Here is a 72,089-nt window from a genome sequence, read left to right as displayed (position 1 = left end):
TGTTAGTGATCAAAACTATAAGTCTTGATTTCTAGCCTACATAGATAAGTCTCGGACTAGGATAGAAAAGTATAGTTGAGCTCAAGGACTTCATGGAGATTCATCATACAACGACGAATATCTATACAAGGAACCGTGGAACTTCATCAACAAAAAGGTATGTGGAGACTTGAACTTATCTATCACTCAAAAGTCTATCTCTTCTATCTCCTACTTCTTATGAGACAAAAGTCGCATGCTATATAGATCATACACATTTGACATTTCGAGCTGAGCATTCATTGCTTATCTTTTATCTCGAAATCGTGTGTTGGTAAAGCGTTTCACTTTGATCAAGTTTATCTTCACCTAGTGACGAAAGTCATGAAAAGTTTCAATCACTTTGAGAATTGCTATGACGTGAATCAGTCTGTGAATAACGGCTACATAGCGTCCTCTGAGAATGTCTCAATGATTTAAATGAGAGTTTAGATTACATAACCATGTATTCCTTGAACCGAAGTTTTCGAACTTTGTTGATCAAGAGAAATCGGGAGGATTGTGGAATTGGCTTGCCAAGTCCGCGAACTGTCGGAAGTTCTCAACCGAGAATTTCTGCTGGATTTTCCAAAACTCGTTTGTGTGTTAAGTCCGTGAACTTAGTCCACGAACCCAGTCCGCGAACTGGCGGCTCTTTCCGAGAATTTCTGCTGAGTTTGGAAAACTCAACCGATTAACTTAAGTCCGTGAACTTGTTTGTGAACTTAAGAGGTTATGATCTAAAGATATGCTCTGAACATGAAACATTAAATTACTAAAGAATGCTTTATGCAAACCATGGCTATAATGTTCATGAGCCTATTCAATCGAATCGAATCATCTTTGTTTCAATTGTGTCTTGTGTAGTTACATAAGATCTCATAGCAGTTGAACAACTCTTTAACTAGTTCATTTGAGTCAATTGAACTAGTTGTGGTGAAGAAGAACAAGGTTAATATGAAACTCTCATATAATTAACCTTTTGGGTTACTATGTTGAACCAACATACACGTACACGTTTGGGCATGGTTTTCACGAACCCAGTAAACGTCTACCTAAGTGTGTGTGACAATCTAAGTTTTCGTTCTAACGGTTGAGAAATATTAGCTTGAATCTAAATCAGGTTTTCATCTAACGGTGAATAAGGATTTCTTTGTAACTAAGGAAAAACCGTGATTTGAAGACTATATAAAGGATACATCTAGCATTGTGCAAAACTAATCCCCACACGTCTGTGTGCTACTAGTGCGCCCGCTAGAGTCGATCTTCATTAACCTTTGATTTTCTTCTCTAAAATCATGTTAACGACTTAAAGACTTCATTGGGATTGTGAAGCCAGACCGATACTACTTTATCGTAGTTGTGTGATCTGATCTTGCATCTTCTATCGTACGAGTACAATCGATTGATTGGCTTGAGATCGTGAGAGTTCTCCGATAGGCAAGATAAAGAAGTCACAAACATCTTCGTCTCACTGTTTGTGATTCCTCGATAATCCGCTTGTGTAGTCAGGAAGGATTGTAGAGAGGTGATTGATTAATCTAGTCTGTTCTTCGAGAATATAAAACCGGATTATCAATTGGTTCATGTTCACCTTGATTTTATATCAAAAGACAGAAGAAAAAAAACCTAGGATTTATCTGTGGGAGAAAGATTTATCCTTTTACAGACTTTTCTATGTGAGAAAGATCTGTTTATTATCAAGTCTGTAATTTTGGGTTACAACAACTCTTGGTTGTGGGTGAGATCATCTAAGGGAATCAAGTGCGCAGCATCCTGCTGGGATCAGAGGAGTAGGAGTACAACTGTACCTTGTATCAGTGGGATATTGATAGGGGTTCAATTATAGTCTAGTATGAAGTTATCTTGGAGTAGGCTAGTGTCTGTAGCGGCTTAATACAGTGTGTATTCAATCTGGACTAGGTCCAGGGTTTTTTCTGCATACGCGGTTTCCTCGGTAACACAACTTCTGGTGTATGTGTTATTTCTTTTGCGCATTATATTTTTTATATAATTGAAATAATACAGGTTGTGCGTTAAAGATCATCATTGGTCTTTGGTACCGTCCAAGTTATCTCTCTTTGATAAAGACTCGCATATTTCCATTTGCTTGAGTAAAAATCAAATCGAGAGATTGAGATATAAAATCTTTGATATATTTTTTTATTGATTGAGTCTGACTGTCTAGTTGATTCTCATAAAAAGTATATTGGAGTTTGTCCATACAGATTGCTAAGCAAAATATTGGGTGGTGTTTTTAGACCCCCGCTTTTTCAATTGGTATCAGAGCAGGCAAACACATTAAAGACCTTACAAGTCTGTGTTTGTAGCGATCTGATTATGGACGAGTCTATCTCTAATAACGTACCAGTTCAGAAATTACCAGATGATTCTAAAAGCTTGGATTCACCTGAGAGAACTGTCACATCTAAGTCCATCTCTAAACATTCTCTTGATATAAAAACTGTTGATTGGGAAACTCTCCTAGAAGAACAGTTGGATGAACTTTCTAATGAAGGTGATTCAGATATTTATAGAGATGTTGATGAGGAAGTCTCAGAGTATGTTAAGTTTTTGGATTCGTGGAAGATGAAGAAGATTACAACTTCTCATGTCTCACCTCTTCTGACTCCTCTCTGTCGAGAAAACAAGAAATTGAGAAGATGTTACGCAGGTGTTTATTTTTTTTATCGTTCTTGCGAATCGATCCTCAAGGATTCTGAGGAAAACCTACGTATGAAGTCACTTGAATGTGGTAATCTTTATCAAAAGTAATTTTTGTTGGAAGAGAAACTTGTCGAATCTGAAGCAAGGTTTAACTCTCAGCAAACAAGTTTTGATGACAGAGAAAGCGCTTATCTCGCTCGAGAAAAATGCATTGAGGCTGATTTAGCTGCTGCTCTTGATAAAATCAAGATGTTGGAAGATGACTTGAAAAATTTCAATACTAGTTCAAGCAAATTAACCACTATGCTAGGAGCAAGTAAAAATCATCGTGATACACAAGGATTGGGCTATAAGGGAATAGATGATCCAAGTATTATCAAAGAGGTAAAATTTGTCAAGGATAGTGATTCTTCTCAACAAAAGGTTTCCACTGATGGAAAAAGTGAAATACCTTCACCGGAAGTTAATGTTCAAAAGAGCAAAGTATATCAACCTCCAAAACCAGCACACATGAATCCGGGTAAGAACGTTCCTTATATTTGTCATTATTGTGGAAACAAAGGTCACCTGGAAAGGAGATGTCGTTTTCGTATAAGGAATGAAAAACTTCATGATATTCTTGTTTGGGTGTCAAAAGAAGTTATTAAGCCGGGATCATATGTTAAGGCTAACACTCTTAACATTACGGGTTGTAAATATCCAACCTTTAGGCAAATGAATCAGTGTTGTGATAATCCTAGATTTTCCTATAAACGTCATACAAAGCCTTTTCACAATCGTAATGGTTATCAAAAGGATAACTTCGTAAAGACGAAGACAAGATCTGATGCTCCCAATTTGAGAAAGACTAATTTGCAAAAGAATAGTCAATCCAATTCTCTTCCGGAAAATCTTGGAGAGAATAATGGGAAGAAGGTTTCGGTCGTTCCTAAACGCACTCAAAAGTGGATACCAAAGAAATTCAATGATGTTTTGAGTGTGAAAAGGAATGATCTCCCAGAAAGTTCCATGACTATGGAGAAAGCAGTAGCCATGATGCTGGAACTTAATGATATCTTTGGGAAGATGGATTTGGATGTGAAAGGTTCTAAAAACGATCTCTGTCATGATAATCTAAAAGTCACTTGTGGTGAGCAAGACATTGTTCACCTCAACACAACTTGAGTGTGTTGAAAGTGCATCCTCACCAAGAATGCCCTGCTATGTATACGGTGAGGGAAACACAACAACTGGGGCGCACAGATTATGTTTGGTAAGGCTGTAGAATTCAACTGGATTCATCTAAAAAGGTATGTCTATAAACTTGAGCAAGATTTATTCTTTTATTTGCTTTGGTACCGTCCAAGTTATCTCTCTTTGATAAAGACTCGCAGATTTCCATTTGCTTGAGTAAAAATCAAATCGAGAGATTGTAATATAAACTCTTTGATATATCTTTTTATTGATTAAGTCTAACTGTCTAGTTGATTCTCATAAAAAGTATATTGGAGTTTGTCCATACAGATTGCTAAGTGAAATATTGGGTGGTGTTGTTAGACCCCCGCTTTTTCACCTTTAACGTATACCACATCATGGATTTCTGGAACACCGGGTAGCTTGATCGTTCCTTTTTGCTAATGTGGCAACAACTTCCATCTCCGAACGTTACAGGGCCTCCTTCATAGTCAACTGACGAAACAAACCATGTGAGGTCTCCTGTCATATGTCGACTACATCCACTATCAAGAAACCATTGAAAGGGAGATGTAGATCTTAAAGCAAAGGCACCCATACTACTAGTACTTCTCGATTTAGAGTTTCCTAGTAGTGTTGTATGAACTTTTAGAGAATCATACAGTTGTTTAGCTTTCTTACAAAGATTACTTGCAATGTTAAGACTCTTTTGAAAAGACATACATACTTGTTGTATATGATCGGATGGATCACAACATGAGCATATGCTTGGAAGATTGTCTGACTGGTTCCTTGTCATATCAGTTTTCTCAACAACTTGTCGATGATTACTATCTGACTTATGACATTTCTTGAGAGAGGAACAACTGAGATTTTTCAAATTCTCAAAGGGAGTATTTCCAGATATCAAATCCTTAAGAACTGCAATTTCTGCAACAAGACCATGGTTGATCCGTATTTGTTCATCCAACCCTTTTTGAAGAGACATCAGTTTGTCAGACCTTTTCTTGTGGTTGTTTTTTACACCTGGTGAAGCGTCAATTGAGACTTTATGATCCATATAGTCAGATCGCTACAAACAAAGACTTTTGAGGTCTTTAGTGTGTTTGCCTGATCTGATACCAATTGAAAAAGCGGGGGTCTAACAACACCATCCAATATTTTGCTTAGCAATCTGTATGGACTAACTCCGAAATACTTTGCTAGAGAATCAACTAGACAGTCAGACTCAATCTAGATAAAAGTATCTCAAGGAGTTAATATCTCTCTCTTGATTTTATTTTTACTCAAACTAAAAACAATAGCGAGTCTTTATCAAATAAAGGAATAACTTGGACGGTACCTAAGACCAATGTCCAAGTGTTAATCAATGAAATCGACAACCACAAGGTCGGATCTCCAGTCGATTAACCTTTAACGCACAACTTGTATTATTTGAATTATAAAGATAAACAATATAATGCGGAAAATGAAATAACACAGACACCAGAAATTTTGTTAACGAGGAAACCGCAAATGCAGAAAAACCCCGGGACCTAGTCCAGATTGAATACACAATGTATTAAGCCGCTACAGACACTAGCCTACTCCAATCTAACTTCGGACTGGACTATAGTTGAACCCCAATCAGTCTCCCACTGATCCAAGGTACAGTTATACTCCTACGCCTCTGATACTAGCAGGATACTGCGCACTTGATTCCCTTAGCTGATCTCACCCACAACCAAGAGTTGCTGCAATCCAAAATTGCAGACTTGATAATAAACAAATCTGTCTCACAAAAAGTCTATCAAAGGATAAATCTGTCTCCCACAGAAAAACCCTAGGTTTTTGTTCCGTATTAAGATATGAAATCAAGGTGAACAGGAACCAATTGATAATCCGATCTTATATTCCCGAAGAACAACCTAGATTAATCAATCACCTCTCAACAATCTTACTTGAATACACAAGAGGACGTCGAGGAATCACAAACAGTGAGACGAAGATGTTTGTGACTTCTTTATCTTGCCTATCGGAGAACTCTCACGATCTCAATCCAATCAAAGATTGTACTCGTATGATAGAAGATGCAAGATCAGATCGCATAACTACGATAAAAGTAGTATCGGTCTGGCTTCACAATCCCAATGAAGTCTTTAAGTCGTTAACCTGATTTTAGAGAAGAAAACCAACGGTTAGAGGAGAATCGACTCTAGCGAGCGCACTAGTATCGCACAGACGTGTGGGGATTAGTTTTTCCCAATGCTAGATGTCTCCTATATATAGTCTTCAAATCAGGGTTTTGCCTTAGTTACAAAGCAATCAATATTCACCATTAGATGAAAACCTGATTTAGATTCAAGCTAATATTTCTCAACCGTTAGATCGAAAACTTAACTTGTCACACACACTTGAGATATACGTTTACTGGGTTTGTGAAAACCGTGCCCAAACGTGTACGTGTATGTTGGTTCAACATAGTAACCCAAAAGGTCAACCATATGAGCATTTCATATTAACCTTGTTCTTCTTCACCATAACTAGTTCAATTGACTCAAATGAACTAGTTAGAGAGCTGTTCAATTTCTATGATATCTTATGTAACTACACAAGACACAATTGAAACAAAGATGATTCGATTCGATTGAATCGGCTCATGAACTTTATAGCCACGGTTTGCATACTGCATTCCTTAGTAATTTAAGTTTCATGTTCAGAGTACATCTTTAGATCATAACCCACTCAACTACGCAAACAAGTTCGCGGACTTAAGACAACCGGAAGAGTTTTCCAAACTCAGCAAAAAATCTCGGCAAGGATACTTCTGCCAGTTCGCGGACTAGGTTCGCGGACTAAACACGCAAACGAGTTTTTGGAAAATCTCAGCAGAAATTCTCGGCAAGAGAACTTCCGTAAGTTCGCAGACTGAGTTCGCAAACTGAGTTCACAGACTTGGCAAAACCAATTCCTCCGGTTTCTCTCAATCAAAAAAGTTGGCAAACTTCGGATTAAGGAATAGGACTTATGCACATATGTGTTTCCACACAATGCTTATATCCATCATTGGTTATATAGACCTAAACTATCATTCAAACCATTGAAACATTCTTAGAGGACGTTATATAGTTGTTACACTATTTCTCGTCAAAGCGATTTTCAAAGTGATTGAAACATTATGACTTTCGTCATTAGGTGAAGATAAACCCGATCAAAACGAAACGCTTTACCAACACATGCTTTCGAGATATAAATAGGCGAGATATACTCGGCTCGAAATATCAAATGTGTATGATCCAGTCTATATAGCATACGACTTTTGTCTCATAAGAAGTAGGAGATATAAGAGATAGACTTTTGAGTGATAGATAAGTTCAAGTCTCCACATACCTTTTTGTTGATGAAGTTCCATGGTTCCTTGAGTAGATCTTCGTCGTTGTATGATGAATCTCCATGAAGTCCTTGAGCTCAACTACACTTTTCTATCATAGTCCGAGACTTAGCTTTGTAGACTAGAAATCAAGACTCATAGTTTTGATCACTAACATTGACAAACATGCTTGAGATAGCAACGCATGCGAGGTCGACCGAGCTATGCTCTAACAGCTAGTGTCTGTAGCGGCTTAATACAATGTGGTGTTCAATCTGGACTAGGTCCCGGGTTTTTTTTAGCATTTGCAGTTTTCTCGTTAACAAAATTCTGGTGTCTGTGTTATTTCTTTTTCGCATTATATTTTGTTATTTAATTGAAATATCATAGGTTATGCGTTAAGATCAATCGATTAGAATATCCGACCTTGGGTTGTTGATTTACATTGATTGACACTTGAACATTGGTCTTTGGTACCGTTCAAGTTACTCCTCTTATTCAATCGGGCTCACAGATTTCTATTTGCTGATTGCAAATTGAATTAAGAGGTAGAGATATTAAACTCTTTGATATACTTTATTCTAAATTGAGTCTGACTGTCTAGTTGATTCTCTAGAAAGTGTATTGGAGTAAGTCCTCTCAGATTTCCAAACGAATTGTTGAGTGTGGTTGTTAGGCCCCCGTATTTTCATGAACTTATAGACAAACAATAGTCAAGAGACAACTCAGTAAACTTAGGTGAAAAAAATACTAAGTATTTCGTACAGTTACCCTTAGAAAAAGAAAATGGAACACCATTGAATGTCTCAAAAATAACAAAGATGAAGTAACAATCGACAGAAAAGAAATACACTCAACCCTAACAGATTACTTCAAAAATCCTTTCACAACTGATGAGGAAGAAAACACTCAACATGACATTTTTTAGCATCATTAGGGGATCAACAATGGTATTTGATCCCCTAAATTGGATCAACAATGAAAGTTGATCCACATAAATGGAGTGAACTTGGCGTGAGTCGAACACGCATCATCTGACATGGAGTCAGTCATGCTACCATTGCACCACAAGTTCAACATTGGAAGGAATTTACATGATTTAAACTACAAGCATGATTTAAACTACAAGCATGAATCCAAGGAAATATTGTCAACAATAAGAGTTGAAAGGATCAATAACAGTAATTGATCCCACAAAAAATTGGGTCAACAACAAGAGTTGATTCCATAAATGGATCAACAACCGTAGTTGATCCCATAAAAAATTGGGTCAACAATAGCAGTTGATCCCAAAAAGTAGATCAACAACAGTAGTTGATCCCGTAAAAACTGAAGTAAGTAGGTTTACTGAAAGGAAAATTGCTATACCTGGAACACCATCAACAAATGCAACCAACATCATACACAACATCCACCATAATCACACTCAAACTCCACCACCAACATCACCACGAACATCCAGAACCACCAATATTTATTAAAAGCACCACCAAGCCCAAAAACATCACCAACCCTATTGAATCTATTACCAACATACACCACCGCCATCACCACCACCATTACTGAATTTGGTAGACAAAATAAGATTTAGATAATAAGAAAATTAATGGTATGTATCACCATTTACACTAGCACTAGCAGAAACTTAAATAAGAGAATCGAGGTAGACAAAAAGTATCAGATTTAATCCTAAATCTCAAAACAAAAACTAGATTCAGATAATACCTCCTCCACCATCGTCACCACCAGAACCACCACCACCATCATCATTATTACTTCTCTATTCAATAAATCAAAGAAGTTTTACTCTAAAATTATCTGAAATCGTAACCCAAAATCAGATCTCGATCTATAATCATAACCTAAAATCTGTTCTCGATCTGTTTGAATCTGATTTTAAATTTTATATAAAGTTGAAAAACAAACACAAAAACGTGTTAAATTTGTTGATACTAGAGGCGGAGGTTGTGCTACTGGCTGTTGTGGTGGCGATAAAGATAGAGGTGGTAGTGGAAGAGATAAGGATGGTGTTGGTGTAGTTTTCGTCTAAGCATCAACGGAGAGGAGAAAGAATTTCAAAAGAAACGATTTTGGTTTTCTTAGAGAATAACAATTAGATCTGATAATATAAGAATATGGTAGATTTGAAATAGTTATTTTTCTCTTAATGGGCCAAGGATAGAATTATCGTGAAGAAGGATATATTTGAAGTCCGTCAGAACCAAGGACATATATTCAATTTCCACGACAAACAATGTGGCAGATACTTTGGCCAAGAAAGCAAAACATTTTAATAGTATTTTGAATTGGGATTGTTATACCCCATCTTGTATTAATTTTAAGCTCTCAGTAGATGATCTAATACTAGGAAAGAACACAGTTTTTCTTCATTAGATGACTCTACTCTTTCTGTATTATGGATGACTAACTCCCAAAATTAATTTTCTTAATGAATTACCAATTTGCAGCCATGGTCCAGAAAGATCGGTTGTGCATAATGCGTAACAAGCTTTAACAAGTTAGTTTTATTCCTTACACACACACACAAAAAAAAGAAAAAAAAAAGAATCCAATTATTGGGGTTGTAAAAAGGCGTGGATTTTGGGGGCTTATGAGGTCATGAAATAACAATGCATAGAGCCCCTTATCATGGTATTTTATTTAATACCTAATTTACCCTTAATATGATTAGTACTAATTAAACTGATTAAGCTAATAATCAGTATTAATGAATGGATTAGACTAATCAAATGATTAAACTTTTGGAAATCAAAACTTGATTTTGAAGAAGGAAAAATGGTGATTTTGGCGAATTTTTTTTGAAAAACTCTGAAGAAAAATGATGAAACCCTTCGTCACAGAACTCGGGATAACCTTATAATCAACTCCCGACATCAATTTTATCGATTCAGATCCGTTAAAAATCAGAGAAAAATTTAAAAATTTTACTTGTTACGGCTGGGAAATTGTGTCGAACCAGCCATAAATAAGCTATTACGGTTGGGATATGAGGAATTCCCAGCCGTAAAGAATAAAAACGGATGTGAAGTTAAGAACTTATAGCCGTTATTCTACCCAGAATCTCCTGAGTTTGTTTTAGGGTTGGGAATTCTGATAGTTCTCGTCCGTAATTGAATATGTAAGTTGAGAAATTTTGATTTTCAACATGAATACATACTACGATTGAAAATTAGTAATACTTTCATTAATTAGACCACAATAAAACCCATTGCATACTTAATAGATACCAAACAAAGTTGGTTTTAATAACATCCCTTTCGATGTATCAAGAAGTCTTTGATGATGGCGAATTGAGCTTTGAAGTTGAAATCATAACCTTTCTATTTTCTTCATTCCTTCTTAGCTTGAGCTACGACTTCTCCATCAGTCTCACCTCTAAGTCGAAGTTGCTTGCACATACGAAGTAAAGCCATATATTCTTCCGCTTTTTTGCGTATGTCTGAAAATCGAAGATATAATTCAACCCCATCGCGGTTATTAGTGTTATTTGTTTCACTACAAAAATTTTCAAATCTTACTCCAATACGATTGACTTGGTAAACCACCTTTCCTTCGTTCTTTTCCCCTCTTTGGATAGCATAGTGCAAAGAGATAAATCTTCTTCCAAAGTAAAGTTGGGTTTATCCTTTGAGTACATTGCATTGAGTTTGTAAGAGTTTTGGTGGAGATTATTGATGTAAAAGGTATGATTTTGTTTTGGAATGGGTGGTTATATGTAGGTGGAGTTATTTCAAGTTTAAATAAGTGGTTGAACATCTAGAACCTTCTATACATCATTCTTCAAACAGATCTATTTTTCAAATTTCAAAAAAACTAGCCGATATGATGTGGTATTCAAAATTATAGGTATTTACGGCTAGGAAAACACAAGGTAGACCCAGCCGTAATTCTGTATAAACTTGCAGGGTTTGTGATGTGTCGGATTTACGGCTAGGTGTTTTTTTTTTACCTCCACCATGTCCACCTCGAGCACTTGTTCCAGCACGGCCACCTTTTTCACCTCTACCACCTCGACCGCCTTTTCCTTGCTTAGATTGAACTTGCTCACGTGGGGGTATGGGGTGTGTGGGTGTGTGTGTGTGGGGTCCAAGTCGTCGCTAGTAGATGGAGACCTAGCCCTTTTAGTTCTCCTTGGCCGGTCCCCTTCATAAGCATATAAACCTGCTTTCGGATTATTATACCTTTAACTCAATTGCGGAGTAATCTTTATTCAGGTACCGTTAAGTTCGCACCCGAATTAATCATACGGGTGCTTTCATTGACCACCCAAATAACTCGTTCGACCTATTTTTTCATATCAAGCACACATACTCTAATTATTCATAGATAATTAAAAAAAATAACATATACAAACATAATTAGTAGTGTACGTACCACCATCTTCTCCCAATCTTCTTGTTCATTCATTGATGTCTTTGATTTTGAAATCTCTTTCTCTGCATCCTTGAAATGTATCTGCGCCTCCGGATCCAAATTTTCCACATAAGGATGATCCCACTCTTGATACCATTCCATGTAATTCGCATCCGCTTCGGAAGTCCCATGAGAAGCTTCAAGCAGTCTTCTACTCATTTGGTTTACTTCTTGGGAACGAGCATTCCAATGCTCGATCAACGGTGTTGTTTCAAAGTTCAATCTGACATCTTTGTCCTTAAATTAGGAGTTGGATACGCTCAATTTAATAGGAGTTTCTTCATGTACAATTTTCCGTACAATACCGATTTGGTGGAGCGTTCTACGAGGATCTAAAATGACGAACCTAGTTGCATGAAACCAAGGTCCCACATAGGTCGCCACATCAGAAAATACTCCTGTTAGAGCACTCCTCGGTCGAACTTGCAAGCGTTGATTTCTCAAGCTTGTTGTCAAGTTTAGTTGCCAAAACTATAAGTCTTGATTTCTAGTCTACTCATAGCTAAGTCTCGGACCAGGATAGAAAGTGTAGTTGAGCTCTAGACTCCATGGCGATCATCATACAAAGACGAAGAACTACTCAAGGAACTGGTGGAACTTCATCGACTAAAAGGTATGTAGAGACTTGAACTTATCTATCACTCAAAAGTCTATCTACTCTATCTCCTGTCTTGAGATAAAAGTCGTATTGCTATATAGACTAAAAGGTATGTGGAGACTTGAACTTATCTATCACTCAAAAGTCTATATACTATATCTTCTGTCTTGAGACAAAAGTCGTATTGCTATATAGACTAAAAGGTATGTAGAGACTTGAACTTATCTATCACTCAAAAGTCTATCTACTCTATCTCCTGTCTTGAGACAAAAGTCGCATTGCTATATAGACTATGATTATACACATTTGCTATTTTGAGCCGAGTTTATCTCGCTTATCTATTTCTCGAAATATGTGTTGGTAAGCTTTCGCTTTGGCCAAGTTCATCTTTACTAGTGACGAAAGTCATATTAGTTTCAATTACTTGAAAATCGCTTTGACGAAAAATAGCTTGTGAACAAAAACTATATAACGTCCTCTAAGAATGTTTCAATGATTTAAATGAGAGTTTAGAATATAACCTTGAAATGATATAAACATTGTGTGATAACTCATACGTGTGTAAGTCCTTATTCCTTGAACAAAAGTATGCGTACTTTGCTGCTCTGGAAAACCGGAACTAAAGTCCGCGTACTGTCGGAAGTTCACATCCCGTGAATTTCTGTCGGAGTTTGTGAACTGAAAACAAACTTATTTCGGGTACTTAAGTCCGCATACCAGTATGCGTACTTAAGTGGGTTAGTTTCTAAAAACGATTATTCGTGAACTTAAACTTATATAAACTAATGAACGCATACTTGCAAACCGTGGCTATAAAGTTCATGAATTGATTCGAGTGGATCAAATCGTTTTATCTTCAATTGTGTCTTGTATACTTCTATGATATCTAAGCAATTGAACAACTCTCTAACTAGTTCTCTTGAGTCACTTGAACTAGTTATGGTTAAGATGAATATGGTTGATATGAAAGTGCTCATATGGCTAACCATTTGGTTAACTAATGTTGAACCAACTAAGTGTACATGTTTGGGTACGGTTACACAAACCTAAATAAACATGCATTTCATTTGTGTGTAACAAGCTAAGTTCGATCTAACGGTTGAAAGATATTAGCTTGAATCTTGAAAAAGCGGGGGTCTAACAACACCACCCAATATTTCGCTTAGCAATCTGTATGGACTAACTCTGAAACACTTTGCTAGAGAATCAACTAGACAGTCAGACTCAATCTAGATAAAAGTATCTCAAGGAGTTAATATCTCTCTCTTGATTTGATTTTTACTCAAGCTAAAGAATATAGCGAGTCTTTATCAAATACAAGGAATACTTGGACGGTACCAAAGACCAATGTCCAAGGATCAATCAATATCAATCAACAAACAAAGGTTGTATTTCCAATTGATGATCACGAACGCACAACCTGTATTATTTCAATTATATAAAATATAATGCGAAAAAGAAATAACACATACACCATAAATTTTGTTAACGAGGAAACCGCAAATGCAGAAAAACCCCGGGACCTAGTCCAGATTGAATACACACTGTATTAAGCCGCTACAGACACTAGCTTACTGCAAACTAACTTCGGACTGGACTATAGTTGAACCCCAATCAGTCTCCCACTAATCCAAGGTACATTTGTACTCTTACGCCTCTGATCCCAGCAGGACACTACTCACTTGATTCCCTTAGCTGATCTCACCCACAACCAAGAGTTGTTGTAACCCAAAATCACAGACTTGATAATAAACAAACCTGTCTCACACAGAAAAGTCTATAAAAGGATAAATATGTCTCCCACAGATAAACCCTAGGTTTTGTTCCGTCTTTAGATATAGAATCAAGGTAACTGGAACCAATTTATAATCCGATCTTATATTCCCGAAGAACATCCTAGATTAATCAATCACCTCTCTACAATCCTTCCTGACTACACAAGCGGATTGTCGAGGAAACATAAACAGTGAGACGAAGATGTTTGTGACTTCTTTATCTTGCCTATCGGAGAACTCTCACGATCTCAAACCAATCAATCGATTGTACTCGTACGATAGAAGATGCAAGATCAGATCACACAACTACGATAAAGTAGTATCGGTCTGGCTTCACAATCCCAAGGAAGTCTTTAAGTCATTAACCTGATTTTAGAGAAGAAAATCAAAGGTTAATGGAGATCGCCTCTAGCGGGCGCACTAGTAGCACACAGACGTGTGGGGATTAGTTTTGCACAATGCTAGATGTCTCCTTTATATAGCCTTCAAATAAGGGTTTTTCCTTAGTTACAAAGCAATCCTTATTCACCGTTAGATGAAAACCTGATTTAGATTCAAGCTAATATTTCTCAACCGTTAGATCGAAAACTTAGCATGTCACACGCACTTAGGTAGACGTTTACTGGGTTCGTGAAAACCATGCCCAAACGTGTACGTGCATGTCGGTTCAATATAGTAACCCAAAAGGTTAACCATATGAGCATTTCATATTAACCTTGTTCTTCTTCACCATAAATAGTTCAATTGACTCAAATGAACTAGTTACAAAGTTTTTCAATTGCTATGAGATCTTATGTAACTACACAAGACACAATTGAAACAAAGATGATTCGATTTGATTGAAGCAGCTCATGAACATTATAGCCACGGTTTGCATAAAGCATTCCTTAGTAATTTAATGTTTCATGTTCAGAGCACATCTTTAGATCATAACCTCTTAAGTTCACAAACAAGTTCGCGGACTTAAGTTAATCGGTTGAGTTTTCCAAACTCAGCAGAAATTCTCGGAAAGAGAACTTCCGCCAGTTCGCGGACTGGGTTCGCGGACTTAGCACAAAAACGAGTTTTGGAAAATCCCAGCAGAAATTCTCGGTCGAGAACTTCCGACAGTTCGCGGACTTGGCAAGACAATTCCACAACCCTCTCGATTTCTCTTGATCAACAAAGTTCGAAAACTTCGGTTCAAGGAATACATGGTTATGTAATCTAAACTCTCATTTCAATCATTGAGACATTCTCAGAGGACGCTATGTAGCCGTTATTCACAGACCGATTCACGTCAGAGCAATTCTCAAAGTGATTGAAACTTTTCATGACTTTCGTCACTAGGTGAAGATAAACTTGATCAAAGCGAAACGCTTTACCAACACACGATTTCGAGATAAAAGATAAGCAATGAATGTTCAGCTCGAAATGTCAAATGTGTATGATCTAGTCTATATAGCATACGACTTTTGTCTCATAAGAAGTAGGAGATAGAAGAGATAAACTTTTGAGTGATAGATAAGTTCAAGCCTCCACATACCTTTTTGTTGATGAAGTTCCACGGTTCCTTGTATAGATCTTCGTCGTTGTATGATGAATCGCCATGAAGTCCTTGAGATCAACTACACTTTTCTATCCTAGTCCGAGACTTAGATATGTAGGCTAGAAATCAAGACTTATAGTTTTGATCACTAACATTGACAAACATGCTTGAGATAGCAACACATGCGAGGTTGACCGAGCTATGCTCTAACAATCTCCCCCTTTGTCAATTTTAGTGACAAAACTATTAATACATATGGAATACAAAAAAGATAAACTTTAGTGGCTCCTATTTCATAGTTTAATCTTCAACGTTCCTTGAAATCTTCATCCTTCCAAGTACTCCAATGATCCCAAAGGTTGTAAGTTTAGCACCATCGTTGTTGAAGATCCGTAGCTATAACAATGAGAGAAATCGAGATTCTCGATCATTATTATACAGTATCATAGTATTATTATATAACATCAAAGTCCAATTGTATCACGACTTTAACAATAATACTACGGTGATATGTATCACTCCCCCTTAGTCAATACTCCATCTCGATCATGGAAACCACTCCCCCTTACACAATGATCCGAAAACCATATGTATTTGTAGTGTGAACTACAATATTTCTCCCCCTTTTTGTCAATAAAATTGGCAAAGGTACAAGAATGAGATCATAATGAAATTTCCACAAGAGACATTTCATGACCAAAAGAAAAATACATACCAACTTAATTTAGATGCAATCTAATAGCCGAAGCTAACAGCATTCGTCAAGGAGTTTTAAGATACAAGATAACCCCTATAAAATTCCACAGTCGCACTCCCAACAAGATATTACCATTAAGCACAAGTTCAAAAGAACTCTCCCCCATTTGATGTCATTCCCGAGAGAACAACAAGAGCGACCTTAATTTCGAAAGAAAAGAAGAATTTTATATTGGACACCAAAAACCATAGGAATGATTTTCTATATCCAAAGCTCAACCAAATTAACCATAAGGAAACCCATTATTAATTTAATTGGAATACACAACTATGTCAAACCACAAAAGTGATCAATTTAATTGAAAGTGCTCAATATAAGTAAACTCACGGAGCTACGACTAAGTCAATCACACGGAGATGACTAACTTAACCATTCAAATACTCAACATAAGGAAAACCTTACGGAATATATATGACTACACTAACCAAAGAACATGATAGTGTAGCCTTTCATATACTCAACACAAGAACTTGTGGAATATATGAAAACTCAACTAGATTAATTACAAGACAACCTATAATTAATCTAATTGGAATACAAATAACCAAACTAATCACCGAAGTAATCAATTTAATTATTTTGGGCTCAACATAATAGAACTTATGGAACCCCGACTAAGTTCATCATAGAATATGACAACCTTAACCGTACATGTACTCAACATAAGAAAGAAAACTGATGGAGTACTAACTAAATAACCAAACTAGTTGATTAATTTAGTTCCTAATGCTCGACATATAACATCTTATGGAATAACCAACAAAGCCAAGGTAAATCTACTTAGTTGTAAGGTGCTCAACATAAGACACACAATGGAGCCTTCACGATAAAACATAATAAAATGGATCAATGAAGATCAATACCGTGGATAACATACAAGGATCTATTCTATTTTCCATCATAACGACATAATAGACTTTATCCTTGTTGAATAAAAGATTTTATCCTATTTTCCATCAAATTAATGATTACATAGGCTTAACTTTTGTATATGTCAAAAGTCCATTCGTCCTTTCATTAATACGAATACCGATTCATGAACGACTTTACTTTTGACAGCAATATGGGACCTTCAAGTTCACGGACGTGAACAATACATATCCCATAAAAATATTGCAATATCACAAACCATTAAAATACTGCAATAAACATCATCCTCCAGATATTTTTAGAATTTAATACCGATAAACCTAAAAAATAACATAAGAAGATGAAAACAAAAATAGCTATGTGTAGTCACAATCATCGTTATTCAAAGCACTAGTTATTCTTCTAACTAATCCAAAAAGAATACATCTTAGGCGACAATGCCTTTGAGAAATTCAACATCATTCCCAAACTCCTTGTTGTCAACAACCATTGGAACATAAGGTTCACGAAGATAGGAGTTTATATCAACGAACTGTCTTGGCTGATTATGTCGTACCAAGGCTCTCTGAATTTCTAAGGACTTTGACACAAAAGCCTTTATTTCAAAAATCTCCTTTCTTGCTTCCTTCAGCTCATCAAGAACATCGGAAAACTTCTGAGAGTTAGAAGGTACAGCCCTGTGATTTCTTGTATTCCTTCTTTTTCTTTTCAGGGACTTAGAAACAAGAGATTTTTCCTTTTCCTTGATTGAAGATTTAACAATCATGTTGACATTTTTTCCATCTGACATGGTGCTTTGAGAACAGTTATATACAACTGGATTTGTGTGATTGAATCACCTAATTCAACAAGCAATCTTATATAGGATGTCAAAGAGGAAAAACGAATATAGGGTTCGAAACCTATTGACAGGTTCGTATACGCCCAACTCTAAAACCCTATAAAGAGTAGAATTGTCGATAATAACCCTTTATTTTATTTGATAGACAGAAAATAACAAATCTAAGAAAAGAAGGAAAAACTTTACTGAAGCCTAAATCAGCACTCAATCTTGTCTCTTTTCGTCAGGCACATGAGACAAAATTTTCCCAACAACACAATCAAGTTGTGTTGCGATGAACAACAATTTGTCCATATTTAAGCCTAAATCAGCACTCAATCATACAACTACGATAAAGTAGTATCGGTCTGGCTTCACAATCCCAATGAAATCTTTAAGTCGTTAACCTGATTTTAGAGAAGAAAATCAAAGGTTAATTGAGATCGACTCTAGCGGGCGTACTAGTAGCACACAGACGTGTGGGGATTAGTTTTGCACAATGCTATATGTCTCCTTTATATAGCCTTCAAATCAGGGTTTTTCCTTAGTTACAAACCAATCCTTATTCACCGTTAGATGAAAACCTGATTTGGATTCAAGCTAATATTTCTCAACCGTTAGATCGAAAACTTAGCTTGTCACACACACTTGGGTATACGTTTACTGGGTTCGTGAAAACCATGCCCAAACGTGTACGTGCATGTCGGTTCAACATAGTAACCCAAAAGGTTAAACATATGAGCATTTCATATTAACCTTGTTCTTCTTCACCATAACTAGTTCAATTGACTCAAATGAACTAGTTACAGAGTTGTTCAATTGTTATGAGATCTTATGTAACTACACAAGACACAATTGAAACAAAGATGATTCGATTCGATTGAATTGGCTCATGAACATTATAGCCCCGGTTTGGATAAAGCATTCCTTAGTAATTTAATGTTTCATGTTCAGAGCACATCTTTAGATCATAACCTCTTAAGTTCACAAACAAGTTCGCGGACTTAAGTTAATCGGTTGAGTTTTCCAAACTCAGCAGAAATTATCGGAAAGAGAGCTTCCGCAAGTTCGTGGACTGGATTCGAGGACTAAGTTCGCGGACTTAGCACACAAACGAGTTTTGAAAAATTCCAGCAGAAATTCTCGGTCGAGAACTTCCGACAGTTCGCGGACTTGGCAAGCCAATTCCACAATCCTCCCGATTTCTCTTGATCAACAAAGTTCTAAAACTTCAGTTCAAGGAATACATGGTTATGTAATCTAAACTCTCATTTCAATCATTGAGACATTCTCAGAGGACGCTATGTAGCCGTTATTCACAGACTGATTCACGTCAGAGCAATTCTCAAAGTGATTGAAAATTTTCATGACTTTCGTCACTAGGTGAAGATAAACTTGATCAAAGCGAAACGCTTTACCAACACACGATTTCGAGATAAAAGATAAGCAATGAATGCTCGGTTCGAAATGTCAAATGTGTATGATATAGTCTATATAGCATACGACTTTTGTCTCATAAGAAGTAGGAGATATAAGAGATATATTTTTGAGTGATAGATAAGTTCAAGTCTCCACATACCTTTTTGTTGATGAAGTTCCACGGTTCCTTGTATAGATCTTCGTCGTTGTATGATGAATCGTCATGAAGTCCTTGAGCTCAACTAAACTTTTCTATCCTAGTCCGAGACTTAGCTATGTAGGCTAGAAATCAAGACTTATAGTTTTGATCACTAACATTGACAAACATGCTTGAGATAGCAACGCATGCGAGGTTGACCGAGTTATGCTCTAACAAATCTAATCAAGGTTTCATCTAATGGTGAATATTGAATGCTTTGTTACCAATGTAAATTAGATTGCAAACCCTGATTTGAAAGACTATATAAATGAGAACTCTAGCAACTGGAAAACCTAATCCCCACACCTTCTGTGTGATACTAGTTGTATTAACTAGAGTCGATTCTCCTTTAACCTTAGGTTTCTATCGAGACCCTGTAGGTTAACGACTTGAAGACTTCATTGGGATTGTGATGCCAGACCCAACTATTTTCTATGTAGTTGCGTGATCTGATCTTGTTGTTTTTATCGTGTTTGAGTACAATCGTAAGATTGGCTTGAGATTAATTTCTAGTATCACACAGGAGGTGTGGGGATTAGGTTTCCCAGTTGCTAAAGTTCTCCTTTATATAGTGTTTCAAATCAGTGTTTGCAATCTAAGTTACCTTGGTAACAAAGCATTCAATATTCACCGTTAGATGAAAACCTGATTAGATTCAAGCTAATATCTTTCAACCGTTAGTTCGAAACTTAGCTTGTTACACACAAATGAAATGCATGTTTAGGTTTGTGTAACCGTACCCAAACATGTACATTTAGTTGGTTCAACAATAGTTAACCAAATGGTTAGCCATATGAGCACTTTCATATCAACCATATTCTTCTTTACCATAACTAGTTCAAATGACTCAAATGAACTAGTTAGAGAGTTGTTCAATTGCTTAGATCTTATAGAAGTATACAAGACACAACCGAAGCAAAAACGATTTGGTTCACTCGAATTTATTCATGAACTTTGTAGCCACGGTTTGCAATTATGCATTCCTTAGTTTATATAAGTTTAAGTTCACGAACAATTGTTTTTAGAAAATAACCAACCTAAGTACGCGGACTGGTACGCGGACTTAAGTACCCGGAATAAGTTTGTTTTAAGTTCACAAACTCCATCAGATTTTCACGGGACTTGAACTTCCGATGGTGCACATACTGATACACAGACTTTAGTTCCGGTTTTCCTGAGCAGCAAAATACGCATACTTTGGTTTAAGGAATAAGGATTTACACACGCATGAATTATCACACAACGTTTATATCCAACAATGGTTATATATTCTAAACTCTCATTTCAATCATTGAAACATTCTTAGAGGACGTTATATAGTTGTTATTCACAAACCATTTTTCGTCAAAGCAATTTTCAAGTAATTGAAACTTAATATGACTTTCGTCACTAGTAAAGATGAACTTGGCCAAAGCGAAAGCTTACCAACACATATTTCGAGAAATAGATAAGCGAGATAAACTCAGCTCAAAACAGCAAATGTGTATAATCATAGTCTATATAGCAATACGACTTTTGTCTCAAGATAGGAGGTAGAGTTGATAGACTTTTGAGTGATAGATAAGCTCAAGTCTCCACATACCTTTTAGTCGATGAAGTTCAACCAGTTCCTTGAGTAGTTCTTCGTCTTTGTATGATTATCGCCATGGAGTCTAGAGCTCAACTTTACTTTGTATCCTAGTCTGAGACTTAGCTATAAGTAGACTAGAAACCAAGACTTATAGTTTTGATCACTAACATTGACAAACATGCTTGAGATAGCAACGCATGCGAGTTCGACCGAGCAATGCTCTAATAGGGGGTCTAACAACCACACCCCATATTTCTCTTAGCAATCTGTATGGACAAACTCCAATATACTTTTAAGAGAATCAACTAGACAGTCAGACTCAATCTTAATAAAAGTATATCAAAGAGTTCGAAAGACTATATAAAGGAGAACTCTAACAACTGGAAACCTAATCCCCACACCTTACGTGTGATACTAGTTGCATATCTAGAGTCGATTCTCCTTTAACCTTTGGTTTCTTCTTCTAAAACTAGGTTAACGACTTAAAAACTTCATTGGGATTGTGAAGCCAGACCGATACTACGTTTCTTGTAGTTGTGTGATCTGATCTTGCATCTTCTATCGTTACGAGTACAATTCTAATAATTGGATCGAGATTTATATCTCCGATAGGCAAGATATAAAAGTAATCACAAACACTTCGTCTCATCGTTTGTGATTCCACAATATCTTTTTTCGCTGCGTCGATTAGGATTATTGTGAGGTTGATTGATAATACTAGGCTGTTCTTCGGGAATATAAGTTCAGTTTATCAATTGGTTCCTGTTCACCTTGATTTATCAAAAGACGGAGCAAAACTCGTAGGTATATTCGTGGGAGACGGATTTATCTATTACCGTAGACTTTTCCGTGTGATACAGATTTGTTTATTAAAGTCTTCGACTTTTGGTCGTACCAACTCTTAGTTGTGGGTGAGATCAGCTAAGGGAATCAAGTACGTAGCATCCTGCTGGATCAGAGACGTAGGAGCATAACTGTACCTTGGATCAGTGTGAGAATGATTGGGGTTCAACTACAGTCCAGATCGAAGTTAGTTTGGAGTAGGCTAGTGTCTGTAGCGTCTTAATACAATGTGTGTTCAATCTGGACTAGGTCCCGGGGTTTTTCTGCATTTGCGGTTTCCTCGTTAACAAAATTCTGGTGTCTGTGTTATTTCTTTTCCGCATTATGTTTTGTTATATAATTAAAATATCACAGGTTGTGCGTTGTTCAATCAATTAGAATATCCGACCTTTTGGTTGTTGATTTAAATTGATTGACACTTGGATAATTGGTCTTTGGTACCATCCAAGTTATCTCTCTAGTATTTGATAAAGACTCGCAGGTTTCTATTTGCTTGAGTAAATATCAAGTCGGGAGATTGAGATATAAATTCTTTGATATAATTTTTATCTAGATTGAGTCTGGCTGTCTAGTTGATTCTCTAGAAAGTATATTGGAGTTTGTCCATACAGATTGCTAAACAAAATATTGGGTGTGGTTGTTGCACCCCCACTTTTTCAATTGGTATCAGAGCAGGCAAACACGTTTAAGACCTTACAAGTCTTTGTTTGTAGCGATCTGACTCTATGGACATAAAAGTCTCTAGAAACGCTTCACCAGGATTAAAAACCAATCGTAGAAAAAGTTCTAATAAACCGGTTATTCTCCAGAAAAAGTTGGATGAACAAATCCGGATCAACTCTGATCTCATAGCAAAAATTGCAAGCTTAATGATTTGAAATCTGTGCAAATCCCTTTAATGGATTTGAATAACTCCAATTGCTTCTCTATGAAGAACAGTCATAAGTCAAGTAATAAATAACGTTCACATGTTGTCAAAACTGATATGATTCAGAACTTTTCTGGAGATTCCAAAAGTGATGGCCCATGTTTGTTTTGTGATTCTTAGAATCATTTTCAACATTCTTGTATGTCCTTCCAAAAGAGGCTGAAAGTTGCAAGTAATCTTCACACGAAAACTAGACAACTTAGTGATTCTTTAAAAGGACGTACAAAACTATCAGGAAACCCTAAACAGGAAAGTACTAATAGTATGGGAGCTTTTGCTTTAAAATCAACATCACCCTTTCAATGGTTTCTTGACAGTGGATGTATCAGACATATGACAGGTGATCTCACATGGTTTGTTTCTTCTGACGACTATGAAGGAGGACCAATAACTTTCGAAGATGGGAGTTGTTGCTACATTAGCAAGAAAGGGACGATCAAACTGCCCGGCGTACCTGAAATCCATGATGTAGTATACATAAAAGGTATGGCTGCAAATCTTCTTTCTATTAGTCAAATTTGTGACAAGGCCATCGAGTTGTCTTCAATGCAAATGGATGTGACATTATAGACAAAACTGGGAAAGTAATTTTTCAAGGAACTCATGGTAAAAAACAATTGTTATCTTCTCGATACTCAGTTTAGCAATTGTTGTAATTTGACTAAGGTGGAATCAACACATCTTTGGCATGAGCGTTTTGGTCACATCAACTATTGTCTTCTAACTAAGATCATTAACAAAGAACTTGTTAGAGGCGTTCCCAAAATCAATGCAAAGATTGAAGGTGTATGTGGTGCATGTCAAAAGGGTAAGCAAACAAAAGTTCACCACAAATCATCTCGAGATATTCTCACTAAAGCTCCACTTGATTTAATTCACATGGATCTCCTCGGACCAATTCAACAACCCACGGTTGCTGGTAAGAAGTATGCTTTAGTTATGGTAGATGACTACACCAGATTCACTTGGGTTGCATTTCTATCTCATAAGAATGAAACCCTTGATGAATTCAAGATTATTGTTAAAAGAATCCAGAACTAACAAGGTCGCAAAGGTGTTTGAATTTTGTGACGAACTGGGGATTATTCAACAATACTCACCACCCATTACTCATCAAGCTAACAGAGTTGCAGAAAGAAAGAATAGGAACATTAAGGAAATGGCCAGGGTAATGCTCCGTAACAAAAACTTACCTCTAAGGTTTTGGGGAGAAGCTGTCTTTACAGCATGTTATTTGATCAACAGTGTTTACTTACGTTCTAAAACCCTAAAAACTCCTTATGAGTTGTGGTATGGAAGAAAACCCAACCTACACTATCTTAGAGTGTTCGGTAGTAAGTGTTATATCCTAAAAGATCGATAACAGAGAGGGAAATTCGATACCAAAAGTGATGAAGGTATCTTTCTTGGCTATGCCTCTGATAGCCGTGGTTTTCGAGTATTTAATCTCAGAACCCAGGTCATGATGGAATCTGCTAACGTTATTATTGATGATGTGAGTGATTTTCGTCATGATAATCCTCCTGCTGAACTGCCTCCACAATTGAGAAAGTCAAAGAAATACCAAAATCAGTTGAAGTTATCCCAACTGTTGTTGATCCTGATATTTCTAGTGACGAGGAGAAGAGCACTGATCAGGATACTCCTGACGAACAAGAACGTGTCCCTCCACGACACCTCTGGGTTCAAAGGAATCATGATCCCAACAGTATTATTGGAGGAAGAGATTCTACAGCTAAGACTAGAGGGCAACTTCAAAACATGTGCAATTTTGGTTGTTACCTGTCACAAGTAGAACCGAGAAATATTGATGAAGCTCTGAACGACTCCTTTTGGGTGAATGCAGTGCATGAAGAGTTAAATCAATTTATAAGACAAGACGTATGAGAACTCGTACCTTGTCCCTCCAATGTTAATATTGTTGGAACAAAATGAATATTCAAGAACAAGTCTGATGAATTTGGCACAATTATCAGAAATAAAGCCAGACTTGTTGCTCAAGGATATTCACAAATTGAAGGTATCGACTTTGACGAAACCTTTGCTCATGTGGCACTCCTTGAGTCCATTAGACTTTTATTAGATCATGCTTGTTATCTCAAGGTTAAAATTTTCCAAATGGATATAAAATTCGCGTTCCTAAACGGAATTATAAAGGAAGAAGTCTATGTTGCTCAACCTAAAGGATTTGAAAATCTTGATTTCCCAGATTACGTTCTTAAGCTCAAAAAGGCATTATATGGGTTAAAACAAGCACCTAGAGCCTGGTTTGAAAAACTTACCACTTCTCTTATTAGAAAAGGTTTTTCAAGAGGTGGAGCTGATAAAACCTTGTTTACCAGATGGAGTGGGAAAAATGTTGTTATTGCTCAAGTCTATGTAGATGATATCATCTATGGTTCAACATCAGAGAAGCTTGCAAAGGATTTTCAAGTTTCACTTGCTAAAGAGTTTGAAATGAGCAATGTTGGTGAGTTAAAGTTCTTTTTAGGATTACAGATTCAGCAACATAAGGACGAATTCTACTTATCTCAAGAAAAATATGCAAGGGATCTTGTTACAAGATTCGGTCTAGATAAGTTAAGTCCGAAACTGACACCTATGCCCACTACTGGTAAACTACACAGAGATCAGAAATGAGTAAAAGTAGATCAAAAATTGTATCGATATATTATTGGTAGCCTTTTATATCTTAAAACCACTAGACCTGATATTTCTTTTAGTGTTCGTTGTTGTGCTAGATTTCAGGCTAATCCAAAGGAATCACATCTTGCAGATGCAAAGAGGATCATACGATATGTCAATCACACTGTCGGGTATGGTATGTCTTACACTTTTGATACTAACACTGACCTTTCTGCTTATTCAGATGCTGATTGGGCAGGATGTGTAGAAGACAGAAAAAGTACATCAGGGGGTCTCTACTATGTAGGACCGAATCTTGTGGCTTGGCATAGCAAGAAACAAAATTCACAATCCCTGTCTACATGTGAAGCAGAATATATTTCAGCTGGCTCATGTTGCACTCAACTCCTTTGGATGAAACAAATGCTAGCTGATTATGGAATTGATACTGGAATAATGAAGATCTTTTGTGATAACTCTAGTGCGATTCGAATCACTGAGAATCCCATTAAGCACTCACGAAAAAAGCACATTGATATAAGGTACCATTTTATTCGATATCTTTATGAAAATGGTATCATAAGTATGGAATTTGTGCCTTCCGAACAACAATTGGCTGATATTCTCACCAAACCATTAGACACTACTACTTTTCAACACTCACGACAGTCTATTGGTGTTATTTTGGTTCATTAATTGTTTCTATGACTCTTGCCCCTGTGCTTATCTCAATCTTTTGGGAAATTGAGTTTGAAACTCCAGTAAGTGTTTACTTCAATTCTGTATTTGTATCCGTAGGGTTGATTTTTCTGTCAGAGTTCTTTGTGTGTTGTGTCAAAAGAAATCCTTCTTTTCATTCGAAAGTAAGGTCGCTCTTGTTGTTCTCTCGGGAATGACATTTTATGGGGGAGAGTTCTTTTGAACTTGTGCTTAATTGCCAAATCTTTGTGGGGAGTGCGGCTGCGGAATATTATAGGGGTTATCTTGTATCTTTACAAACTCCTTGATGAATGCATTTAGCTTCGGCTTTATGATTGCATCTAAATAAGATGATATACCTTTGATTTCTTTTGGTCAAGAAATGTCTCTTTCGGAAATTTCATTAGGATCTCGTTCTTGTACCTTTGCCAATTTTATTGACAAAAAGGGGGAGAATTAATATGTAGTTCACACTACAAATACATATGGTTTTCGGATCATTATGTAAGGGGGAGTGGTTTCCATGTGAGATGGAGTATTTACTAAGGGGGGCGATACATATCACCATAGTATTGTTGTTGAAGTTGTGATACAATCGGACTTTGATGCTGTGTAATGATACTATGACACTGTATAACAATGATTGAGAAAAATTGTTTTCTTGTTGTTATAGCTACGGATTTTCAACAACGATGATACTAAACTTACAACCTTTGGGATCATTGGAGTACTTGGAAGTGACGAAGATTTCGACTAGTGTTGAAGATGAGGAATGTGGAATAGGAGCTACAAAAGTTAATTTATTTGTTTTTTGTATTCTATATGTATTAATAGTTTTGTCACTAAAATTGACAAAGGGGGAGATTGTTAGAGCATTGCTCGGTCGAACTCGCATGCGTTGCTATCTCAAGCATGTTTGTCAATGTTAGTGATCAAAACTATAAGTCTTGATTTCTATCCTATATAGCTGAAGGTCTCAGACTAGGATAGAAAGTGTAGTTGAGCTCAAGACTCCATGGCAATCATCATACAAGACGAAGGACTACTCAAGGAACTGGTGGATCTTCATCGACTAAAAGGTATGTGGAGACTTGAACTTATCTGTGACTCAAAATTCTATTTACTCTATCTCCTATTCTTGAGACAAAAGTCGTTTTGATGTATAGACTTTCATTATACACATTTGCTATTTCGAGCCGAGTGTAACTCGCATATCTATTTCTCGAAATATGTGTTGGTAAGCTTTCGCTTTAGCCAAATTCATCTTTACCTAGTGACGAATGTCATGTTATGTTTCAATCACTTTGGAAATTGCTCTGACGAAAAATGGTCAGTGAATAACGGCTATATAACGTCCTCTGATAATGTTTCAATGATTGAAATGAGAGTTTAGATTACATAACCATTGGTTGGATATAAGCATTGTTGTGGAAACACATATATGTATAAGTCCTTATTCCTTGAACCAAAGTTTGCGAACTTTGTTGATCAAGAGAAACGGAATGTGGCGTGAGCCAAGTCCGCGAACTGGCGGAAGTTCTCGACCCGAGAATTTCTGCTGGAGTTTGTGAACTCCTTCCGTGAGCTTAAGTCTGCGAACCCAGTCCGCGAACTTGAGCAGGTTATATCTAAGTCGTTTGTTCTTGAACTCATGTTTATATAAACTAAGGAATGCTTTTGCAAACCGTGACTATAAAGTTCATGAACCGATTCGAGTGAATCAAACCGTTTTTGCTTCAATTGTGTCTTGTGTAGTTACATAAGATCTAAGCAATTGAACAACTCTCTAACTAGTTCATTTGAGTCATTTGAACTAGTTATGGTGAAGAAGAATATGGTGGATATGAAAGTAATCATATGGATAACCATTTGGTTAACTATTTTTGATCCAACAAATGTTAATGTTTGGGAACGACTACATAAACCCAAAATTGGACATTTCATTTGTGTGTAACAAGCTGATTTTTCGATCCAACGGTTGAGAAATATTAGCTTGAATCTGATCAGGTTTTCATCTAACGGTGAATATTGAATGCTTTGTTACCAAGCTAACATTGATTGCAAACTCTGATTTGAAAGACTATATAAAGGAGAACTCTAGCAACTGGGAAACCTAATCCCCACACCTTACGTGTGATACTAGTTGCATAGCTAGAGTCGATTCTCCTTTAACCTTTGGTTTCTTCTTCTAAAACCAGGTTAACGACTTAAAGACTTCATTAGGATTCTGAAGCCAAACCAATACTACTTTTCTTGTAGTTGTGTGATCTGATCTTGCATCTTATATCCTTACGAGTACAATTCTAATAATTGGCTCGAGATTTATATCTCCGATAGGCAAGATAGAAAAGTAATCACAAACACTTCGTCTCATCGTTTGTGATTCCACAATATCTTTTTTCGCTGCGTCGAGTAGGATTATTATGAGGTGATTGATAATACTAGGTTGTTCTTCGGGAATATAAGTCCGATTTATCAATTGGTTCTTGTTCACCTTGATTTATCAAAAGTCGAAACAAAACTCGTAGGTATATTCGTGGGAGACGGATTATCTATTACCGTAGAATTTTCTGTGTGATACAGATTTGTTTATTAAAGTCTTCGACTTTGGATCGTAACAACTCTTAGTTGTGGGTGATATCAGCTAAGGGAATCAAGTACATAGCATCCTGTTGGGATTAGAGACGTATGAGCATAAATGTACCTTGGATCAGTGTGAGATTGATTGGGGTTCAACTACAGTCCAGACCGAAGTTAGTTTGGAGTAGGCTAGTGTCTGTAGCGGCTTAATACAGTGTGTGTTCAATCTGGACTAGGTCCCGGGGTTTTTATGCATTTGCGGTTTCCTCGTTAACAAAATTCTGGTGTCTGTGTTATTTCTTTTCCGCATTATATTTTGTTATATAATTGAAATATCACAGGTTGTGCGTTGTTCAATCAATTAGAATATCCGACCTTTTGGTTGTTGATTCAAATTGATTGACACTTGGATATTGGTATTTGGTACCATCCAAGTTATCTCTATGATATTTGATAAAGACTCGCAGATTTCTATTTTCTTGAGTATATATCAAATCGAGAGATTGAGATATAAACTCTTTGATATACTTTTTATCTAGATTGAGTCTGACTGTCTAGTTGATTCTCTAGAAAGTATATTGGAGTTTATCCATACAGATTGCTAAGCGAAATATTGGGTGAGGTTGTTGTACCCCCACTTTTTCACCCCCGCTTTTTCAACTCTATCACCGGCTTCATCTTCTCCATCCTCATCAAGTTTAAAATGTGGATCAAAATACACATCATCGATTGACAAAGCATCCAACTTTTTTCCTCATTTGGACCATTTTCGTCTCTTTAGCCTCGTGTTGGGTCCCTCCAAAGGGGTATCTTCCTCCTGTAGGTTTTTCTAGAGCCCATTTTGTATCCCGAGTAGGCCTCAAGCTTTTAAAATGGTCGTAAGCCCATGATTACGGCAAAAAAAAAATTACAAATAAGATATTACACACAAACCAATATATAAAAGTAAAATAAATAAACATTTGCTATATTAAAACAAAAAGATACCTGGATAAGAGCAACACTGTAAGGACCCTCAAGATCGTCAACACCACTTTTGACTCGATTAATTAGAGACAGACGTTAATTATTAGGAATTAAACTAACACCGATCTAGATATGGAACTAGTATCACTAAATAGATCTAAAAAAGTTATGTGGAATAGACTACTCGAACGTGTCATTCAGACACCGGATGAAGAAGATATCACTGGATTTGTATGAAGGGCAAATAATCCTTTTACACCTAAACCGCCTGGCTGCCCTTATCAATTCAATGGGTGCCTTAATATTTTCCTTTGGTCTTATCATCACCTAAACGTGTTAAAGAGAAATCATTTTCTCTTTTATTTTCTCTTTTATTTTCTCTTTCCTTCTTATTTCTTATTCTTTCCTCGTTTTTTCTTCTGCTCCTCCTCTCTGTTCTGCTCTGGTTGTTTTTGGGAGATGAAATATAGTTCTAAGATTGAGATAAGAAGAGTCTGATCATGAATCAGGTATTGGTGGAAGTTTTGATGCTGTTTGAGTTTAGGAGGAGGTTGAATCGAAAAGCCAGTGAGTTAGGGTTTTGGTTTGTTTCTGAGTTTGTGTAGAACGAGGATGATATCCGGTTGCAACAACTGAAGATTAAGAGGGTTGTTGATGAATTGATGAGATGAAGCAGTTCTGCTTGGAAATCGAAAGAAAAAGGTAAATTAGGGTTCATTGATTTGAATATTAAATTGTTTCGAATGGATCAATATCTTTATGAAATTGCTTTGTAGTGATTGATTATAAGTGGGTTTGGTCTTACTTTAAGGTAGAGATGAGTATATTGAATTTAATTTTGATTTCATATAGAATTAGGGTTTCCCCTGTTCTTCCCCAATTTGGAATTAGGGTTCTCGAGTCTGAACTACAGATTTAGAAGGTAGGTTTAATATTGGTATTGGGATTCTGGTAGTATGATGGTGTAACTGATGCTGGTGGAGATACAGATTGAAATGGTGGTCGTATAACTGTGTTGAAGAATTGTGTTAGAAGATAGAAATGGGGTTGTCTGTGTTGTCACTGAAAATTGAAGTGTATGAGGTATTGTTGGTTGGATGAAGCTGTTGATGTTCAATATGCAGGGCAGTTGATGAGGATATGAAGTATGGTTGGATGCTGAACTAGTGGTGTTGGTGGTTTAGATGAGTTGTAGATGATCCGAAATACAAGCCGAGGATGTTACGTCGTGAGATAGACCTGCTGGTGGCTGTAATTGAGTATGTTGGTGGTTGTGTTCGAATTGTTGGTGGTGGTGGTGGTTATTGTGCAGATCTAAGAGCTGAAGTTGCAGCTGGTGTTGATACTGTGAAGTATGGCTGGATAATGAGTTGGGTTTTGCATCTTCAGTTGAGAGCAAGGACTTGATAGTGTTGTTGCGGTTAAATCTTAGGTTGAAGTTTAAAGAGAGATTAAGTCAGGGTGTGTGTGAAATGAAGTTGAAGTGAAGCTGCAATTGGTGTAGGAGTTGTAGATGAATGTACAAGAAGAATGAATATTTGAGGTAATGAAGTTGCAGTTCATAGAAGTCGTGGTGCTGCTGAATTAGGAATGATAGTGTAGGTGGTGGTAGAATCAAATTCTAAGCCTAGTGGTTATGTAGTTAGAACTGTGGGTATTGCAGGCTACTGATGTAGCTAATAGTGCTAGTGGAGAACATAATAGCACAATTTGGAATTGAGTTGCATTTGCAGGTACTAAATGGATTGTTAAGGATATTGCTCTAGGATGGTGGCTTGAGGAAGTTGGTACAGTTTGGGCTGAACAAGAACTGGTAGTGTTGAATATGAAGAATCAGTAACCCTTTAGAAAATAGATTGAACTGTGACTGGTGGGGATTTAGAAACTATAGATGTTAGTGTTGATTGTTAGAACTGAATTGTTGTTGTTGTGAAGTCCGTAATAGAGTTTTGGCCTGTGATGTGAGTTGTTGTTGCACCATGATGGTGCAGCAGAGTGTTTGGCCTGTGCTATGGCTCTGGCTTGAACCCTTGGCCTTTCTGACTGAACTTATTCAGTCTGAATCGTTTGTTATTACCTGACTCAGCTATATGAATGAGTTGACTCGTTAACCAGACCTGACCCGACCTGACTTGACTGAGTGAACCTTAACCGATTTGACTCAGTTAACCACATGACCAGGACCTTGACTTGACTGTTGACGTTGACTGTTAGAGACCCGTTGACTGTTAGCTTGACCGTTAAGTTTGACAGTTAGTTAACCCAGTTGGGCCTGACCTTGTGTAATGAGCTTGGGATTAGGGTTAGTTTTCCTATCTTGATGATTTGGACCCCTTATGGTCCGAATTAGCCTTTGGTTCCTTTTACAAAGTTGTATATCTTTCCAAGACTAATCAAATGGACTTAGAACCATGAGATAGTTTACTTAGCTTATAACTAGAGACTTGTACCAATACATGTTATGAGCCTTATGTGAGCCTTTTGGCTAATCTCTTGGAGTGCTTGTGTGATCAACAATTACCCTTTTTATTTTAACAACGATCGATTCAAAGGATGATCTAGTGGACTGCGGATCTTGAGGTAGACATGGCATGTCATTAAACCAGGTGGGAACTCTGTAACCTTCTTGTAATCATTGAGCTTTCTTTCTATCTGCGAGTATGATGTGTTTTTAATATCAGTATGTACAATGTTTGCAATGAATGTAATATGTGTGTAATATGTGTTGTGTGAATCCCCCGCAAGGAGTGACCGTGTTTCCCCACGGCTCCTTGCTATGTTATATGTAGGCCGGGGAAAGCCGGTTGAATATTACGCGCTTTACATTTTTAGTAGACCGGGGAAAGCCGGTTAAATATTACGCACTTTACTTTTTATAACTATAGTAGGTCGGGGTAAGCCGGTCGAATATTACATAGTAGGTCGGGGTAAGCCGGTTGATTATTATATATACTATTTTATTTGGGAAAGTCACTCATGTGCATATTATACTTGATTGTGCAGTCTTAGTAGTATGAATGGGTTACTATGATCTTGACTTAGGAAGAAATTCTAGGTTTATTACTGGATATGGTTATTATTCGGTGACTTCGGTCTTCGAATAATGATTGGGGCTTTTGTGAACCTGTTGTGCGGGATCAAATCATAGTAATCAAAATCTTATTATATTCTAGACTTAGATGGTGGCATTGGGTTTTATGAGGTGTACGCATTCCACAATAATATCTTACGGTACCTGGATTCATGTTATCATTTGAGACTGGAGTTATTCCTAGCATCTTCTCCTCCATTGAGTGAGACGAGGTTGGGATAACATATGTTTAGGTTGTTTAATTCTCTTCTCGTAGATCCATCCGGAGGTGGATCTTTCACGGATATTACCACTATGGACGTAATATCTGGGGATATGAATTGAAGCAATCTTCTGCTCTATGTTGCATGTATAAGATGTTTATCGTTATTCATTAGTAGAACTGTGATGCATGTTAGTGATTACTAGAATGTTATAATGATAACCACTGAGCCCCTTTTTGGGATGACGTGCTCACTTGTTCCCACTTCAGTTTCAGTATTCAAAAGAGGTGGCACGCATGAAGATATTCGTTTCTTAGTTTGAAACTTTAGCCGACTAAGAACGTTTGTGGATCTTATATATATATATATATATATATATATATATGTATTCTTTGTTTATCTGTAAAACAACACATTAATATATCTATATCATTTGAGAGTTTTCATCTATTAAGTATCAGAGTGTTTGGGAATTAGTTTTGTTTTACTTTATGCAATTATGTTCCTTAAGTTCGAAGATCTAGATTCTGTTACTTCAGGTTTAGGCTATATTATTACTAGCTAAGCAGGCTTAGCTTTTGGAGCGTGACAAACACATCCCGTAATTTGTGTTTCGTTCCATATAGAATCTTTGCAAAGATTGTCCAACACACTAGCAAGGAGGGCGGTGGCCCACGAGTACCTAGGTACCTCGTTTTTTTCCGGATCGAGACTGAAAGTCTTCAACCACTGCAAATAACAAGCATTTACCTTATTTCCTGAGAAATCAGGGAAAAAGACGGTCCCAAGAACGTGCAACAAGTAAGCTATAGTCGTATGTCTAGCTCTTTCTGCGTCCATCACCACCTCTCCACTAACAGTCTTGCGGTTAGAATCCCCAAACCCATCCTTCAGACGAACCAAATTAATCTTCCTTGTCATATTAACTGTTTCACTAAGTTCACCCGGTAAACTAAATTGCCTTTTAGCTTTATGTTGGGCTCCATACCCTATCTCAAACTCTTTTTCGGCTTCATCTTTGCCCCACCCAAGACAGTCCTTCGCCAAGACACAAATCTGATCAAAAGGCATAAAATTGTTGAAACCCTCAGACACAACCTTTCCTTCCAAAGCAAGACCAACGATTTACTTTGCATCATCCGTAGTGATAGTCATCTCGCCGAACGGGGGATGAAAAGTCGTAGTTTCGGGCCAGAATCTTTTTCTAAAACCACAAACTGTCACAACACCATATGTCTTCTGCAAAGCCTCGATTCCAAACCATAACCCCGTAGCTTTTACCAAAGCTTCTACATCTGGATGCTCGTTGTCCAACGACCAAAACTTTCCTTGTTGGTGCTTTAGTTGAGGGACCGCTTTATCCGGGAACTACAAAAATAAAAAGTGGTTGTTATAATTAATAATCCATAATAAAATGAAAATAACATATATGTAATTTGATTTATTACCTTTGTGCCACAAACCCTAGCACCCCATGAAGACGGGTAACCAATCAAGACGAAACGATCTCTTAGCTCACCTCAAGGTCTCCCATTCCTCTTGGGAGGTAAAGGCACCATAATATCAATTACTTGTCTTGCCGTTTCTTGTGGTGGATACTTATTCTTTCCCTCCTTCTTGTCCTCCCCAACTACGGATTTACCTTTATCAATAGAAGCACCACTAGAAGTGCCAACTTCAGTTCCTCCAGTAACAACAAGTACACCTTCATTTCCTCCAACAACTCCAACTTCAGTTCCTCCAGTAACATCAACTCCAATCTCACTTCCTCCATCTGTGGGAACTACAACTTGACTACCTAAAGCACTTCCAGCTCCAACTCCATCTCCTCTACTTCATTTTCTGTAGCAGTCACAACTCCACTTGCATTCCTTGCGTTTGCACCCAATGGTTTTGCGTGAAGAGGTTGCGGAGTCGGGTCACTACGAGGTGTTACTTCTTGTGATCTCTTCTTCTTCTTCTTCTTCTTCTTCTTCTTCTTCTTTTCTTTTGCTCTATTCAAAGACAAACAAGGCCAAAACGAAAAGTAGATAAGCAAAAACGGCTGGGAAATTTTGACACAACCAAACCGTGACACTGAAAACGGCTAGGAAAATTGGACTGTCCCAGCCGCAAAAACAATTACGGATGGGAAATTTAGTAATCGACCTAGCCGAAAAACAAATAACGGATAGGGAAACCGATACGTGGAAATACAGCTGGTTTAATATTCAACACAGTAACACATACGGCTAGGAAAATCCAAGCCGTAATTTAAAAATGTCTAGGAAACTAAATATCACTGTCAGGAAACAAAGTTACGGATAGAAAGACCGAGATGTAAACACTACCGCTGAAAATTTTTCGAACACATGAGAATATACGGCTAGGAATAACCTAGACGTATACAACTTGTTGCGGATATGATTTCTCCATCTCCTACGCATCGACTACTTTACGGCTGGTAGTTCTTAGATATCCCAACTGCAAAGCTTAAAAATAGCTGAGAGTTCTTAGATATCCCAACCGTATAACATATACACGGTTGGGAATACATTAGATCCCAACCGTGAGGCATATTTACGGATGGAATACAAGAACTCCCAGCCGTAAGCATTTTCAGAAACTGTTTTTTCAGACCTAAAATTTCCGAAACCTACTGAATAATCAACAAAACGCTTAAATAAAGAGTGGGGTTTTCAATTCATACGGAGTCTCGGCGGCTGGTGCATCTCCTTCATTCACTTGTTCTTGATCTTCAGTTTCATCTTCATTTGATGAAGTTGGTTTCTCTGCTTCAGAAGGAGGTGGTTCGATGAAGATTGACCTAGATTGTCCTTAGGTTTCATGGTTTTATACAATGAATTTAATCGGCGACGATTTTTTTTTGAATCGACAATTAATCGTTTGAAACGAAGAATGGAAGAAGAAGAAGAAGAAAAGAAAGTGAGAAGAAGAAGAAGAAAGAAATAAGAGAGTGAGGGGACCTTTTTTTTTTCTTTTAATATTTTTTTAATATTTTTTTTGTTGTATTGCTTTTTTTTTAATAATAATAATAATAACAATAATAATAATATTATATTTTTAGTTTGTTGTATTATTTTAATTTTAAATTTTTTTATCATAAAATTTAAGAGAATTTACAAATAACTTGTCGGCAACCTAGAATTTAAGAGAATTCTTTTAATGATTTTCAGTTTTTTTTTTATTTAATGATTTTTCAGTTTTTTTGTTTTATTAGATTAATTAGTTAAAGGAAGAGTAGAAGGGTAATAAGCTAAAGTGATTGAGGATATTTTTGAACTTTTACATAAATCTGATCTCCCCTATAATATTTAGGTTTCACTTAGTAATTTAAACCCCAAAGTCCCATACCATGCACCCCAATAATAGGATTCTAAATAAACAGTTGGTTTAATTCGTGCGCATTTTTGTAACCTGTTTTCCAGAAAAGCCCTTTTAACCTAAAAACACACAACACAAGATTTAGGGCGCTGATTTTTCACGAATGAATATCTTACACATCTGATTGTATCGTAATTATATTACTCCAAGCACATGTGCACCGTCCACCATATAACCTAATCCAATCGTAGGGGTAATTTTATATAATATTTGTTCTTTCTCGACGTCCAAGATTAGATCAACGCACAAATATCAAACAACACATATACACAATATCAACAGTTCCGATTCCTTCTGCTTTCCTTTACCATTGTATAAATTCAACACCAGCTCTCATCTAACTTTTCTCTTCCTTCTCTAAAACCCTAGAATCCACAAGCTCCATTAGGGTTTCTTTCGCACCTTTTTTTTGTTCAAAATGACTGCTGATACCGTGAATCCAAAAGCTTACCCACTTGCAGATGCTCAACTTACTATTACTATTCTTGATTTGATTCAACAAGCTTTTAACTACAAGCAGCTTAAAAAGGGTGCTAATGAAGGTCTGTTCTTGATGTTTAGTTTTTTGTTTATTTATTCTATGAAGGTTTTGGGTTTGTTTTGTTGATGGGTTTGTTTTCGATTGGTTTTGTTTCAGCAACAAAGACTTTGAACAGAGGTATTTCGGAGTTTGTAGTCATGGCGGCTGATGCTGAACCTCTTGAAATCCTTCTTCATCTTCCTCTGTTAGCTGAAGACAAGGTAGTTTTTACTTTCGATGTTTCCTTGGGTTAGGGTTTAAGACTCGATGTTTTACCTTTTATTTTTATTTTTCATGATGTGTATTGGTTTTAGGTCATCTGTGTTTCTCTAAAGGAGGTATTTTATTTCGTGTGTGGTATGAGCTAAGTTGACATTCTAAAATTAGAGTCCCTCTGTAATCTGTGGGCTGACTGTAGTATCTAATAGATCTTTTTAGTGTAGTAGGTTGCCTTGATTTTAGTATCTTTCTCTGAATTTGGATGGGGTGATGTCGAATTTGTTGCTAATAGGTTCTGTAGATTTTTTGTTTAATGTTGCTTAGCATGATCTGATTGTGATAATGCCAAATTGCTGATTTTTTATTTGCCGACTTGTGTTTCCAAGGCATCAGTTTTCCATTGAGTTACTGTAACTGGTGTACTTGGCCTTTTTATGGTTATGGGTGTCCCTTTTTATAGATTACAATGTTTTATCCTGAGAGGTCAAGCATGGAAGATTATATTCTTAAATCCGGTAATTGTTAATTAACATTTTTAAGATATGCTATGTAGGGTGGATTCTATATTGACTTGTTTAAAGCATGTCGCCTTAAGACCTTGATTTTGTGTTCGTTGATGCATGCTTCTTAGTATATGCTCTGTTGGTGTAAAACCTAACCTAACAATCAAATGATCATAGATGTTGATTGGCGTTCTTGCCAAGTCATTTTTGTTTAAAATGATGAATGAGTATATAGTATGTTGAATAAATATATAAGCTAGATAACTTATGCGTTGCGGTTCTTGCAGAATGTCCCCTATGTGTTTGTTCCTTCAAAGGAAGCCCTTGGCAGAGCATGTGGTGTCACAAGGCCTGTCATTGCTTGTTCAGTGACAAGCAATGAGGGAAGCCAGTTGAAAACCCAAATTACTCAACTCAAGGTATGTTCCATTTATTTGCTTTGTTTTATCTAATGGGAGATACAGTCTGGGCGTTGCAGCTGAAATTGGTTTTGTGTTTTTGAATGCAGGATGCAATTGAGAAGCTTCTAATCTAGAGCTTTATATTACGAAAGAACCAAAAATATTGCAGGAATCCCTTTTGACGTGATGGGCCTCTTTGTGTTAGAGAACTTGATTTTCCAGAGGCTTTGATTGATGAAGTTGTGTTGTGTTAGTAGTTAAATTAAGTTTACCCCCTTTTAGTCAGTATTGTTAGAGTTTGTTGGATCCATATTTTCCTTTAATATAAAGTACGAATGTGGTACATTGAGAAAGCTTTTGTTGCTGCATCTGGATGATTAATGGAATCTGCTTTTATTTGTTAGAACACTGTCACTGTATGGAATTGACGATATAGCCAATGAGATTGCATTAATCCCTATTTCTGAAGGTGACTGTATGTAATATAACTCCGTTAATAATCTGAAGTATCCATCTTGGTTTATGGCTACATCTGGTTTGGCATGTGGAAATAGAGGAGTGACATCTTCCTTCCATGGACTGCCTGAGATGTTTTCTGCTACTGCAGCTGAAGTAAGCATTTTCTGTAACTATAATGTCATGGTCCGTAATTCAAGATAAACTCTTGCTCCTCATTAGTGGAGTAGTTCTTGCTTTAGGCTAAGTCCTATGGGCTAGATACTTAGCCGCTAGATTGGTCATCCACGTCAGATTGGGCAACCTCAACCTCTATGGGGTGGTGAATCTAACAGCGAAACGCCGAATTGAAGCCGCTAGATTGGTCATCCACGTCAGATTGGGCAACCTCCTAACCCCGATGGGGTGGCGAATCTAGCAGCGAAACGCCTAACAGTTCGGCGTTGAACGCCTAACAATGAAGCGTTACCCCAACGCCGAACCAACTGACGTTTGACCTTAGTCAACAAAGTTGACGCGCCGCTCTGTTCGGCGTGGAGGAGAGTCGATACATTCAACAGAAGCTCGACCTTTCTTCCATTTTCATTTCTTCACAAAAATGGTTTCTTCCATTTTCATTTCTTCACAAAATTGTTTCTTTCTCTCCCGAAAATGGTTCTCAAAGATCTTGAGTTCTAGAAATTGTTTCTCAAATTCCTTCCGTGGGGTTTGTGCTTCATTGGATTTGTGATCGATTGAAGGTGGTTTGGCGCGATTCCATCCACGAAATCATCCGAGGTAAGAAATTTAAGTTTTAGGTTGAATTTTTAGGGTTTTTGATTTTTGATACGATTTCATTCAAATTGATGATTGATACTTGGTATTTAGATGATGTAGATGATATGTGTATGATTTAAATTGATTATTTGATGATTTTCATTTTTGGGGGATTTAATTTGATTATGTCTGATGAAGAAAAAATGTTTTTTTTTTTTTTTTTTTTTTTTGTGATAAAAAGAATTAATTTGTATGATTAGTTTGTTTGTAGGTAAATTTATATGATTATGAATGAGAATGATAATTTGTATGATCAAAATAAATGATAATGATGATTTAGTTTGTATGGATGAATTGGTAATGTGATAATTTAGTTTGTATGGATGAAAATGAATGATAATGATATTTTTTTTCATCTTTGTTATTGATTGTAGTACGAGTATGGATGAATTGCTAGACCGGTTGGATATAGTTTCGTCAAAGAATTGTGATAGACATGTATGTCAAGATGTTATGAAAGACTCTCGCAGTGTGAGCTTTAGAGGTAGTTTGAAAGATGTTGAAAAGTATTATAAAATTGTAGTGCAAGATAATCCGGTAGCACAACGATTTTGTGATAATTGTGGCTTTTCCTCTGTTTTTGAGTTTGATTTTTCCAATGGGGATAGAGGCTTAGTTGAAGCCATAGTTGAGAGATGGTGGAAAAGTACTAGGAGCTTTCATTTTCGGGAGTTTGAAATTGGCCTCCTTCCTTTAGATTGGTACATGTTAACGGGAATTCCCACTGGTGACCCTAGTAAACGACCAGTAGTTATGCCGCAGTTGGGTAGTGATCTAACATATCCTGCTTTGGATGATTTGTATTTTTCGGATATCAAAACTTATGGTCCATGGGACTCTAAGACTAATACATTTTCCTTAATTGTCTTGAAAAAATACATTGAAAGTAGAGAAGGCCAGAATAATATTGAATGTGCAGTGACATTGACACGAGCATTCTTTATGTGGTGTTTTGGTCATTTTCTTCTAGCGCATTCTACTGAAAAAGTAGATAAACGTTGGGTTCTGTTATTGGCTTATTTAGATAGAGTTGGGAAGTATGATTGGGGTCTAGCTTCGTTAGGTAATACCTATAAATATCTCGACCATTGGTCAACCAAGGGTACGAATTTAGTTGGCATGGTTGTGGTACTTGAGTATTGGTACTATTACTACTTTCGCAACATGCAACCCTTCCTTTGTCAGTCACCTCAAGGACATTTTGATGTTTTCCCAAAGATTAGTCTTTTCAAGAAGGAAAGGATTGTATCAAGGAAGAGAGGACATAAAGGAGGCCAAAATGATACCATGAAACACTCATTGAAAAGCGCAAGAATACAGATTGATACTAGAACAAGGGAAACATGTATTTGGAAACTATGGGAAGAGAGTCGGTATGCTGTGGGAGACCAATATGAGTATGCACTAGAAGTACCCAAAAAGAGAATTATGTTTTTCACTTTGAAAGTGGCACAAGAGTTAGTTGTTACTTGGGGGAGAGATTCCAAAGGAAGATTACAGGTGAGATTGTAGTCCCGACAAATCCTCCAAATTTGGAAGCAATTGAAGACAGAGATATTGTAGTAGAGGTCAACGAATATTATACAATCATTGAGGATCAATATAACACTTGGTGGATCAAGAAGAGTGTTGGAGTCACTGATTCATACCATGCACAGAATGTCGATGAGATAGCAGTTGGTAGCTCAGCTATTCCTCGCAGTTTGTTTCCTAGTCATCCTCCTCCTAACATGATGTCACAGACATATACTTATGGCACACATAATGAGCCCCCATCACAACTGCCGGAGATAGATTGGAGTTTACCATTTACTGATGAAGCCGACATAGAACATCTAGTACCAGTTCCAAGGGTTCCTTGTCCGTTTAACTTTCGAGATATGAATTTGACAATGGTAAGTACATTTACATTTTGTACTCATTTTCATTTTAAGTTTCTTGAATATTTGATTAAAATTCTCTGATTTATATACGCTTGGAGATCGTCAAGTCGCACGGGACGAATCATATAAAAGGGCTACAACTTCATGTTCCTCATCCGGCAGATCCACATCGTCTTCAGTGTCATCTGTCCAATCCCAGCCTCCAAACAATCCACATGGAGATAATACATCACAAGACCTCACATTAGGTGGTTCATATGAATGGTCTACAGGTCAAGAATTTTACGCTCCTAGGGTCGAAGATGGAGCTACTACATCACAATATCAACAAGGAGGAAATGAATTTACTGCGTTGTTGACGGAAAGCGATCCTAATATTGTTTATGATACTCTGTTCGCAGTGGCTACACTTTTGGAGACGCAGAGGAGGCATGGAATACGTCAACCCGTCCCGAATGAAGTCAAGACACGTCAGAGGGTGCACAGAAAACATGTAGATGCGGATGCTCGTATGATGCATCAGTATTTCAACTTCAATTGTATGTATGGGCCAAAGAAGTTCAAAGGTCGGTTTGCTTTGCCTCGTCCACTTTTTCTGAGAATTTTAGAGCAAGTTTGTGAATTTGACCATGATTTTCGCCAACAAACGGATGCTTGCGGTATTCCTGGTCATTCTCCATATATGAAAATGGTTGCCGTCATGAAACATTTTGCCAAAGGCATTGCACCAGATTCCTTAGATGATTACACACAAATGGGAGCCACCACTATCTACCATTATGCTATGAAGTTCATGGATGCAATTATTTGGATTTATAATGGTCGATACATGTGTCAACCTTCCGCTCAAGATACGGAAAGGATTTTAGCAGAAAATGAAGCTCGGGGATTTCCTGGTATGCTTGGTAGTGTCGATTGTTTTCACTGGGCATGGAGAGCATGTCCAATGGATCAAGAAGGTTCCCACAGCGGCTATAAGCCATATCCCTCGGTTGTTTTGCAGGCGGTAGCTGATAGACGAATTTATGTGTCTAATTTGTCCTCAATGTTTCGTATTGTTAGTACTTGTTTTCGTCCTTATTATGGTGTTTTGTGTGTTTGTAGGTATTTTCGGAAAATAATTATTGTTGGAATATTCGGCTCGAAAAGTTGCACGGAGCACCCCCGGAGGACAAGTGTTATTCGGACTCTCGCTTTTGGATAAGGGGTAACCTAATGACTAAGGGGAACCCCCAGGTCACCCCCAAGGCATCTGCTATTCGCACCCCAGTTCTGGTTATGGGGGATGACATCTTCTTCCCAAATTCAAAAAAACCAAAAATTGGCGGGAAAAAAATACTATCAACTGGCAGATGTTTTGTTGGAATTTTTGAACGTGTTCTAGGGCGATTCAATGGCTTATTTTTGGTAGGAAGTTGTGATATGTCCTAGCAAACACGTTTTGGGCTTTTGGTTCGATCAAATTTGTCCAGAATCAGCTGGATAATTCACGGAATGTAAAACAGGGAAACACGGGTTGGACACGGGATTGGAGAAGATTTGAGCGTGTTCTGCTCATGCATGAGGGCTCTAGCAACATTGTGGGTCGTGTGTAAACATTTCTAGAATGACCAGGATGGAAATCTACGCGTGAGAAGCTAAATCAGGGAAGAAAATATTCCCAGAATATTTTTTCATCAAACCGAGTTAAGAGAGAATTATCTCGAGACTTCTTGATCCTGTGGAGTATATATAGACTGCTGGGGACTCATAGAAGATGGGAGAGAGAATTGTGAGAGGTTTAGAGCACTACAGAGCAAGAAAATTGAAGTTGCAGAGATTCTGGTTCTGCTGCTGCTGCTGCTCGAGGAGGAAGAAGAAGAGGAAGAACAGACTACCAAAGGCAGTCGTTTACCAACAAAGACAATGACTATCGTTCGTGGGTCATAGTTTTCCAACGACAACAACACTTCATCTCTATCGTTGATTCTGGACGCCTTCTGTGGGTCGCAGAATCCTGTTTTATATCATTTTCTTGTCTTTCTCTTAATTGTAAAACACTTTTGAGCATCAATGAAATATTTTGAGAGGTTTTTCATCATGAGTAGCTAAACCCAATCCCAGGGGTAACAGAGGAAGCCATTCTCATAATAATTATATGGTAATCTCTATTTTATTAATTTATGCAATATTTTTATGTGATTAATTGCATTGATAAAAATGAATTAAATGATTTTTATTAATCAACTGTGTTTTTCCTTGATAATTCATGCTTAGTTTTAGACTCTTGATGCATTATACTTGTGATTAACATTTGATATTTTGGAAATCTGCTTTTGGCAATATTTTGAATCAAACCAATTATTTAAATTGCATAGTAAAAAAAATATTAGATCATATAAGTATTATTGAATGGTGGAATCTTAAACCCCTATTTTTCCATAAACTTTCACATCACTTTGCTATTTAATTTTGCTACATTCTTAAGTTTTAAAAAATCTAAAAATTTTATTCCCTTCACAAATCTGAAAAGAACCCATTTTTACCACTATCACTACAACCATTTGAAAATACATCAAATTTTTGGCGCCGCCGACGCGGATTTATGCTTAGCTAGAATTTTTAGGTTTTTATTATTTTTTATTATTTTCATTTGTTCCTCTTTACGTTTCTTTGTTTGTGTCTTTGATTTGCAGGTTTGAAGATTGGACACTAAGGACTTGGAACAAAGCTCAAAGCTAAAAGAAAAGAAAAAAAGAAGACAAATAATTTTTTAGGATTTAGTTTTATTATTATTTTTTTTAATTTTTAATTTTTTTTAGAATTGTATTAGGAAATTTTTGTAATATTTTTGCACTTTACTTTGGACTTTGGACATTTGGACAATTTTATTTTTTTAAACCCTACGGAAGGGTACCCTTAAATACAAACTGTTTGCAGGGAAGGACGACGATTACAATATCGTCTCGGCCCCTCGGGTTCGTACACGACATAGAAGTCGTGGCCCGAGTCGACTTCAACGGTTCTTCGCTCGTCTGGTACGGGAGGTAAGTCTTTCGAAACACCCGCGAATCTCCTGCAAGCGGTTTACTGTATGCCTTAAGGTGATTATATGTTGAGGACTGAACCAGTTGCTTTAAATTCCTAGTAAAGGGCAAGGACTGGCCATACAAGATAAGGGTTCGGATTTCATCACCGTTCTCTTCTTGCCCGCCTTAGGAAAACGAAACCAAACGCGAACCTAAGCCTAAAATTTTGAATATAACGAGACCTATAGGGTAAGAGCTTAATAGGACAGTCATTCGAAAAATATTGGTTACTCTTTTGAGCATACTTCGAAGTTCAGGATGGTTTCTGTGAGTTGAATGCGTGACTGCGCCGCCTTGAATACCGCTGAGGCCTTGGGTATCGAAGCTCCACTGAGCTTCCCTCGCCTCTATTCAACTCACTTTGACTCGTACTGATTCCAGAGAATTTGCTCAGATTGTAATGAATTCCTTTTCGAAGGATTAGAAGCTGGTCTAGAAACAATCTAAGTGGAGCTATCATGCTTTTTGTTTGCTAGAAATTTTTAGGTTTGATTTGGTGGAGTCGGCCTGCTGTGTGTTTGCTTAGAACCTCCCTTCCTTAGGATTTTTGTTTGTGTATGCCAAGAGCGCTCGATTCCTTTACAGAGCGTGCTTGGAAAAGAGATAATTTTGGCCGTTTGATTAGTGATGAGCCTAAAAGATCTTCTTGTGGAAGCGGGGAGCTCGAAGACTCTTCTTTTCAGAGACCCATTTTTGGAAACTTCAGTTTTGAGAACCTATCTCTTCGTGAGGAAAGTACACCTAGTACTTCTGCTGTGCCACTGGTGACAACTTTCAAAGATTACATGTTCCCAACTAGGTCCAGCCGAGCTTCGTGCATTAAATTTCCAGCCACTACGGCTAACTTCGAGATAAAACCTAGTATTCTTCAGATGATCCCTATATACTTAGGAAAGGATGATGAGAACCCTTATTTTCATATTAGAGACTTTGAGGAAATTTGCGTGACAATTAGAATAAAAGACCTTACTGATGAGGTCTTGAAACTTAAGATGTTTCCCTTTTCCTTGAGAGATAAAGCCAAGACCTGGCTAAACAACCTACCATCTGAATCCATTGAAACATGGCAGGAACTTATTGCTGCTTTCTATATGAAATTCTACCCTAAGCATAAAACTGCAGCTGTTAGGCAGAAAATTAGTGCTAGTATGCAACAAGAGGGAGAATCTCTTTATAGGTTTTTAGAGAGATTCAATGATCTCCTATCCCAGTGTCCTCACCATGGATTTGATAAGATGAAACTTGTAGAGATTATTTATAATGGTTTAGACTATTCGACCAAAGCCATGGTCGAGTCTATGTGCGCTGGTGAGTTCACTAGTAAAAATGCATGATGATGCTTTTACCTTCTTAGGAGCTATCGCTGAAAAATCCCAACAGTGGGAGTCTTGTGTTGAACCCCCTAAAAGACTCTTGGTCAATAGAAGTAGCACCAATATGGTAGATACGAGTTTTGCGTCAGATGCTAAGTTTGCTGCTTTATCTAGAAGGTTAGAAGCATTGGAAATGGGTCAATCTAAAAATAAGTCCCTTGTTGAACCTAATAGAGCCTCTCAAGTCTCTAGTTGTGGAATAGAGCCCGATAACTCATTCTGGGAAGGTCAGGTTAGTGAAGAGCAAGCTCATGCTGTCTATAACAATGCTAGGTTTGAAAACCGTCAGAAGTTTGACCCCTACTCAGAGACCTACAACCCTGGTTGGAGAAACCATCCTAATTTCTCTTGGTCTAAGGGCCAGAATCAAGGCCAGTCTAGTAATTCTCAGCCTCCCCCAGGTTTTGGTTATACTAAGAACTCTTCAGGTCAGACCCAGAACCCATCTGAGAATAGAATAACTAGCTTAGAGGAAACCCTTAGTATATTAAGGAAGAGCCAGGAGATGCTATCACAAAGCCAGGAAATGTTAGTAAAAAGCCAGGGTAATTTTCAAGAGGAAACCAAACAGAATTTTAAGAATAGTGCCCAGTCTTTTGCTAAATTAGAGCTTCAAGTCGGCCAAATAGCTAAGTTTATCAATGAGAGAGAAGAAGGAAGGTTCCCTAGTCATACTGATCCTAACCCTAGAGGAGAGAAATCGTACAATCATGTGAACTCTGTTACAACCCTTAGGAGTGGAAAGAAAGTTGATAATAAGGTCGACATACCTGAAAGTGAACATGCTGTAGTTCACCCTTATGAGCCAGAAAATGAGGAGACTGATAGAGTCTCCAAAGAGACCAATGAGGGTCCTGATGAGCCCGGCTTTGTTCCCAGAGCCCCGTTCCCCCAGCTGCTAGTTCCGACTAAGAGGGAGTCCAACTTTAATGATATATTGGAGGTTTTTAAGCAGGTTAATATCAACCTTCCATTATTAGATGCAATTAGGCAGATTCCCTCTTATGCCAAGTTCCTTAAGGACTTGTGTACGCGAAAGCGTAAGCTCAGTGTCCAGAAGAAAGCCTTCATAGCTAGTCATGTGAGTTCTATTATTCAGAATACCACTACTCCTAAGTATAAAGACCCAGGGTCCCCTACCATTGCTTGTACAATAGGTAAGTACCGTGTTGAGAAAGCGTTGCTTGACTTAGGAGCCAGTGTGAACTTACTGCCATACCATGTGTACCTTAAGCTAGGACTTGGTGAGATGAAACCTACACAGATGACACTTCAGTTAGCTGATAGGTCCGTTAAAATTCCTCGTGGTGTGATCGAGGATGTTCTCATAGAGGTCGACAAGTTTATATATCCGGTGGATTTTGTTATCCTAGATACCCAACCTGTCCCTGACCCAGAGAACCAAATACCAGTGATTTTAGGTCGCCCGTTTTTAGCTACATCCAATGCGATCATTAACTGTCGAAATGGTATTATGAATTTGTCTTTTGGTAATATGACTATTGAGCTGAACATTTTTAATATTAGTAAGCTACCCTCTGAACTAGATGACTCGAATATAGAAGAGGTGAACATGATAGGAACATTAGTCGAGGAGTCATTACCAAACACTTTGTTAGAAGATCCATTAGAGAAATGCCTAGCTCACTTTGGGATTGATTTTGATGATGATAAGGTGATTAATGAGGTGAATGCTTTGTTAGATTCAACCCCTTTGTTAGATACTAGTAATGGATGGAAACCTAAGTTCGAACCACTACCAGTTTCTAAGTCTACCCTAGTTCCTTCTTTAGAAGAGCCTCCTAAGTTGGACCTAAAACCATTGCCAGATACCCTGAAGTATGTGTTTTTAGGCCCGTCTGAGACTTTACCTGTGATTGTTTCTTCCGACTTGGATAGAGATCAGGAAAGTAGGCTAGTAACCGTCCTTCAAAACAACAAGGAAGCTTTAGGGTGGACCATACAGACATTAAGGGTATAAGTCCTACTGTTTGTATGCATCAGATCTATTTAGAGGAAGACACCAAACCTTCTAGGGAGATGCAACGTCGACTAAACCCCAATATGAAAGAAGTAGTTCGAACTGAGGTTCTTAAGCTATTAGATGCAGGCATTATCTACCCTATTTCAGACAGTAAGTGGGTCAGCCCCGTTCAGGTTGTTCCCAAGAAATCTGGTATTACTGTAGTCCAGAATGATAACAATGAGTTAATCCCGACCCGAGTGACCACGGGTTGGCGTGTTTGTATTGACTATAGGAAATTGAACAAGGTCACTAGGAAGGACCACTTTCCCCTTCCCTTCATCGACCAGATGCTAGAGAGATTAGCTGGACATAGTCACTACTGCTTTTTAGATGGCTACTCTGGATATAATCAGATCGTTATTGCCCCAGAAGACCAGGAGAAAACCACTTTTACCTGTCCCTTTGGTACCTTTGCGTATAGACGCATGCCTTTCGGGCTATGTAATGCCCCTGCGACTTTTCAGCGTTGCATGATGAGCATATTTTCTGACATGGTAGAACGGTTCTTAGAGGTCTTTATGGATGATTTTTCAGTGTTTGGTTCGTCTTTCGATGAGTGCTTGCATCATTTGTCATTAGTTTTGACTAGGTGTAAGGAAAAGAATTTAGTGCTTAATTGGGAGAAATGTCACTTTATGGTTCGTTCAGGAATTGTTCTAGGGCATATTGTATCTTCAAAGGGTATAGAGGTAGATAGAGCCAAAGTTGACCTTATTAAAACTTTACCGGTCCCAAAAACCGTAAGAGATATTAGGTCATTCTTAGGGCATGCTGGTTTTTATCGTCGTTTCATTAAGGATTTTAGCTTGATGTCTAGACCTCTTTGCAATTTGCTTGCAAAAGATGTTAAGTTTGTCTTTGATGATGCTTGTTTAGAGGCTTTTGAGAAGCTTAAGTCATTACTCACTACCGCCCCCATAGTCCAGGCACCCAACTGGAACCTACCCTTTGAGATCATGTGTGATGCTTCAGATTATGCTATTGGTGTTGTGCTAGGTCAGCGAGAAAATAAGTTACTTCATGTGATTTACTATGCTAGCAAAACTCTGAATGATGCCCAGTTGAACTATACCACTACCGAGAAGGAACTATTAGCCATTGTGTTTGCCTTAGACAAGTTTAGACCCTATCTCTTAGGTTCTAAGATCATCATATATACTGATCATGCTGCTTTAAAATATCTTTTGTCTAAGAAGGATACTAAACCTAGATTGATTAGGTGGATTCTGTTGTTGCAAGAGTTTTCTCCAGACATTAGAGACAAAAAGGGTGCCGAAAATGTTGTAGCAGATCACTTGTCTAGGCTAGTTGTTAGTTCCCCAGATGATTCCCTTCCTATAAGGGATAGCTTTCCTGATGAACAATTGTTCTTTGTTACCCAATTACCTTGGTATGAGAATATAGTGAACTATCTTGTTACTGGTCGAATTCCCCAACATTGGGGTAAACAAGATCGTTCTAGATTTTTAGCTGAGGTTAAGCACTTCTTTTGGGATGATCCTTATTTGTTTAAGTATTGTCCAGAACAGATTATTAGGAGATGTATACCTGAGAGTGACCAATCCAGTATTATTTCCTTTTGTCATGATCATGCTTGTGGGGGTCACTTTAGTGCTAAGAAAACTGCTGCTAAGATATTGCAGTGTGGATTCTATTGGCCTTCGTTGTTTAAAGACTCCCACAGTTACTGCGTTATTTGTGAACGATGCCAGAAATTAGGAACCATTTCCCGTAGGAACATGATGCCCTTGAACCCTATTTTAATTATTGAGGTCTTTGATGTGTGGGGTATTGATTTTATGGGTCAGTTTCCTAATTCTTTTGGTAACCTATACATCCTTGTCGCCGTAGACTATGTCTCTAAGTGGATTGAGGCGGCTGCGTGTAAAACCAATGACCATAGGGTTGTGATTGAGTTCTGAAAAATAATATACTTACACGTTTTGGTACACCACGAGCTATAATTAGTGATGGAGGGTCGCACTTTTGTAATGGGCCTTTTAAGCTTCTGATGAAGAAATATGGTATTACACATAAGATAGCTACCCCGTATCATCCACAGACTAGTGGTCAGGTAGAGGTTTCCAATAGGGAGATAAAACGTATATTAGAGAAAACATTTAATCCTAATCGGAAAGACTGGTCGTCTAGGCTTACTGATGCCTTATGGGCTTACCGTACTGCGTTTAAGATCCCCATTGGAATGTCGCCTTATCGGCTTGTTTATGGCAAGGCATGTCACTTACCTGTTGAGTTAGAACATAGAGCTTATTGGGCTGTTAAGCAGCTAAATTTTTCACTTGACGAGGCAGGAGCCCATAGGAAACTCCAGCTCAATGAGTTGGACGAGATTCGTATAGATGCTTACGATAGTGCGAAGGAGTATAAGAACAAAATGAAACTTGTGCATGATAGAAACATTTTACGGAAGTCATTTTCTCCAGGCATATGCCTGACATTAGTTTAGCCCATTGTGCTAGATTGTAAGCAACTCCATTTAAAAAACGGTTAACAAATACAAATAATATAAACTTAAATTTGGAAATTAAGGTTTTAATATCCTGTAACAGACAATAGGTTATCTGGACTCCCATGAAGGTCTTCTTGTTAAATAGCCAATGCATCACTCTCAACAATGATTGGATCAAGTCTCTTCTCCAAATCCACCATCAAAGCATCACTAATTGATATAGTCTCTGCTTCTTCTGCAGAAAAACATACTAAGTAAGTTGACCGAGCATAGACAAATTTATAGTTTGAATCTCTAAGAATGAAACCAATTCCCCCGTTCAGAGAATTTGGGTTCCAAGCACCATCAGTATTTATCTTGGCCCAATCCTTAGGTGGAACCACCCAAGGTGAAGCTGGTTGTGGTGGAGAGATTGCAAATATTCCCTGTAACGATGGGATTTTGATAGAGCTCAACATCATTGACTTTGCTCTTGCTAGAATAATAGCTGGTTCTTCTGATTTCACATTATGTACTAAATCATTTCGACTTTCCCAGATGAACCACATCAAGCATGCAATCAATGAGAATGTATCGGCTCTATTAGACGCATCTTTATAAGGATTTAGCTGAATCCAAAATCTAATCCACTGGTGAAAGGTAAAATTTTGAAACCGAGTATTTTGTACATTTCCAAGTCTCCAAACTCTAATAAGATAATTATAGGTTACTAAGGTATGTATAATTGCTTCAAATTTAAAATTGCATCTTGTACAACTAAAATCAAATATGTGGATACGTTTATGAAGAATTTCTCTGCCCGGAAGAGATCCTTTCAAATCTTTCCAAACAAATAGATGAATTATGGCAGGTAATTTACACTTCCACACAACCATCCATAAGTTAATGTTAGTGATGTCACAGCTAACATTTAGCGCAGAATAAGCAGATTTCGTATTGAAGTTACCATCCTTAGATGGTATCCACACTCTTTTATCTCTAAAGGTTACAGTATTGAGGGGGATTTGTTCAACCTTCTCTTTTTGAAGGTTGATAAAAACAACCTAGCATTTTTAGGGGCGACCCCAAAAGAATTAGGGGCGACACATAAGACAAAAAAGGGTCACCCAAACATAAAATATAGCCATCCCTTATCTCCCTTTTTTTTAATGCCGAACTACCCTTCACAATCGGTAGATAACTTTACAATCGGGAGTCAATTTAGTTTATATAACTTCCGAATATAAAGTATCCCCAAAATAAAATCCTCCATCTTTTGAATTTTTATTATCCTATAATCGGTAGTTAATAAAGTTATCTTGACCCTCGATTAAAGTACACCTTTGGAAAATAATCGGTAGTGAATTTAAGTTATTTAACTCCCGAATATAGAGTAGCCCCAAAATGAGATTGTGCAAAAATTCTCTATTTTTTGAATTTTGGTTGAGCCTATAATCGGTAGTAAATAAAGTTATCCTGACTTCCGATTATACAGTATACGTGTTTGCCGAAATCCTACCATAATCGGTAGTCAAGATAGTTCATATAACTACCAATTATAGAGTAGCCCCAAAATGATATTTTGCCAAAATCCTCTATTTTTTGAATTTTGGTTGAGCCTGATAGACACATTTTTGTGTCCAATTTGATCTCAATACTATAAAAAAAAGCGGGGGTTTAACAACACCACCCAATATTTCGCTTAGCAATCTGTATGGACTAACTTCGAAACACTTTCTAGAGAATCAACTAGATAGTCAGACTCAATCTAGGTAAAAGTATCTCAAGGAGTTAATATCTCTCTCTTGTTTTCATTCACTCAAGCTAATAGAAATTAAAGAGTCTATAATCAAACACAAGGAATAACTTGGACGGTACCAAAGAACAATGTCCATGGATCAATTAATATCAATCAACAACCAAAGGTCGGATTTCCAATTGATTGATTCAAACGCACAACCTGTAATATTTCAATTATATAAACAAATATAATGCGAAAATAGAAATAACACAGACACCAGAATTTTGTTAACGAGGAAACCGCAAATGGAGAAACACCCCGGGACCTAGTACAGATTGAATACACATTGTATTAAGCCGCTACAGACACTAGCCTACTTCAAGCTAACTTCGGACTGGACTATAGTTGAACCCCAATCAGTCTCCCACTGATCCAAGGTACAGTTGTACTCCCTACGCCTCTGATCCCAGCAGGATACTGCGCACTTGATTCCCTTAGCTGATCTCACCCACAACTAAGATTTTCTACGACCCAAAATCGCAGGCTTTAACAATAGACAAATCTGTCTCACACAGACAAGTCTATCAAAGGATCAATCTTCTCCCACAGAAAAACCCTAAAAGTTTTTGTTCCGTCTTTTGATAATAATCAAGGTGAACATGAACCAATTGATAATCCGGTCTTATATTCCCGAAGAACAACCTAGATTAATCAATCACCTCACACCAATCTTAATCGTATGGTAGCGAAACTAGATGTCGTGGAATCACAAACGATGAGACGAAGGTGTTTGTGATTACTTTTTATATCTTGCCTATCAGAGAACTCTCATGATCTCAATCCAATCAATATGATTGTACTGTTACAATAGAAGATGCAAGATCAGATCACACAACTACGATAAAAGTAGTATCGGTCTGGCTTCACAATCCCAATGAAGTCTTTAAGTCGTTAACCTGGTTTTAGAAGAAGAAACCAAAGGTTAAAGGAGAAATGACTCTAGCACGCAAACTAGTATCACAAGTAAGGTGTGGGGATTAGTTTTGCACAATACTAGATGTCTCCTTTATATAGCCTTTCAAATCAGGGTTTTTTCTTAGTTACAAAGCAATCTATATCCACCGTTAGATGAAAACCTGATTTAGATTCAAGCTAATATTTCTCAACCGTTAGATCGAAAACTTAGCTTGTCATACACAAATGACTGTACGCTTCTAGGTTTGTTAACCACACCCAACCATGTTCTTCTTCACCATAACTAGTTCAATTGACTTAAATGAACTAGTTAAGAGAGTTGTTTAATTGCAAGGAAATCTTATGTAACTACACAAGACACAATTGAAGCAAAGATGATTTGACTCAATCAAATAGGTTCATGAACTTTAATAGCCACGGTTTGCAAATGCATTCCTCAGTCTTTTAAGATTAAGTTCAGAAATCATCTTTAGATATATAACATTCTCAAGTTCGCAGACTAGGTTCGCGGACTTAAGACACCGGATAGAGTTTACAAACTCCAGTAGAAATTCTCGGGTTCGAGAACTACGCCGGTTCGTGGACTGGGTTCGCGCAAGTAGTTTGTCAACTCCAGCAGAAATTCTCGGGTTTGAGAATTAGGCAGTTCGCGGACTGAGTTCACGGACTTGGCACTTGCCATACTTCCGGTTCTCTTGATCAACAAATTTCGAAAACTTCGGTTCAATGAATCCATTGGTTATGTAATCTAAACTCTCATTCCAATCATTGAAACATTCTTAGAGGACGTTATATTGTTCTTACACTATTTTTCGTCAAAGCAATTTTCAAAGTGATTGAAACATTCATGACTTTCGTCACTAGGTAAAGATGAACTTGGTCGAAGCGAAAAGCTTACCAACACATATTTCGAGATATAGATAGGCGAGGTATACTCGGCTCAAAATACCAAATATGTATGATCTAGTCTATATATATATCATACGACTTTTGTCTCAAAGAGTAGGAGATATAATAGATAGACTTTTGAGTGACAGATAAGTTCAAGTCTCCACATACCTTTTTGTCGAGAAGTTCCACCGGTTCCTTGAGTAGATCTTCTACTTATATGATGAATCGCCATGAAGTACTTGAGCTCAACTACACTTACTATCCTAGTCCGAGACTTAGCTATAAGAGACTAGAAATCAAGACTTATAGTTTTGATCACTAGCATTGACAAACATGCTTGACATAGCAACGCATGCGAGTTTGACCGAGCAGTGCTCTAACAATCTCCCCCTTTGTCAATTTTAGTGACAAAACTATCAATATATATGGAATACAAAAAATATAATGAAACTTTAGTAGATCCTATTCCACATGTCTAATCTTCAACATTCCTCGAAATCTTCGTCACTTTCAAGTACTCCAATGATCCCAAAGGTTGTAAGTTTAGCATCACCGTTGTTGAAGATCCGTAGCTATAACAATAAGAAAGCATCGGTCTCGATCATTTTTATACAGTGTCATAGTATTATTATATAGTGTCACAGTCCAATTGTATCACAACTTCAAAAATAATACTATGGTGATATGTATCACTCCCCCTTAGTCAATACTCCATCTCACATGAAAACCACTCCCCTTACACAATGATCATAAAACCATATTGTATTTGTAGTGTGAACTACACATTAATTCTCCCTTTTTTTGTCAATAAAATTGGCAAAGGTACAAGAACGGGATCATAATGAAATTTCCGTAAGAGACATTTCATGACTGAGAGAATGAAACACACATCATCTTATTTAGATGCAATCATATAGCCGAAGCTAACATCATTCATCAAGGAGTTTAAAGATACAAGATAACCCCTCTAAAATTCCACAGCCGCACACTCCTCAAGATATGACCATTAAGCACAAGTTCAAAAGAACTCTCCCCCATTTTATGTCATTCCCAAGGGAACAACAACGAGCGACCTTAATTTCAAGAGAAACGAAGAATTTTATTGGACACCAAAACCATGAGAATGATTTTTATATCCAACACTCAATCAAATTATTCATAAGTAAACCCATGAATAATCTAATCGGAATACATAATCAAATTAACCACAAAAGTGATCAATTTAATTCATTGTGCTCAACATAAGTAAACTTACGGAGCAACGACTAATATAACCATTAAAAAATGATTAAGATAGCCGTTCATATACTCAACACAAGAAAAACTCATGGAATATATGAAAACTCAACTAGACTAATTACAAGAGATCCCATAATTAATCTAATTGGAATACAAAATCAAACTAATCACAAATGTAATCAATTTAATTGTAATTTTTTTTGATCGACATAAGAAAACTTACGGAGCATTAACTAAATAACCAAACAAGATGATTAATTTAGTTCTAAATGCTCAATATAACGTACCTTACGGAACAACCAACAAAGCTAATCAAGAATAATAAACTTAGTTGTATCGTGCTCAACATAAGACACATTACGGAGCCTCACGGTAATACAAAAACGATGGATCAATGAAGATCTATACCGTGGAATACACAAGGATTCATTATTTTGCACAAGCACATACAATAGCAATAATCCTTGGATACAAAAGGTTTTAACCTATCTTCCGTCAAGGGTTGACAATATAGGCTTAACTTTTGTATTTGTCAAAAGTCTATTCATTCTTAAACCAATACATGAGTATCGATCATGAACGAATTTACTTTTGACAAGAATATGGGACAAAAAAGTTCACGGACGTAAACATACATATCCCATAACAAGTTGCAATATCACAAATCATAAAGATTAATACTGCAAAAACATCATCCTCCAAATATTTTTAGAATTTTATACCAATAAACCTAAAAATAACACAAGAAGATGAAAACGTTGGACATAGCTATGTGTAATCACAATAATTTCTATTCCAAACTCTAGTAATCCTTCTCAAAAACAAGAATAAATTCTCATAAAAAGTATCCTAGCATCAAGACAAACTCGTAATGCACATATAAGATGATTTGTCCTTAGAGGGTAGAATAAATCTTTTTTGCCCGGATTTATACCAAGAATAGCTACCAAAGGCGTATAAAAATATTTTCTTAACAAAAAAGAACATACAAAGTCAATAACGACCATGCACCATAGTTCACATAGGATGATTGTGAACATTAAAGAATTCCATAGCACTGCGTACTACTTTCCATTCTTGAACTTCCTTCTTTGTGATTCACCAACAAAATTCTTTTAAAATCTACAAATTAGCCTAAAAAATTAGTACTCCAAGGATACAAGTGCCCAAGTTCAAGAGAAGTGGAACAAGTGCAACGAAACGGAGAAAAATACTCAAAAACAAGAGTCAGGACAAATACCAATCTTAACTCATCCAAATTCAGAAATTCTCATCTTCATTTTGAATATAAATCAAATAGGAAGAGAATGCAAAAAGAATGAGTTCATTCCGAGTTCGTACGAAGAAATTACGACCAAAACAAGTTTACCGAATATCGACGTCAAGTATGCATACGGGTTTGCAAACGAATTTTCACAGTATGCAGACGGGGTTTGCGAACTTAAACCCATGGATTTTGGTTTTAAACGATGTTATGCATACTTTGTAAGTGTACCATGGAGTCCAAACATCCCGAGCTATTATTTTCAAACCTAAACATTTAAGAACCTTAAACACATATCAAGTTAGGTAGAAATAAACGATAAGCAAGGTACATAGATCATTATAAGTACTCAAACAAGTAATAAAAACATAAAACTTGCTTAAGTTTATCGACATACCTTTTTAGAAAAGTCCAATTGAATTCTTCAACCTTACCAAATATAATCTGTGCGCCCCAGTTGTTGTGCTTCCCTCACCGTAGACATAGAAGCGCATTTCTTGGTGAGGATGCACTCTCAACACAAACAAGTTGTGTTGAGGTGAACAATGTCTTGCTCACCATGGCACCAAGAAAGAGTTTCTTTCCAACAACTCTTAAATCTTGTAGTGTTGAGAAACACCCAAGGAACTGTTTTTATAAGTCTATCAAAGAACTTCAAGAGAACCCAAAAAGATTTGTGTTTCTGATTTCTTGTTTTCCAACTTATAAAAAACAGTTTCTGCAGATAGTTTTTAGTACTGTGAAGGGAAACTCTTTTGATAAAAAGAGACGTCCCAGATTCTTCATAAAAGAAGACAATACCACTATATTGATAGGAAGTATCAGGAATTGAGAAACGAATCAATTCATGCTTTGAGGTGATACACTCAGATAACTGAGATTTAAAATCCTCTTGTAATTCGTTTAGTTTATCACAACTAATTGGATTACACAGAGGAGGAGCATTGCTTTCACTGATTAGTAAATCAATATCAACCTCAACATGAATATTATTCATCATAACTTGATTAAGCCCGTCAAGAGATTCTTGCTCTTTCTGGAGGTATAACTCAACATCAAGAGATAAGCTCTCAAGCTTATTTTCAAGCCCTGAAAACACTTCAAGGGATTTTAAACCTGGTGGAGGTTATATAGAATTTCTTCTACAGATTTTATTAAAATCAGTCATGGAAGAGAATTCTGAAATCCCTGGATCTGGTGGTGCATTTATTGAGATAACACTACTGTCCATAGAGTTAGATTGCTACAAACACAGACTTGTAAGGTCTTGAACGTGTTTGCCTGCTCTGATACCTATTGAAAAAGAGGGGGTCTAACAACACCAGCTAATATTTCGCTTAGCAATCTGTATGGACTAACTCCGAAACACTTTCTAGAGAATCAACTAGACAGTTAGACTCAATCTAGGTAAAAGTATCTCAAGAACTTAATATCTCTCTCTTGTTTAGATTCACTCAAGCTAATAGAAATCAGCGAGTCTATAATCAAATACAAGGAATAACTTGGACGGTACCAAAGACCAATGTCCAAGGATCAATCAATATCAATCAACAACCAAAGGTAGGATTTCCAATTGATTGATTCAAACATACAACCTGTATTATTTAAATTATATAAACAAATATAATGCGGAAATAGAAATAACACAGACACCAGAATTTTTTTAACGAGGAAACCGCAAATGCAGAAAACCCCGGGACCTAGTCCAGATTGAATACACACTGTATTAAGCCGCTACAGACACTAGCCTACTTCAAGATAACTTCGGACTGGACTATAGTTAAACCCCAATCAGTCTCCCACTGATCCAAGGTACAGTTGTACTCCCTACGCCTCTGATCCCAGCAGGATACTGCACACTTGATTCCCTTAGGTGATTTCACCCACAACTAAGAGGTTCTACGACCCAAAATCGTAGGCTTTAACAATAAACAAATCTGTCTCACACAGACAAGTCTATCAAAGGATCAATCTGTCTCCCACAAAAAAACCCTAAAAGTTTTTGTTCCGTCTTTTGATAATAATCAAGGTGAACAAGAACCAATTGATAATCCGGTCTTATATTATCGAAGAACAACCTAGATTAATCAATCACCTCACAACAATCTTAATCGTATGGTAGCGAAACAAGATGTCGTGGAATCACAAACGATGAGACGAAGGTGTTTGTGATTACTTTTTATATCTTGCCTATCGGAGAACTCTCACGATCTCAAGCCAATCAATATGTTTTACTGTTACGATAGAAGATGCAAGATCAGATCACACAACTACGATAAAAGTAGTATCGGTCTGGGTTCACAATTTCAATGAAGTCTTTAAGTCGTTAACCTGGTTTTAGAAGAAGAAAACCAAAGGTTAAATGAGAAACGACTCTAGCACGCAAACTAGTATCACACGTAAGGTGTGGGGATTAGTTTTGCACAATACTAGATGTCTCCTTTATATAGCTTTTCAAATCAGGGTTTTTCCTTAGTTACAAAGCAATCAATATCCACCGTTAGATGAAAACCTGATTTATATTCAAGCTAATATTTCTCAACCGTTCGATCGAAAACTTAGCTTGTCATACACAAATGACTGCACGCTTCTAGGTTTGTTAACCGCACCCAAACGTGTACATTGTTGGTTCAACAATAGTCTACCCAAAGAGGTTAACCATATGAGCGTTTCATACCAACCATGTTCTTCTTCACCATAACAAGTTCAATTGACTCAAATGAACTAGTTAAGAGAATTGTTCAATTGCAAGGAAATCTTATGTAACTACACAAGACACAATTGATGCAAAGATGATTTGATTCACTCGAATCGGTTCATGAACTTTAATAGCCACGGTTTGAAAATGCATTCCTTAGTCTTTAAAGATTAAGTTCATAAATCATCTTTAGATATATAACCTTCTCAAGTTCGCAGACTAGGTTCGCGGACTTAAGACACCGGATAGTTTACAAACTCCAGCATAAATTCTCGGGTTCGAGAACCACGCCGGTTCGCGGACTGGGTTCGCGGACTTGGCTCACGCAAGTAGTTTGTTAACTCCAGCAGAAATTCTCGGGTTTGAGAACTTCGGCAGTTCGCGGACTGAGTTCGCGGACTTGGCACTTGCCATACTTCCGGTTCTCTTGATCAACAAAGTTCGAAAACTTCGTTTCAAGGAATCCATTGGTTATGTAATCTAAACTCTCATTCCAATCATTGAAACATTCTTAGAGGACGTTATACAGTTGTTACACTATTTCTCGTCAAAGCAATTTTCAAAGTGATTAAAACATTCATGATTTTCGTCACTAGGTAAAGATAAACTTGGTCGAAGCAAAATGCTTACCAACACATATTTCGAGATATAGATTGGTGAGGTATACTCGGCTCGAAATACCAAATGTGTATGATCTAGTCTATATATATAGCATACGACTTTTGTCTCAAAGAGTAGGAGACAGAATAGATAGACTTTTGAGTGACAGATAAGTTCAAGTCTCCACATACCTTTTTGTCGAGAAGTTCCACCGGTTCCTTGAGTAGATCTTCTACTTGTATGATGAATCTCCATGAAGTCCTTGAGCTCAACTACACTTACTATCCTAGTTCGAGAGTTAGCTATAAGAGACTAAAAATCAAGACTTATAGTTTTGATCACTAACATTGACAAACATGCTTGAGATAGTAACGCATGCGAGTTTTACCGAGCAATGCTCTAACACTATATATTGTTGGCACTCGATTTTTCAATAATTTTGGTATTTTATGTTTTCGTAGGCATTTTTGGGAAATTCGACTCGAAAAGTTGATTTTGGCACCCGTAGGACACGTGTTATTAGGACTCCCAATTTTGGGTAAGGGGTACCTCATTTGATAAGGGGTACACTAATTACTATCGGCACCCAAACACTCTGGATAAGGGGTGACCTTCTTCATTTCAAATTTTGTTTTTGGTGGGAAAACTTGGCTTTCATCTGCAGAAATTAGGGCTTGTGAATTGAACGTGTTTTCAGGAGATTCAATCGCTGAAAATCTTTGGGTTTACTCTATTTGACAGAACAGGAGTTATATGGGTGTTGGATTCAATCCAGTTGGGCTCAATACTCGGATTCAAAGAAAACAGGGAAGTTACAAAAACCCGAGATTTGCGTGAAGGATTTTGGGGAGTTTTGAGAGAGATTAAATCTTGGATTTGGATTGGAACCAGTTTGCTTCTACAAAACAGGATTGGTATAGTCGTTTGTTTCGACAAACTTGGGCTGCATCGTGGACATCTGATGAAACAGTGGTTGGAGCAATACATAGAGTTCTGTTGGGTTGGTTTTGGAAAATCTGCGTACTCAGCGAGTTAGGCATGATCTGGAACGTGTTCTCAATGAGTTGGTGATGCGTGTCGTAGGTACTCAAATTAATTCACTTATATTCTACTTTACTAATGAATAATATAGTAGAAAATAAGATTCGTTCCCACGAAGAAAAAGGAGATTTAGTTGTCAAAAAGTGTCACAATGGGGGGTTTGTTTTAGATTTTGGAACAAAGTAAATAACAAAGCAATTAAAAGTAATTAAGATTGCAAGCAATGGAGAGAAACATGATCAGGGAATCCTTCTTCGTTACTAAACCGTCATCAAGTTATTATATTCATCCATTAATACAATTAATCACAGATTATTACCAACCATGGAATAACAGCTAGCTCAGTGCTATCCCCTAAATTCCTTATATCACTGGGTACGGAAGATCTCCAATACCAGATTCTATTCTTCGAAACCACCTAGTAGTAGCTCACTCAAGGTGTAATTTGTCCAAATGCTTTATCTTTTGTGAATTATAGATTGATCCTAGTAGTTAGACTTTTAGCTCAAGGTCCACTTTCTAGTGTTGTTTACACACACAATCGCTACACAGAATCCCTCTGCAAGGTCTTGTGTTCTCTACTTTTGTATGAATTATTCGACTATTACTTATCTCCTAACTCAATACTAGCATTTAATTGAATCAACAAATTAATTCAGTTGGCCACCTAAACAATCTATCAATCAATCATAAGTATCTAATTAGTATAAACAATTAATAATCATTGAAGAACTTCAAAATAGATTTATATAATAACTCAAATCATGTCTAGAACTTTGAATTCATCCCCAATCACTAAGAAGTTTAGCTACTCATGGTACTAACAAAACTCATGAGTTTCATATGATAAAATGGTAAAGAAATAGTTACGGTGATAGAAATAGCTCCAAACCGTAACTTTTCTTCTCTTGAGTTCTCCTCTCCAATGACTTGATAAAAGATTAAAAGATAGAAATATCTCTTATGTTGGTGTCCCAAATATTGATGTGCTCGTGCGTCGAATCCCGTGCAAAACGGTTGCCAAATACTAGCCACAATTCCAAAACAAGACTCTCGGCCAAAGTCTGGTCGAGCCAAAGTCCCCAAATAGCTGTTGGGCTTGCGCACAAACTGGTGAAGTCCAGCTCAATTACTTTCGCCTCAACTGTCAGTTCCATGGAACTGACAGTATACCCTAATCCAAACCCACGGACATACATGCTTCCATGAAAAATAATTTCCCCTGGATTTTTGTTTACTCCCGTCAGAATCACGGACCGTTAAGCCACCGTCAAAAAATAAAGTTACGGAATTTTAATTTTCTCGTTGAACTCCCATGACCACTTCTTGCTCCGTGAAAAATAGAAGTCCCTGAGTTTTACTTTGCCGGCCATTCATCTCACGGGAAGTCTGGTAATCGTGAGTTTCCAAACTCCCTGGATTTTTTTTTCGACCACAGCCCTTCCACGTATACCAGGCTCTCCGGAGAATTATAATCTTCTGATTTCGTTAAGAATCGATCAAGCTCAAACCTCCATCAACTGCCATGACAGTAAGCCATTCTTCCCATGGTAACATCACTTCGTTCACTGCCAGTATTAATGGCAGCATCTTAATATCTTCTCCATCGCTGCCATAATCACCATCGACTACAGAACCATCCATCTTACAGCGAACTCGATCACCACTTCCTTCCTGAACTTCTTCTTAACCATCGTTGCTGTTACTAACTTCATTACTGATCAATTATAAAGTTTCTCCACCAAACAACAATCCCACCATCACAGCATTATATCCCAGCTCCCAGCTGTGTTATCTCGAGCTCCGTTCTTCTCCCATTAGTCACCATTGATCACTACGACCCCATCAACGCATGCCATTTCTTTCTCTCGAGATCATAACACCATATCGTCACAGTGTCCTCATTCCCTTCCATCTCAGGCAAATATCCACCCATTACTCAACTCCATTAACACGACTGCTATGCCCTAAGTCACCATCGTCTTCACTGCCATGCTCTGTTCCCCTTCAAACTCTCGCAGCCAGCCGTACAGTTCCACCATCAATCATTACGAGAACCTCTGCCATTAAACTCGAGCTCTTCATGACTTCATTCCGTTCCTACAAGCATCATCCCCACAAGCTCAACCGATTCTTATCGTTTCGTATCAACAGCAGTCATCTTCAAAACCAGCGTCAACATCAATCATGGCAGCATCATACCAAGATCGAGTTCTCTTCATTCCTGCCATTAACTTGAGCTTCTTCATCGCAGCTCCATCGTCACTTCCAATCTCGGCATCGAGCTCGAGTTCTTCAGTGTCTCTGCCAGAATGCTAATGGAAGCAGTTCAACTGTCAGTCTTAGAAGACTGACAGTTCAGTTCTTGTACTGTGACTGCCCCTAGTAATGTAATCGGGTGCCTTTATAAATTCTTTGCCTTTGCAAAATTCAGCAACTTTGACTCTCTTCAAACGCTTGTAATTTCTTCATACGATGTCTGAATGACTCCATTCTTTCGCCGTTGGCTTCGTCTTTTCGTCCTCTTCGAGATGATATCAAGGACTCCTAGATTCGAACGAGTTCCGCTTGGTCTTTCATCCTTCTTCACTTGTAGCTAACTTCTTTCTTTGCACAATTAAGTGTCAATTCACTTCTTTTGGATGATTCACCTAATAAAACAAAAATAGAGAAAAACAAACGTAATATACAATAATTCGCAAGAATATAAGCAATTACTAGCATGGATTTGACACTAAATATATGTAAAATATGCACTTTACAAATTCCCACACTTGGCTTTTGCTAGTCCTCGAGCTAACTAACTAAATACAACAACTCCTTGTCGTCGAGAATACGGTTGCACTTAGCATGTGCAACATGCCTTTAAACCCCTAGGTGTCCCTAGTGGACGAGTTGTAGTCTCGTGAGGGCTTACGAGAGGTATACCCACAAAACCTACTCCAACTTCAAAGTGTTCCAGCTTCCCAAGCATCCAAAGAGCTATGAGGACATAGAATATCTGCATGCTAGTAATAAGAAGTTAGAAATACCAAAAAACATATTTTCATTCTTAAATGTTGAGTGACAAATAACCACACCATAATGAGAGAACGCGTGTTTGAGAGCGATCAATAAGCATTTCGCCTCGACTTCTGCCTCACTTAAAAGGATTTTATGATAACTGCACTCAATAAGACGACTTTTTTTATGGGTCTCACATGTGTGTAGGTAGGAATGAAGAGAGAATCCTACACACGTTGAATGGTGGGAAGGAAACCTTCCGAATAATTTCTGGAGACTCCACTAAATCGTGGAAAATAAAGACTTTTTTCTGATGATCTCTAAGAAAGGAAATCAACCATTATTATTAAAAATAGAGGATGAGAGTACTTACCACCTTCACATCTGACTGCAACGATGAAAGCACCACTGTCACAGCATCCAATAGAAACGTCTTCGATCGGCTCGTTTTTTTCATCTTCTTGGTCTTCGTCTTCGGTCTTCAACTGCTGATGATAAACTCTTGAACTTCGTAGAACTCTGACAATTTGTAACTCTTTCTCTTCAATTTCCTTGTTGTTTGAAACTTCCTTATAGATTTTTCTTCCCCATGGCCGTATTGAACAAATAACAACCTAAATGCAAATCTTTTTGTATATCTTTTTTTCTTCTTATTTTTTTTCCCTTTTTCTATATATATATATATATATATTTTTTTTTTGTGAAGAAAATATTGCAACTATAAAAATAATAACAAAACTAAAATTAACATGGCCATGAAAGAAGTACTTTGCCACTTTGTTCTTCACAACTTGTATTGTCTTCGTATCATAAACTTCAATAACTCTCATCTTTTGATAATCTTCGCTCTTGTAAATAAGTCTTCATACTTTGATATAAAATTCCGCTCCTTATATGTAAGTCTTCAACATGTATATAAAAAATCTGCTCATGTATATGTTGCTTTACTTGAATATGAAATTCCGCTCTTCCTTGTATTGTTGCTTGTAACCCTTAAACGTCTTCAACTTTCCTTGTAGATTTTGATGTCGCTCCACTTGTTGATGATGATGGTGTTTCTATGGATCTGTTGTTGGTGAGAGAGAGAATGGTGCTAGCTGCAAATTGTGACCCGTGTCTCGATACTCACGTCTGATTGCTGAATCAGAGCTTCATATAATTATGAATTTACAATTTTAGCCTTTGTCGAAAATCCACCATCTACATTAAGTCCCCTACTTACTGAGGAAAGTTGTGTTCCTCAGTCAGCATTAAATGGTGATTTTCCGGCCATAAATAATAATACCAGTAATTGAACTTAGTCGTAAGTTGAGACGTTACCGGATTTAGAGAGCATGAGCAAACCACGACTTGATGAAGGCTTCAATGTCTTGATTGGAGCGTTGTTTGATGAACATAAATTGGTGTTGAACCGTTGGTTTGGACGACGAGTGTGTGGTCGGTTATGATTCGCGGGTCGGGCCCAATAAGGAAATCCTTAGAAAATTAGGTTTTGGAAATAAAATTGATATAAAAGGGATTAATCCTTTTTTTTTTAATTTTTTCCCACGACCAGATCTCCATCATCTATGCACCTTCACGCCAGAAGGAGAAAATTCCCGCCGTTGCCGGACCACCACCTGCCGCCGCCGTTGCCGCTGGCCGATTTCCGGCCAAACCGACCAGGTGCGTTTTTTTTTTTTTTTTTTTTTTTGATGTTTGCTGATGTTGTGACCTTCATGAGTTTTTCATGTTTTGATCATGATGAAGTTATATACATGTGTGTATATTAGTGTGAGTTTTATGAAAAACCCTCGTTTTTGAAAACGTATGTTCGTTCGATCGTTAGTTTTGCAAACTAACTATAATCCCTGATTTAGGAGAGATTTTTTTTAGTATATGAACCTAGGTTAAGTGATAAAACTTAGTTTATGAGCTTTCATGTGTACCAAGGTTCTATCATAAAAGAAGTGAATTTTCATGAAATCGGAATAATCCTTCGTTTTAAAGACAAATAACGATGACACGAAGGAAAATATGTATGATGAACTTGTGTCCAGTGATAAAATTTTGCTTATGAGCTTTCATGTAAATACAAAACTTTATCATATGTATGGATGTGAGATTTCACAATATTTTTTGAAATAAACCTTCGTTTTAAAGACAAATAATGACGATACGAAGGAAAAATAGTTTATATATATATATATATGCAGCCGTGACACATATTGTGCAAAATATGATGATATATTTTATTTGCATGAGTTTGTTTTCGTTAGATAAAATCCTTGAGAATTTATGTATGCAAGTTGCATTAATTGTTGTTTTTTCGAAAAATCAAAACGTGGGTTTTGAGGATTCTTCAAAGATAGACAATATATTTATGATAGAATATTGTATTGTTATGAACTTCATAGGTCAGTTGTGTGAATGTTCACATTATGAAAATTGTGTCCGTGATTTCATGAAAATCAGTTTCGGAAACTAAATAAAGTTTCGTTCGTTTTTTGCAGTTTTCGAAGAGACGAACGATTTTGAGGTGTTAAATCTAGCATTACTATCACTATTATTAGTGGAAGTATAAAAGGTAAGAGTTAAGAGTTACCATTTTTTTCTGATGTTGGTTTTTTTACATAGTAGTAATCTTTGATCTTCCGGTTCCAGAAAATGTCGACCAACAATAACAGCAATTACGATTACTGGTCTGCCTCTTCTTCCTCTGGATCTTCTGACGCTCCTGTAGCGAAATCAAAGGATAGGGTTACCCAGGAAGGGGCGAAGCTTAATGTTCCCTTGGGTGAGCGAAGAGTCTCTTTTGCTAAACTCGAAAAGAAAAGAGTTGAAGACAAAAAGGAGGATGCCCGTCAACGTGAAAAAGATCGCACCCGGCGTAAAAGACAGAGGGTTGAGGAGAAGCGTCAATTCTTGGATGGGGTGCCTTCTGATTCTGATGCTGATGCTTCTGAAGGAGAGATCACATGGGAACCATCCGAGCGTTACATTAAGCCTGATCGATATGAAAGAGAGCATCAGAGGACGATGAAGAAAATTGAAGCTGAAGCTGCAGCAGAAGATAACTCGGATTCAGATGATGATGTTATCTTCCGTCCACCGGACTTCACCAATGATCCTGAGTGACTCTGAAAAGATGATTCCGAGAAGGACAGTACGATGAAGCTGACAATTCGGATGAGTCGACGAGTAGTTTTACTTCCATCTTTTACGTTAGAGCATTCCCTTTTTAGTCTTCATAGTGATATCTTTCTTTTGACTGTTAAACGACTTTACTCAATTAGACTTTTCTTCTGAATGATGAACATTTTGTTAACGTCGATTTCTTCTAATCCATGACATGGACCAATGTCCATATATCCAAATTCATCATGACTTGTCGATTTTCATGAGAAGTAACATAACACACGGCTGAGAATTCATGACGTGTACAAGGCCGCGTGGCCTATCCTTTGACCCGTGATGTTCAGTCCCCAGTGTGTTATTTTCCTCCGCGTCTTCGGTATCGATCTTTGAAGCCTAGGGTTTCAGTGAAACTCGTAACTGAGTTGACTATATGACTATCGCCTGATATATATCTTCAAGACTCCAAATCTATGATCCACGCAAATATTTCTTCCATTCCTGAGTCAGTTTCATCGTGCAGAGAAGTTTTGATCCTACCCTCTTGCCGTCATGTCGAGCAATAACATTTCTTCTCAAGATGATCTTCAGTCGAAGCGTGAAATAGCAACGTCTATCTCAGTAAGTTGTACACTTCTTCTTCTTCTCCTTTCTTGTCTTGTTCAATCGAGATTGTTGATCACAAGAGAATGATTTGTCGTAGGACTGTAAGAAGAATGCTACTCCTCATAATGCAAGGCCTAAGCGGACTGTTAGAGCTCCTGCCCGGTATGGATCGGATCGTGCTGAAGCTGGATCGTCTGTAAGTAAACCTATGACTCTTGAGATCGTACTGAGTCCCGGGATTAACACTCCTTCGTTTCATCGTAGGCGTATGTCCGTGTCGTCGTCTAGACGAAGAAAGAGTGGAAAGTCCGTGACCGTGGTTGAGGTTGAGGAAAGAAGTAACCAGGCATGTGAAGATTCTGCAGGATCCGTGGAGACTGGAGACAGTGTCCATGCTTGTGAATACCCAACTGCTAGACTTTTATTCGAAGCCCCATTGATTAATACCTTCCCAGACAATGAAATGGTCGGAGGATTCGTGATTCCCAAATGTTATGCGTCTCTGTATACCAATATCTGGAAGAAGTATGGTCACATTGCTACCACATAAGTGTGGAAAGGTTTTCTTCTAACTCTTTTAACCATGGTAAAGGGGCTATTGCCGATCATCGAGGAAATGAATCAGATGCACTTGCGAGACGTCAAAAACCATGAACTGCACCAATGGGATGAAATGATCTCGAATTGTGAGATATTGCGATTCAATGTAAGCTGGCTCCGTCGTCGTCTTGAGATAATCAAGGTTCATAAGGCGGCAGAGGCTGCTGATGCAATTTCCATGAATGCAGCTTTACTGGATGAGGAGAGGATACTGGCTCTGGAGTCATCAAGGGTTGAGAAAGCGGTCGAAGACTTGAAGGCAAAGACCAATATTTTTCAGAAGAAGCTTGATGAGGCTTCTTATAGGGATTATCCGTTGCTGGATGGTTTGCTCTGAGTGAGCATTTGTGGTTGTTGTTTTTTGAGTAAATATGAGTTTCTAGTTAGGTGAAACAGTTGATCATGGTATGAACGAATCTTGCTCATTTATGAAATGTTTAATGAACAAAGGAGCATTCGCATGCTCTTTGGAGGAATGAAATTACATTTTTGAAAATGCTTGAAATGATGAAGAGGTAGTTTGTTTCATGGATCAGGCATAATAAGCTTTGAGCCATTTGCCATTGATGATGTTTCCTTCCTTTCCTCCATTGATTGCTAAAATTTTGTAGTATCCGCTAGACACTGCTTTGATAACAACATATGGCCCTTCCCATTTAGGAGAGAACTTAGGAGCAGACATGTCTTGTTGAATGTGCTTTGCCGTCTTTAATACCAAATCTCCTACTTGAAATGTTCGAGGTTTTACCATTTTGTTGTAGGCTCTGGAGATCCTCTGTTTGTAAGCTTCCACATATTTTTTCCACTTTGGTTCTCCTTGATTCCAGCATATCTATCTCAGCGATTCTTGATCTTGAGATTTCGGCCTCATCCCATTGTACACCATTGGATGCTGCAATCCTGGCTGAGGGAACTTTGATTTCTGCTGGAAGTATGGCGTCGGCTCCATAGACAAGGGAATATGGCGAAATACCGATCGAGCTCCTTGGTGCAATTCTGTAAGCCGATAGAGCCATGGGTAATTGCTCATGCCATGATCGAGGATTGTCATGAATCGTCCGACTGATAATCCTGACCAAAGTCTTGTTGGTACTTTCTGCTTGGCCATTTCCTTGTGGATAATAAGGCGTGGAGAAGATTTGTTTGATCCCATATTTATTGAGAAGCTTCTCAACATCTTGATTGGAAAAAGGAGTTCCGTTATCTGTGATGATATGCTTAGGAACTCCGAATCTGCATATTATGTGCTCTTTGATGAAGGCGGCAATCGTAACTCCAGTGGTGCTTAGAAGAGGAATAGCTTCGACCCACTTGGTAAAGTACTTTGTCGCAGTGATGATGTATTCATGTTGTTTTGAAGATGCTGGATTGATCTTCTCAATGACATCTAGTCCCCAGCTGTAGAAAGGCCACGGACTATTCACAGAATTCAACGAGAGACAAGGAGTGTGGATGAGATTACCATGGGTTTGGCATTGGTGACACCTCTGAACGTGTGCGGATGCATCATCTTCCATGGTTGGCCAATAATATTTCTCATGAATTTGAAGAAATAGTTTCCTCTTTCCTTGATGTTCTCCATCATGTACTTCCTTCAGGATTGTAGGAATTTCATGTTCGGTTAAGCACCTCAGTAAATTCCCACCAAAGCTTTTGCGGTATAAGATCCCCTCGAGATAGACGAATCTCTTAGCTTTCTGAATGAGTTTGACTGCTTGCTTCTTTTCCAGTGGTAGTTCGTTATCCCAGAGGTATTTGATGTAAGGCTCCTTCCAGTCCCCAGTGTGGTGGACTTTCAAAACCTCCAGGTGATGAGGAGGTGTTTGGCAATCAGGACAAGATCCCTGTAAATCTCTTGACTGAGTTTCCATGGATGGCCAGTAGTACCCCATTCTTTGAAGCTTTCTGTAAAGTGTTACCACTAACGTCTGTCCGCAGATTTCTTCATGTATGCGCTTGAGTTGTTCTTCCGCTTCGTTGCTCCCAAGACATCGTGATAGAGATCCATCAGGGTTTTGATAGTATAGTCTTCCATGGAGCAAGAAGTAGTTCTTCAATTCATTGAGGCTGACTTGGCCTTCTGAAACAGAGCTGCTCAATTCATGAATGATGGGTGCTCGCCAATCGTTTGCTGGAATGTCTTCTATCTGAGTGATCCAAGTTGAAGATACAGTACGCCTCTGTACAATGATCGTTTTCTCTACTCCTTCAAATTGCAACTTGGAGGCGAGAGTTTCTAGGCAATCATCATGCTTATTATTAGTTCGTCTAGTATGGACGGTCGTTGCGTCAGCAAAATGGGTCAACAGTAGCTGAGCTTCGGTTTTGAATGGAGCAAGTGTGATTTCCTTGAGAGAATACGTTCCATTCATCTGGTTGACTAATAATTTTGAATCCCCCTTATCTCAAGGTGTGTTTCTCCTGCTTGCTTGGCCAAGGATAATCCTAATATGAAGGCTTCATATTCTGCTGAGTTGTTGGTGCAGTGGAAATCTAACTTGAACGAATGTGAGAAAACTTCACCAGATGGAGACACCAGTACTATTCCCGCTCCTCCGGTGTCACTACTAGGGGTGGCAGATCCATCAAAGTATAGAAGCCATGTTTTTTCCTTGATGACCAAGATGTCTGGGAATTCGCCGGGCACTTCTTTATGTAGTGTTTTTGTGTCTTCCCCTGGAAAAGAAGTGAGCAAGTCTGCGACCGCTTGACCTTTGATGGCTTTAGGTGGCGTGCAAGCTATGTCAAATTCTGACATCTGGAGTAGCCACTTCGCTGGTCTCCCTATCAAGGCTGGCTTTGATAGCAAGAAATTTATGGGATCAGCTTTGGAGATGAGTACGACCCTGTTAGATAGTAAGTAATGTCTGAACATCTGGATTGCATGTACCAATGCCAGGTATGCCCTTTCGTCCTTTGGATATCGGAGTTGAACATCTCTCATTGTGTGGCTGAAGTAGTAAATCGGTCGTTCGACGCCTTCGTCGTCTTCCTGAGCGAGGAGTGCGCCGATGACAACGTCACTGGAGGCTGTGTAAAGAATCAGAGGTCGTCCCTGCACTGGAGACCTCATGACGGCCGGTGACAATAATATCTGTTGTATTTTATGGAAATCTTCTTGTTGAACAGCTGTCCAAGTGAAGCTTTCTCCTTTCTTCAGCAGAGGTGTGAACGAAGCAATGAGTTGAGATAATCCAGGAATGAAGCGTCGAATATAATTTACCTTGCCCATAAAGCTATGTAGTTCCTTCACAGTACGTGAAGGAGTCATGGTGGTAATAGCTTTTGCCTTGTCTGGGTCGACTTTGATCCCTTCAGCCGTGACCAGGAATCCTAAGAATTTTCCGGAAGAAACTCCGAATGCGCACTTTAAAGGATTCATTTTTAATTTGTATTCTCTGCACCTTTCAAACATCTGCCTTAGAACTTCGAGATGAGATGCTCGAGTCTTCGATTTTACCACCACACCATCAACATAGTCTTCTACTTGCTTGTGCATCATGTCGTGGAATATGGCAGTCATGGATCGTTGATAGGTGGCACCAACATTCTTTAATCCAAAGGGCATCACAGTGTAGTGAAAATTCCCAATGGGAGTACGGAACGTATTCTTGTTGGCTTCATGTTCATACATCTTGATCTGGTTGTACCCATTATAGTCGTCCATGAATGAGAACATACCGTGACCACTGGTTGCATCAACGAGCATGTCAATGTTGGGTAGAGGAAAATCATCCTTTGGACAACATTTATTCAAGTTCCTGAAGTCGACACAACATCTGATTTGACCATTTTTCTTCTTAACAGGTACCACATTTGCTAGCCACGTTGGATGAAGAATAGGCTTGATGAGCCCTGCTGCCAACAGTTTCTGGATTTCGACTTTGATTTGCTCATCGACTTCGTGTCTAAATTTTCTGGGCGGTTGTTTGACAACTTTGGAACCGGGGACGATGTGCAGGTGATGGGTGACGAGTTTGTCATCCAGACCCGGCATTTCTTCGTAGTCCAGGCGAAGACATCTTGATATTCTTTCAATAATTTTACCAGCTCGGTCCGCTCCTCTGGTGATAGCGCTGAACTGATCAGGATTGGCCTTGGATCGTC

The 72,089-nt window shown here is 37.7% G+C and overlaps 2 protein-coding genes across 2 annotated transcripts; one reads left to right on the top strand and one right to left on the bottom strand.

Annotated features, from left to right (window-relative positions):
* The first annotated feature begins 36,834 nt into the window (after positions 1 to 36,834).
* Positions 36,835 to 38,607, top strand: LOC113313913 (NHP2-like protein 1). The gene is made up of 4 exons (XM_026562688.1): positions 36,835 to 37,038; positions 37,134 to 37,237; positions 38,026 to 38,157; positions 38,247 to 38,607. The coding sequence occupies exons 1-4, from the start codon at positions 36,915 to 36,917 to the stop codon at positions 38,271 to 38,273; spliced, it is 387 nt and encodes a 128-aa protein (XP_026418473.1). The 5' UTR covers positions 36,835 to 36,914; the 3' UTR covers positions 38,274 to 38,607.
* Positions 38,608 to 50,368: 11,761 nt separating this feature from the next.
* On the bottom strand, positions 50,369 to 62,303 carry LOC113312590. The gene is made up of 3 exons (XM_026561334.1): positions 62,171 to 62,303; positions 61,793 to 61,881; positions 50,369 to 50,860 (listed from the first exon to the last, which is right to left on the bottom strand). Exons 1-3 carry the CDS (start codon positions 62,301 to 62,303, stop codon positions 50,369 to 50,371), a joined length of 714 nt encoding a protein of 237 aa, XP_026417119.1.
* Between the last annotated feature and the right edge of the window lie 9,786 nt (positions 62,304 to 72,089).

Source organism: Papaver somniferum, chromosome 9 (assembly GCF_003573695.1).
Source record: "Papaver somniferum cultivar HN1 chromosome 9, ASM357369v1, whole genome shotgun sequence".
NCBI lineage: Eukaryota > Viridiplantae > Streptophyta > Magnoliopsida > Ranunculales > Papaveraceae > Papaver > Papaver somniferum.
The sequence above is the reverse complement of the archived record's forward strand: the minus strand, read 5'-3'. Positions and strand labels throughout refer to the sequence as shown.

Bases quoted from the DNA above. Each gene is read 5' to 3' on its own strand.
- LOC113313913 (XM_026562688.1), top strand. From the start codon at position 36,915: ATGACTGCTGATACCGTGAATCCAAAAGCTTACCCACTTGCAGATGCT. The intron at 37,039-37,133 runs GTCTGTTCTTGA...GTTTTGTTTCAG, and splicing joins TAAAAAGGGTGCTAATGAAG to CAACAAAGACTTTGAACAGA. The intron at 37,238-38,025 runs GTAGTTTTTACT...CGGTTCTTGCAG, and splicing joins CTCTGTTAGCTGAAGACAAG to AATGTCCCCTATGTGTTTGT.
- LOC113312590 (XM_026561334.1), bottom strand. From the start codon at position 62,303: ATGGATGGTTCTGTAGTCGATGGTGATTATGGCAGCGATGGAGAAGAT. The intron at 61,882-62,170 runs GTTTGAGCTTGA...ACAAAAATCCAG, and splicing joins TGTCATGGCAGTTGATGGAG to GGGAAATTATTTTTCATGGA. The intron at 50,861-61,792 runs GTAATTGAGCTG...ACCTTTCACCAG, and splicing joins AACTGACAGTTGAGGCGAAA to TGGATTAGATTTTGGATTCA.